The 58277-nt window shown below is 40.2% G+C and overlaps 1 protein-coding gene across 1 annotated transcript; it reads left to right on the top strand.

The window, feature by feature from the left end:
* Positions 1-3396: 3396 nt before the first annotated feature.
* On the top strand, positions 3397-29436 carry LOC139639792 (bis(5'-adenosyl)-triphosphatase-like; the record flags this gene model as incomplete). The annotated part of the gene is made up of 3 exons (XM_071513943.1): positions 3397-3542; positions 8151-8180; positions 29269-29436. Coding segments are annotated over 3 exons (344 nt in total), but the record flags the coding sequence as incomplete, so codon positions are not given.
* Positions 29437-58277: the final 28841 nt, after the last annotated feature.

Here is a 58277-nt window from a genome sequence, read left to right on the forward strand (position 1 = left end):
ATTACATAATAAGGGTGTAGCCATTGTTACAATATCAGTTTGACGTTATTTCATTATTTAGTAATTTGTTACATTAATAGGTTTAAAGGCATTTGTGACATTTACTACACTGTCTTGCTCTGCACTTTTGGCAGTGTAGTCACCAATGTAGAGGTCTTCACGGGTCTACCCAGACCCTAGGCTCCGAGACCCGACCCGGGACCCGTACGGGTTCGGGTCCACGTTTAATTATCGTCAATCGGGTCTGGGTCGGGTCCAATTCTATTACCGCGGGTCCCAGGTCTGTTTATCATTATGTGTAATACCCAAGTGGATCCGAGAAGACCCGTGATCAGCCCTGATCACGTGACGAGACGAGAAACGCATGGAAGCACTGTGTAGACCCGAGACTTTCTCTCTCCTCTCGGACATGCACCGGGTCGGGTCTGTAATATCTCGGGCAAAAACGGGTCGGTATATATATATTTAAAAAAATTATTCGGTCCAATCTGATCTCGGAACAAATTTCCCAGGTCCATTAGGGTTCGGATCCGTCATGCTGGACCCGTGAAGACCTCTACACCAATGTACGTTCTCCTCCTACCTACTGCAGATGGGTTAATGGGAAGTAGAAAGTAATGACTCAATGACTCAAGTATTGACTAAAAAAATACACTTCCTTTGTGTTTGTATACACTATTGATTACATAGATCTCAAAAACAGAAAAGTTTATAATTTATGTGTATGTTTGATGAGCATCTATCTATCTATCTGTCTGTCTGTCTGTCTGTCTGTCTGTCTATCTATCTATCTTAGAAGTTAATCCCTTACAAGAAACTAGGGCTCAACTTTCACTACACAGATCTAACAAGCCAAACAGGAGTGGATAACTTCTTAAGGTTATTCCATTTGTTGAGATACATTATTCATCCAGCAACACAAAGTAAACAAGTTCTGTCTGCCGTCTCCCTGCTCTTGAGCCTTGGCCTGCCTCATCTTTCATGTGGGCAAGCTCCATCACCACAGGAGCACGGAGGAAAGAAAGATATCAGTTCATGTGATATCTGATTTCATTTCAGTGTGGCTTGCACCAAAAAGGAGAGCAAACTGATCATTTGTGCCGCTGTTTCTGACTCTTGAGATGAATGGCTCCCAGACGAGGCCATTGTGGCATGAAATGCTAAGATGTAATCATCTTCTCGCAACAGGATGCTGTTTCATGAGAGGGGAATGAACTCCAATGTCTCCTTCTCTTTTATATGGCTTGCTGCTGAAATATTTTCTCTTCAACAAATCAGCATTTTAACGCCCCCCTCTAATGTGTGGATGAAATAAGCATTTGAAAACTTTCAATGCTTCAGAAATGGCCCACTTCCTTAAATCAAATTATTCTGGTATAGTTGATTTAATTAGGATTCATCATTGCCGATTACTATGCCAACTCAGGCCTGCTGCCTTAAAAGATGTATCTTCGATCTGACAAAGGCAAATAACAAATTAATTTAATGTATTCTTCATTGGAAAGTCAAAATGATTAAGCCACACCAAGTTTGGTGGTCCAAACTTTTCATCACTGATGTAAAATGATGTGTGGACACTCTATGCTTTTATTTTGAGACCCAGACTCTTTTTGATCTGCTTATAAAGATGCAATCGATTTTTCAGACAAGAGGTACAAAAGTGCTCTCGTCATGTCTGGCACTGATGTTGATTTTTGACAAGAGAGAGAATTTATCTTCAACACAAGTTTATGCCATCCATTTAATAACTGTTTATAGAGCGTGGAACTGCTCCTCAAACATCACGTTGATGCCTGGAGTTTGAGAGGGTAAAGCATGTGCTTTGTCTGTGTATTTGCTTGTGTAAGTCATTGTTGGCCACTACTTGACTATGGGGTTCTGTTCTTTTTCATAACTTTTTCTCTCTTGTTCCTGTCTGAGAACTGTTTCTCACTGTGTCCCCTTAAGCTATTGGTATTGATCAAATGACCTATGGCAGAAAGAAACATGTTCTTCAAGCCGTTTGATTATTTGCTCTCCACAAGTCCCTACCACCAACCTTGATTACTTTTCTGTGTGTGATTGCAGTGACATGGGATGAGAGCTTTCCTTGTAATATGTTCCATGTTAAGACTTAAATGAAATGGATCACTTTTCTTCAAGCATTGTCTCATACATTGGCTGTGAGTACCAAAGGAGATGGGAGAGATTAGTAGTTATTTATAATATGATGTAGAATATATAGATCGAAAAGATTTATACAATTATCTTATTTTTTCTGAAACATTTTCAGGAATATATCAGAGTATAATTAAAAATATATATATTTCCACATCTACATTTGTGTGCATAAGCCGAGACTATTTAATAATAAAAAAGCACCAACTGATCAAGTGGATGTATTATGGAAGTGATTGAGGGTAGAAATGTATCCCTCCCAATCTTCTCTGCTACCCCCTATAGTCATTTAGCTGCTGAGTAAACCATGAGTCCAGTATACGATACTGTATCCAAACTGTAAAGATATCCTCTGTTCTTCAGTCCATCCCAAACTATAAAGATGTTTCTGTTCTTCATCTCAAACTGTAAAGATGTTTCTGTTCTTCATCTCAAACTTTAAAGATGTTTCTGTTCTCCATCTCAAACTGTAAAGATGTTTCTGTTCTCCATCTCAAACTTTAAAGATGTTTCTGTTCTCCATCTCAAACTGTAAAGATGTTTCTGTTCTTCATCTCAAACTTTAAAGATGTTTCTGTTCTTCATCTCAAACTTTAAAAATGTTTCTGTTCTTCATCTCAAACTGTAAATATGTTCTCAGTTCTTCAGTCCATCTCAAACTGTCAAGATGTTCTCTGTTCTTCGGTCCATCTCAAACTGTAAAGATGTTCTGTGTTCTTCAGTCCATCTCAAACTGTAAAGATGTTCTCTGTTCTTCAGTCCATCCCAAACTTTAAAGATGTTTCTGTTCTTCATCTCAAACAGTAAAGATATTCTCTGTTCTTCTGTCCATCTCAAATCATAAAGATGTTCCCTTTTCCTGCGTTCTTGAGAAGTTTGTTCTCTCCAAAGACAACTTTGTTGGCCCATACAGGGTTAACTCAACCAGTGAGATTACTGTATTTCTGCTTCCAGAGCAGCTCTGCCTCTGAGAAATATTTATAGAACTAAAACTCCGATCTGTGACTAAAGGTGTCAAGTCGTACATCAAACCACATGTGGTGTTGGTTCCGGCGTAACCCTAAGCCATCAGGGTTTAAAGATTCACTGTAGTCAGATATCTTTGTGCTGAGAAGTGGGAAATTATATAAACAGGTAATTTCTAGAAGAGCACTACATTTTCTGCCTTTTCTGTTTCAGGTTTAAAAAAATATTTTCTACCTACGTATGTCACATAATTCCTTAACAAGAATGGTTCAGATGTGTTGGTGTGCCCGCTGAGGCCAGTGGAGCGTTTCCGGGACCTTCGCCCAGATGAGCTCGCAGACTTATTCAGCACCACACAGAGAGTCGGCACCCTGGTGGAGAAGCACTTCAATGCCACCTCTCTTACCATCGCCATGCAGGTAATACGCAAAACCCAAGTCGTGATTCAAAGAGATTATTTTGACCTCGGTTTACAGTTGAGTTGAATTCGGAAATGCAGGGAATGCGGGTGGGAGAGAGGCCGAGAGCTGGGGCCTCATCTTTAAAAAGGTCGCAAGAAAGTGATCAGTTATTTGTTATCTACCTCAACTTGATGTGCAAACAGTTGTAGCTCTACCTCAGGTTTACATCACTTGCTGGTTATGTTGAGGTACTCCCTATGGTGGCTTTAATTCGTATAGACCCTTTTCACAAACATGGTTGACGTACTTCCACAGGGTACAGATCGGTTCTCACCATTGTCAGCGATGTTAAAAAGCCAACTTTGTGCTGCGTCCGACTCTGTCTATGATCACTTATTTTGTGTTTCAATATAGTGTATAACACAATACAGGTGCTGTCACTGACATATCTTTCTGTTTCTGTTGTCAGATGACTGCCGGGCTATAAAAAAGTGATTTGATCGAGGGTCACAAAATGCTAACAGCACAGAAATTACCGTTAGCCTTGGTTAGCCAGTTAGGCAAGGCAAGGCAAGGCAAGGCAAGGCAAATTTATTTATATAGCACATTTCATACCCAAAGGCAACCCAAGGTGCTTTACAGAGAACACATGCAAAAGCACAAGAAACAAATGATAAAAACATTAAAAGCGAGCAAGCAAAAGGACACAGTATAAAAACAGTAAAAGCAAACAGGCAAATGCCCACAGATTTTAAAAAAAATAATAATAATCTGACAACAGAAACAGAAAGATATGTCAATGGCAACACCTGTATTGTGTTATGAGCTATAATGAAACACCAAATAAGTCATAACAGAGTCATAGGTGACAGAACGTTGGCTTCTTATCATTGCCGGATAGGAAGCATCAGTGGACATGCGTCTTTTGATGCGCTGCATACGACGCCAATAGTGCACACTGCATGTGGGAGATTTGATTCATCAACACAGCAGGACAAATAGAAGATCATCTGTTCACTCCTGCAATTCACGGATGGCAGAAAATGCTGTATTTTGGTGGTCTGTTCCCCACATCGACGCTCCGAAATTGAACTGAGTTCTGAGCTGCAGCTGGGAGCTGCGTCAAACTGTTCTGACGTGCCACTTAACACCTCTAGGTGCCTGCAGCCATTGAGAACAATAGGTGCGTCTGACGCTATAGTCTGACACGTTCTATCTGTCCAGGGATTTATACAGAAACAGGATCAGATGTCCTATAAATAGTCCTCAACAATAAGCAAACGACTGTCATTCAACTATGGCTGTACTGGCTTAAATATAGGATAATGATTGTTGGGCTGTGTTCACAAGGCCAACCGTTCACATACGTTCAAATTGACGCCTTAAGAGAAAAAACACATGAATTTCCCATGTTTTATACATGTGTACACATGTCGTATCACATGTAATAATGTTATCACATGTTATGGAGCACATGAAAAGGTTCCAAAACCACACATTTCCCGTGTGCAAAGCACGTGTTCCACATATTGCCCATGTGATGTGACGTGTCTTCACGTGGGATTTTTCCGCATGTGAAATTCATGTGTTTTTTCTTCATTTGCGATTTATATTTACAGGTGCGTGAGACCCAGGTGCACTACTTTAAACAAGCGTAAACAATTTATTCAGTCTCAGATATTCTTTATAAATCAGGAGTAAGATCAACTTGAAAAATGATCACATATAAGATTAAATTCAAGTACATATTTATAAATAAAGTCTGGATTCTAAACTCATGATGTTGTGATAATAATTTAGCATTTCAATGGGCAAACACAAAGACAAAATGAGCTTTCCTAGGTCGCAGGCCATATTGTATGACGGCAACATAGTGTGACTGGGCTGACATTGTTTGTGTTTGGATTACATACAGAATGCCAAATATGCTGAGTAGTGTATTCAGTGTAGGGGAGAGCAGGGCATGTTGTCACACTTTTTACTCATCGGTGTATTTCTCAGTAGTGCCTTACTACTGAGATACAATATTTATTTTTCTAGCTAGATTAAGGTCTTCTCTAAGAAATGGCATTTTTACATTTTCAATAATTTACTGGAAGAAAAGATTATTACGGAAATACTTGACGTGTGACAACTTACCTCATGTCAGGGCATGTTTCCATTCCATTTCCTCTTAAGTATATATACAATAATAGCATGAAAAACACACTCTTGTATTGAAAACAATATACTTCATCTCAGTAATTACCCACCACACACCACTGTGGATACAACAGTTTCTAACAGTATGATATATTAAGGTCTGATGATTAAAGTCTATGTAATATGGCTTTTGGCTCTAAAATATTTAGCTTCAGAAATAAAGCCACTAAGACATCTTACCCATGTGACCCCCCTATTTTGGCAATCATTTCTAATATACTTAGTTTACATCTAAGAAAATGAATGGGCAAAAGCATGCCTCAAAATATTATCAGGAATTTCAACTGAAGTAGCAAATTATCTGATTTTCAGGCTCAATAAATCTAACGACCAACTTTCTCTTGCAATCAGATCTTGATGTTTGCAACACCATTTACCCCGCAATCATTTCTTGCATCGTGTATTAGCCCTTATATGTAATGTAAAATAGGAACGTGTGGTGTGATGCGATGCATAAGTCACCTTTCCAAACAAGTAGTGCAATAACACCTATTCACCGTCAATGGGAATTGCTCTGAACTGCTGGGCGTTAACAGAAGAAATGACAACAGCTAAGCAACAATGTGAGAAATGCTTTAAATAAGGAAGTGCCCTGGGAGAAACGAGTGTTGCTGGGCATGGTTATGAAATCTAAAATTCAGTGCCATTTCTCTGTAATGTTAATGGCCTTGATGTTACATTCATCAAGTTCTCAAAGGCAGGATTGACACCCCGGGGTTGCAGTTGTAATATACGATAACAAAAATCCTATTTTGATGTTTGTGTGAATATGTTTTTGCTTGTACAACAGACTCAAATTGAAAATTCTCTCTTTGTTGACAGTCACTTTGTTGTAATATATACTTTAAGTGTATTTTCTAAAGCCATTTTGCCTATTTTATTTTTTGTCTTTAAGGCTTTCTGGCAGCTATGTTATCCCTTGAACTGACTTTATGATAAAATATACTTGTAGCTGAGTTTATACTGAACAAGAGGATGTCAGAATTGAGGGGGTAGCAATAGTGTTTAAGTATTAAACAAGTGCCAATCTACCAAAATCGCAAAAATAGGTTCCTCAGAGGGTTGAAAATAAATATTTTACAATCAGATTTGTTGGCCTATATGTTCTTCAAAATAAGATAACCCCAGATTTGTGCTAAGGTGATTTGTAGCATTCTCATCTGGGAGATATTTGTGACATCACTTATTCCTCTCGCTCAATCGTTTGAAAATCACACAAACATTTTTGAAGTATATTGAGTGATTGAAGTACGTCTCAATACCCCAATTTCTCAATCATACTCTCTGTTCAGAGGAAGGTTTACAGGAATAAAGAGGCGAGGCACCGTGCGCTTCGCCGACAAAGCGAAAAAAAAAAAAAAAAAAAAAAAAATCAGGCCCGCCGGTGGCTGAGCCCGGATCAGTTGTGCTGTTGCCTGTGAAGGAAGCTAAATACAGCACCGACTCTGACACCCAGACAGGCTCTCATCACACACTGCCTGGCCTGTTCTGCATAACCAGCGATATATATGCTAATATCAAAATAGCACCTAGTGCGCCTCTGCGGCCTTGTCAGAGAAAATCGTTTCACAGGTTAGGAGAGGGGAAAAAAAAACCCAAAAAAGAAGCGAGTAATCTTTACCTGGATATCATTTTCTTTGACTTTGGGGAGGTGATGAGAAGTGATGATATGAGATTAGTTGTGACAGCTCCCGGGTTACAGTGTTGGAAGACGAGCCATCGCATTAAAGGAGAACTCTCTGCAGGAGGGGCAATTGTTCTCTGCGGTGTGCCACTCCGCTGACAAATAATATCACACAAATCAACCTCACTGGAGGATTCTTGAAAAATGATTTTTTTTTTTTTTTTTTTTGGATGATGTTGCCACCGGTGACAAGATGCTCTATTGTTCTTTTTTTTTTTTTACATGTTTTCTGAACCCCGGGCGCTTCGAAAAAAACAACGGAGCCGGTTTGGACTTTTTCTTTTATTTCTTTATTTTGTCTCGCCGCGCTGATGTGTGATGCGCGACGAGAACAATGCAAATTTTTTTTTTTTTTTTTGATCGTCACCTTCTGCTGACAAACAACAAAGTGTTAATCTCGTCAAATTTTAATCACACTTAATGCGACAGTTGGAGAACAAAAAAAAAAACAAAGTGTTAAAATACTTGAAGTCGTAATTGTGCCGCCAAAAAAAAAAAAAACAGCCGTGTGACAGGGAGAGAATGCAATTTTGTTGAAAAATGAATGTCAGAGGACAAAAGAGACAATGAAGCAAACTTTGTTGGTGGGGGGGGGGGGGGGGGGGTCTTTTTCAAATTCATATGGAGGAGGAGAAGCGAGGTGCCGCGGTTCATCTGAAATTAAAATCTCCGCTGAATTATTAATGGGAATATTTCTGAATTCCCAACTCTTCCTAATTACCTCTTTCTGTTCCCACCAGGACGGCCCCGAAGCTGGACAAACCGTGAAGGTGAGAACTTAATAATTCAAGCCGCCTTTTAAATATGCCATGAGGCCTCCGCAACAGTTATACACTATTAAATAATCATCGTATTTCATTTGCGGGGCTGCTAAACTCTTGGCATGGCTGAATTATTTAGAGATCTATTCAAGAAAAAAAAAAAAAAAAAAAAAAAGACTTTGTTTAAATCTTTTTTTTTTTTTTTGGCGTGGAGCTTATGGCACATGAGGCCGGGGGACCCATTGAGGTTCCGTATAGGTTTAAAGTGAGAAGGCCTAAATAATTAACAGCCACTGCGACTTTGCCCTTGAATAACTTTCTTTCACTCCCCACTGCACTGTCCCCTTACTATTTTTAGCATCAGGTAAATATAGTGCTAAGGATATGTAAATGCAAAAAAAAAAGGTGTTTGTCCCCCAATCCTTCCCCTCCGACTCCCAGACCCTATATGTTTTCACCGCTTGATCGCACACTCTATCCTCCTTTTTAATGCTAATCACCACGGAATATACAGCACATTGATTGCTATGTCCTTTTAAAACCAACGTTTCATATTGCGTATGGAATGGAGGCTTAATTATACAGTTATGGCTGTCACCTGAAGAACAGTCTTGAAATGTTAATGGTGCCATGTGAGTCATGGGAGGGAGGAGGGCTCCATCCCCGGTCTGTTTCAATCATATTTACATGAAAGAGACCATAGAATATATTATAGTATAGTTATGGTAGTGAAGTGAAAGGCGCCAGGGAACTGTTAATTTCATTTCATTTTCATTTAATGTTCATTTCTTAAAGGAATAGTTCACCCAAAAATGAAAATTCTGTCATCATCTACTCACCCTCATGCCAGTTGAATCTCCATAGCAGCCTTCTCCAGAACAACTGAAGTCAGTGGGGACCAGTTCTTCAGAGTTCCAAAAAGACCTACAGTATATTTACACCATCATTTAGTGCAAATCTTAACTACAGCTGATTGATTTCCAACAAATAATGGTGTATAGGTCTTTCTATTCACAGTGTGATTGTTTGGCTGTTTTTGTTTTGGAACTCTAAAGAACAGGTCCCCATTGACTTCAGTTGTTTTGGAGAAGGCTGCTACCAAGTTGTGCTGGCAACCTCCCTGTGTGTTATATGGACTAACAAATTTCACCTGTGTTTCATTTGGCATGAGGGTGAGTAGATGATGACAGATTTTTTGGGTGAACTATTCCTTTAAATGTGTTTCTAATGTGTTTATGCTGTAATATCAACTGTCTCTCCTTAAAACTTTTACATAAAGGCATTTTCTTAGCACGACTCTTACTCCTTCTCTTTTACTTTTTCATATCTTGTTTTTCTTATTGTATTTTCCCTTTTATCCCTGTCTTATTCTCTTATTTGAATACTTCCTACTTCCTTTTACTACATATTTTTTTTTTTTTTTTTTTTTTTTTAACTCTGTTGGGTTTTTTTTATCTTGTTTTGTGACGCACTCTGTAACCTTGCTTTGAAAAGCGCTATATAACGAAAATTATTATTATCGACTCACATCATAATTGAGATCTGCTACAGTAGAGTATTTTAGAAAACATACAGTACATGCCACCCATTAATATGAGTCAAAAAATGTCTCACTCTGTTTTTTAATGGATATGCTTTGACAGAGTAACCACCGCTAACACCACCCACCCACCCACCCACCCTCACACCCAAAATCCTATTCGCACCCACGTTACACTTGAGATCCCTTATCTAAATACAGGATTTCTAGCGGATAAAAGTTAATTACAGTTGAACTTGGTAAATGTCAGACAGGCGGACACACAGCGGAGGTCCCAATCAGGTGTGGGCGCACCTGAAAATAGAGGTCTCTCTCTCATATCTCATTTGCCAAGGGGTTTGCGAGACAAAAGGTTAACTGTCAAACCTATGACCGTTCTTTTTCAACGGACGGTGCGCCCGGGCCAACACCGGCTTCATTTAGCGAAAGAGGGGATAAGATTAAAGGGGCGTTAAGTCATCTATGACCTCAATGGGAGCAGGAGTAACTGCGGCGACATCAGTGAGAACCTTAAAGGATAATTATGGTTCTTTTCAACCTGGGGCCGTATTCACAAGACATCTTGAGGCTAAAAGTAGCTCCCGACTTGCTGATTTAGGAGATTAAAAATAATGGGCGTGTCAGTCCTAATTTTATGACTCTTAAATTTTTGGTCTAAGAGTACCGTAAAACTTCAGTTAACAGCCCGGGCTTTTATTTGCTTCAAACACTGAACTCAACCGGCCTATATTTGGGACAGGCGTCTGTATGGGACAGGCCTTTAATTCCTTTCGCACAAAACTCTTGCTCAGCAAAGTATGGGAAATACTATCAAATTGTTTATTTAAACCAGTATGAATATTACTAAAAATGAGGCTATCGAATAACATATCAATTACGAATCATTCATTTGATCTCGCTCCGAGAGAGAGAGCATCTAGGCCAAACCTCATGCACTGAGAGAGAGAGAGAGAGGGAGAGAGAGAGAGAGAGAGAGAGAGAGAGAGAGAGAGCCGTATCAAAATACCGGTAGCCTACCTTAGAAAGGATGAAAGCCGAAAAACCATACGAACGGTACTTTTTAATACTTGTACTTGTTCTCACAGGTTGACACATTATGCCTTTATTGGGGCGAATGCAGTAATGTTATTATACTTTACTAATTTGATGTTAAGATTTGGTGAAAATGGCTCAAGCCACTTCACCAACAAACAGAAACAACCCAACAACACCGGAGATCAAGGTTGTGACAACTCTACGCTACTTGGCCACAGGGAAAATGCAGCTATGATTACATGATTATGAATCATACATTACATGTTAATATAAGCTGCGATGACGTGTATAGCGAGGTTCATTTATGTATAAATACATTAATGCTCATTTTTGTATCGGCTAAATACATTGAATGATAGGGAATAAAACATTGTGGTCTAGTGTAGTTGAAAAAAAATTGGCCTAATGTCCTTTTACCTGTGGCAGCTCTTGCCTGAGACTGCAAAGAACACCAGCGCTTTTCACACTCATCAGTGGTTCTGGACAGAAGTGAGAAAATTCATTTGCAAGCATATATTTTCCCACACTTCTTTTTTTGGTTTTTGAAGTTATCCCGACTCCAAATTTCCCTTTAATGATGTCCTTCCTTTCATGCACAAGTTGGGCGAGAAGTAGGAGCTGTTCTCGCATCCAGTTTGTTTTCCTTTGCACAATGTAGAGTCACACGTCTTACTATCAGCCATGGGTATTCTAGTCTGATAATTAAAAGGCTGCTTATATGCGTATTTTTGCTTATATATCTGCTAATTGTTTAACGAGCTGCCAGACATGCAAGAGGCTGACAATTAGCTGCACATATACTTGACTAGTCAGTATATTATTCTTTGTTTCATGTTAAATCAGTGACACTTAGCCTACTTTTTTATTTTAAAGTCTTTATTTGAATATGGCAACATGATACCTCCTACAGTATTTCTAGGATGAATTCACTGACAGAGACCCATCCCCTATCAGCCAATCACTGTTTCATGAAACACGACATCATCATCCATAGCAACGAGGTCAACCCCGCCCTTTCTCTTAGCTTAAGATTTCTCCCCATTCCTTAGTAAAAGTTGGTCTCAGCAGCTTTGTGAATAGGTTTTAAGAGGAAACTCTCAGCTAGGAACTTTTAGTGCTATTTGGGAGTCCTCCTAGTGGTAAGATAAAATGTTTTGTGAATACGGCCCCTGGTTTTTGCCATCATGACGATCGATTGTGTTCAAAATTTCGACATTTACTTCACTGTAGAGCTCAATGTAGCTTCAGTTCATATACATTGCCTGAAACTTAAGTATATTTGGGAATTAGATATGTTATATGTTGTCTAATTTAGACCGCCCAAGTACTCATGGTGCTGCATTCAGTCATATTGGATGTTCTGTAAATGTGAACTGCTGACTGGGAAAAATCGTTCACCTCAACCTGCTTGTGGTAATTACAAGTAGGATATGTGGGATTTTTTGCTCGGTCCATTTTCTCCCACCAGCATCACATATTGTGGAGACACAGCAGCGCATCCACAGATATCGGCAGTCCGCTGTAAAAATCGAAATTGTCACTTACATTTACACTAATATACGGAAGCGTAATGCATTCACTTGAGAAAAAAAAAATTGCCCTGTTGTTGTTGTTCTGAATTAACAAGATAATTATCTCAGAAAAACAGAACAGAATTTTTTTTTTTAAATGCTGTTTTTCTGAATTAACAAGATAATTATCTCAGAAAAACAGAGCAGAATTTTTTTTTTTAAATGCTGTTTTTCTGAATTAACGAGATAATTACCTCAGAAAAACAGCAGAATTTCTTTTTTTTTTTTTATGCTGTTTTTCTGAATTAACTAGATAATTATCTCAGAAAAACAGAGCAGAATAATTTTTTTCCATGAAAACTTTTCTCAGAATTCTGAGATAATTATCTCATTAATTCAGAAAAACAGAGCATTTTTTTTTTTTTTTTTTATTATGCTCTGTTTTTCTGAGATAATTATCTCATTAATTCAGAAAAACAGGGCAAATTTTTTTTTTTCTCAAGTGAATGCATTAGGCTTCCGTACTAATACAATCAACCATACTTATGAAAACCGAGAAACATCTGCTGTAGTTCATTTATGGTTGATTTTAAATTCATACAAATGATTTTGGATTTCAGAAAACACGTAAAAAAAAAACCTTTCAAGCTGAAGCAACGGAATTCTCTTCTTCCGCTTCTTCTGATATGACCTGAACACAGCAGAAAACTGGCAACCAGCAAAGCAAACAGAGAAGTGTTTGAAAGCCAGAAAATCTCAGCAGCTGGCCAAGTACTCGCTGAGTCATTGGGAGTGATCAACAACCCTATCAACCCCTGCAGATATATTATAGTCATTTTGTGCTGTGGGCCAGTAAAAACCTTATTTCCTCTGTAAGTATGAGTCCTCGGGTCTGCTGTTTTACGTCTGCGCTCTGTTTAAGGGCCCGAGTATAAGCTCCGAAATTAAAATGCTTCAAAGCGTCTGCGCTCTAATAAACTTTGACGGGAGAACCGATCTGCTGTCCAATTTTCGAAGTCGGCGTATGATTCTCAGCCCTGACTTCTTTAGCACTACCTCAAAAGGTCTGAGTCACACAGTTCTTCCTTCTTTCTGCTCGTAATGTACACTTACTTCTCACAGGACTCTACGAACCAGCAATCCCTTAAAATACCCTTACATTTACATGAATTCACCCCTTAATTCATGCAAAATCTCCTTAAAATGAGTTAAGGGAGTTATTAATGGAGCAGACCCCATCAAAACCACCTTAAACACCCCTTAATGTTTGACTGCTTACTTTCTAATTTAATGTGAAATTCAGGGAGACTGGAACTTTCCATTAATAACTCATTAATAACTTGTAAACCTGCATTAAAGGCATGAAAGATTCTTTAGTTTCTAGTGTCTCCACAAATCGACCCATGAGTAAATAAAAAAAAAAAAAACATGATGCTAACCTTACTTCTTTAAAGCTATATTATTTTAATGGATAAATAATGTTTATGTGATGGAGAAATGAAAGACACTTCAGGGATAAAATTAAGGGGTTTGGTTTCGTAGAGGGTCCACCAGAGAGAATACACTCTTAGCATCTACCACAGAATACACTGAGGGGCCACTTCATTAAGTAAACCTCTGCGTCAATGCAAACAGCATTAAGTGATAGTGAGTCACTTGTGAATAAAGCAAGTATAAAGCACGCAGTCACGGTTTAGATGTTCAGTTACTGCTCCACTAAATGTTAGAATTGGCAAGACATGTTTAACAGTAGCAATCCATGGATCCATCCTGCCGGAACCCATCCATGCCACAGTGTACCCACACTTTGTTGCTGACCAGGGGCCGTATCCACAAAAAATTCTGAGAGTCCTTGTAACAACGCATTATGTAATAACACGACAAAACATAATACATTTTCTCTTCATTATGTAATATCACCCGCATTTTGCAATAATCTGCCGCATTTTGTAATACACAGCCTGAACGCAAGTTAAAACTGAACTGTCTGTATATTAGAAATCCACTGCAAATCAGTGTGTTGTTAGGCTATATGCTGCGGATTGTCTTGGTCTGGTCACTGATGGGACACACATCCGCATCATCTGCAATATACTCATGTTCAAAAATCCTATTCATATAGGCTTGCCAATATAGTCTATAAATTATACTAATACTACTGAGTCTTGAGCCATTTTCACCAAATCTTAACATCAAATTAGTAAAGTATAATTACATTACTGCATTCGCCCAACTAAAGGCAGAATGCGTCAACCTGTGAGGACCGTATAAGTATTAAAAAGTACCGGTCGTATGGTTTTCAAAGATTTTGTCCAATGAGCTCTATTTTGATTTTATTTTTGATAGTATAAGCAAACCATGCGTTAATATTGAGTACATTGTGTTTTATCTTGTGTGATTCCTTGTGCTCATTCTGGATGACAAAAAGAGGCGTGTTGATTTTTCTTGATCAACCAATGACAGCGTCCAAAAGAGAGCATCACACCTAGCAACGGGGTCGACCACACCTCCTCACTGAGAGAAAAGTTCTTGTCCATTCCTTGCTCAGAATCGCTCTGAGAACTTTCCTAAATCACTCCTAAGCTAGGACTCCTCGCTAAGGAATTTCAGGCTAAGATAAGACTCTCTGAGACTCTCAGGATGTTTGTGGATACGGCCCCTGAAGGACTGTTTTGAAGCCTGGGGATTGTGTTTACGGTGGCCGCCATGGTGCCATGTTTTGGAGCTGAAGCAGTCAAAGCGAGGCTGAGGGTGGAACTCAGGCTGCTATTGGCCCATAATCGGCGACCTGTCAATCACAAGGCAAACAACCCTGTTTTAGATCCATTCTATCTTACTGACACAATTAATTTGAAAATCTCCATAAGGACACACATTAGAAATCATAACCTCTTGTCGAAAAAATGGACTGACTTTATATTTTTTGCAAGAAGTTGGGTTGCGGCCCTTTGACTTGCATGGAGTTGGGCAGTTTGGAGTCTTTTTAGAGCCAGCCTCTAGCAGACGATAGAGGAACTGCTGCTACCTCCGTGTCCGCATTGTCCGTGGTTTTGGTCGCTTGGGTGGAACAGGATGTTCGCAGTATGAAGGTGCTGCCAAACAGACCTTCATCCACTCCCTGTCAAACCAAGTCACCCTCACAAAGTCTATCAGCAGAGCAGATCAGACCCACGGGACAAGTTTATTTGATAGGGACAGATACAATATACACAGACAAACTGAGAACAGCTATCCGATGCAAGTATCATAGTGTTTATAGCGGATGCTAATTTGCAACACCCGTCCCTAGAAGGGCTTTTGTGAGAATAAGAGATTAAAACAGCGAGGTAAAAAGAAGGTAAACAGAGTACAGCAAGATACAATAGAGCACAAGGTTAATAAAAGGAGGAAAGGAGGGGAAAAAAAGGTAAACTGAGTACAACAAGATACCATAAAACGCACATTTAGTAGTAACATAACTACAGAAAACTAGACATGAGTACAGGTTTGTTGCTGAATGAACCAGGATTTGGTAACTCTCTTAAAAGTGGTGAAGTTTGCAGCAGATTTCAGATCAGGTAGCAAGTTCCAGGACTTTGCTCCTTTCACAGAAAAAGCTGTCTGAGCAAACGATGTTTTGCAGAATGAAGCTTTACAATTGAAGCTGCTCTGGTGGATCTGCTGCAGCTCTGTAGTCTCATGACATATTTACAGAAAGGCTGAGGAGCAGGTCCATTTAAACATTTAAACACAAGCTTTACATAATGAAAATCAATAAAGTTTGCAAAACTTCACATCTTGTATTTACTTAAAATGCGGCAATGATGGTATCTTATTTGCTTTTTGTCTAAGATTTTCCAGGCCCGATTGTACAGACACTCTATGGATTTAATTACCGACTGGCTGGCCTGGGACCAGGTAGTTAAACCATAGGACATCCCTACATACTTCACCTCTGTTACTTGTTCAATGAGCTCACCTTTAATTCTGACATTCAAGGATTCTGTTGCAGGTAGCTTTTTAATGGAAAAACAGATAGACTTAGTTTTCTTAGTGTTAAGTGTCAAGCAGGAGGCATCAAGCCAAGCTGATACTTTTTCTAAAATAATTAGACTCTTCCCGGAGCGAGCAAAAAGTGTATGAACAAGCAACTCTCTCTCTCCATCTGAGTGACTGACTGTGGAGCACAAACAAACCTCGCCTCCTTGAGAAAAGCCAGTCAAGGTCAGTCAAATATGTTTTCTCCACGACTGCACTATTAAAATGTCCAAATAATATTGAAGACAAATATTTGTTTAAAAGGTATTATTCGTGCTTTGCCGAATGTGGTATTCAGCTTTGGGAATATCCCTATGGAGTATAGATGATTTTGGATGCTGTTGTTATTCCCATGCGCCTTGCTGTTCCTTTTTTTTGGTTTTCTCACCTTCCTCTTCCCACCTCATGCTTATTAGCCTCACACAGCATGTTAGACACAATCATTCAATGCACATACACAGTGGTGGAAAGTAACTAAGTACATTTACTCAAGTACTGTACTTACTGTAAGTATAATTTTGAGATACTTGTACTTTACTTGAGTATTTCCATTTGATGCTACTTTATACTTCCACTCCACTGCATTTCAGAGGGAAATATTGTACTTTCTACTCCACTACATTTATTTGACAGCTTTAGTTACTTTTCAGATGGAGATTTGACACAATGGATAATATAACAAGCTTTTAAAATACAACACATTGTTAAAGATGAAACCAGCGGTTTCCAACCTTTTTGGCTTTTGATGTCTTACAAAAAGCAGTGTGTAGTCGGGTCACATTTCAGATGTCTATGAGTTGTCAACAGCTCCACCAAATAGTGATTTTTCCCTCTAAACCTCACATGGTTTCAAAAAAGTCCAAAAACTGAAAACACATTTGTGTATCAGAACTTAGTTTTTTCTTCTTTCCCCTTCTAGTAATCATCTCACGACTCCTCTGATTTATCTGGTGACCCTTTGGAGGGGCCCGACCCCTAGGTTGGGAACCACTGGACTAAACTAGCTAACTGTATATAAAGTAGTTCAAAGTAGCTCCACCTCCAGCAGCTACAACAGTAACATGCTGCTTACACACTGATGCTTCAGTATTAATAATCTAATGATGTCATATATAATAAAATATCAGTCAGAGGGACCAAACCACTACTTTTACTTTAATACTTTAACTCCATTTTGCTGCTAATACTTATGTACTTTTACTTCAGTAGGATTTTTCATGCAGGACTTTTACTTGTAATGGAGTATTTTTACATTGCTGTATTGGTACTTTTACTTAAGTAAAGGATCAGAGTACTTCTTCCACCACTGCACATGCACACACTTCCATTAACAAAATGAAAGCAACCAAAAATGGCAATCAAGTCCAAATTACGTTCCCAAATATATCCCCCCTCTGCACATTTGAATAATGATAGGTTTGTTGCGACAGGACCGTTTATAAATTTGCTCCTAGACTGCTCTTGCTGCTTTTTTTACCTGACCACTAAATCAGCCACAAGTACCCGGTAACACTTTCTATGAAGCCAGTGTCTATATTACACAGGGTTCCTACGGGTGCTGGAAATCCATGAAAACACTTGAATTTTAATGTGGTGTTTTCAAGGTTTGACAAGTGCTTGGATTTTGAATAAAGTGTTTGAAACTGCTTGAAATTGTACCGTTAACTGTATTACTTTAATAATAAATCACTATCTGACTGAATAGTTCGATTTTTAGATAAAGAAATAAAAATAAGTCGGAGAGAGAGAGCCTAATTGCTTTTGCCTTTTCACACAAAAAATGAGGACGACTCCGCTCGAGCCTGGCTTGCCACTCTGCCCGTGTGTGTGTGTGTGTGTGTCAGTGTTTTTTGATGCTTGCCCTCTGATGGGACGGTGAGTGGGAGGCTAACAGACGACGTGCCGGGAGGTCGGCGTTTCAATGAGCGTCGGCTTGAAAACGAAAAAATACAAATCACGGTTGAAACGAGGACCTTCTGTAAAGTCTGCAAAAAGGACTGGAAAATCGACTGCGGCAGGCTAATAGATGATGGTAGATTTTCGGGAGGGATGGAGGGTGATACAATATGGCAGTACTAGTATTGCATGTCAATTACGGCACGTTCATTTAAGGAATATGCAACGTAACAGCTAACATTACCTTTAAATGACATAGCTAATAATGTTAACGGTAACATAGTTCAGAAATGTAAACTAAGTTACAGACTCTGCTTCATTTCCCCCCTTGTTGTCCTGTCATCATCTCTTACTACTATACTACACCACCTACTACTATACTATACCACCCAGAGGTGGAAAGTAACTAAGTACATTTACTCGAATACTGTACTTAAGTACAATTTTGAGGTACTTATACTTTACTTGAGTATTACCATTTTATGCTACTTTATACTTCTACTCCACTACATTTCAGAGGGAAATATTGTACTTTTTATTCCACTATCTTTATTTGACAGCTTTAGTTACTAGTTACTTTGCAGATTCAGATTATTAATACAAAATATTATCAACTAATAAATTGTGATGTATTATTATAGATTACTGTAAGATACCCAGCAGTATATAAAGTAGTGGAAATCAGCCCAACCTTTTCCAGCTGCAACATTAAAGTGATGCTTACACATGAAAGCATCAATAATTATAATTCAATAATATAATATATACTGTATTATAACATCTGATTTAATGTGATGAAGAAGTGAAATAATCATTTTGAGTATATATATATATATATATATATGTATATAAATATGTAATTTACCACAGCTGTAAGGTGCTGGAAAAGCTTGAAAATGCACCTTGAAAATGCTTGAAAAGTGCTTGAATTTGACTTTGGAAAAGGTGTAGGAACCCTGAATACATTATAATCATACTTATAACACATTATAATGACATCATAATGCATTATAAGGATTGTTATAATCATGCATAGACAGTTATAATGTTCATTATAAACACATTACTTACAATCTGTTATAATGCTTTTTCATTACCACTTAAATGAAAAAGATTATAAAACATTATAACTGTCTATGCATGATTATAACTGTACTTATAATGCATTATGATGGCATTATAATGTGTTATAAGTATGATTATTTATAATGTATTACAGACATAGGCTTCATAGAAAGTACCCTAACCCAGTGGTTCTCAACGGGGGGGTCTGGGGACCACCAGGGGTCCTTGAGGGGGTTCCAGGGGGTCCCCAGCAAATTGATGAATTGTTAAACTTCAGCATTATTTCATTTTCAAGAAGTTAACACAATTAGAGTTTGATCATAGTTTCTCTGTTATCTCTCTACCTACAATACAGATAGTCATGGGATTCTGGACAAAATCATATCTAACAACAAAAATATTCTCAGATTTGAGTCGGAGAGACAAAATCTCATCAATTGGGGGTCCATGGCCCTTATGTAGACTAAATTAGGGGTCCTTGATATGAAAAAGGTTGAGAATCACTGCCCTAACCCATCCATGAATCAACGATAAAAGGAAAAGTTATGCAGCAAAAATGTCATTTTGGCCAGACTCACCTAGCTCCCCCACCCCCCCAAAAAAAAGCAATCTCCAGCGTATGCCCTAAGAGAACGATGTCTTTTTAAAAGATCTTTATTTTTCCATTTCCAAAACATAACCTATTTTTCATCTACAGATTGTTTGAGATGAAATGGCTTTCATCTGGCAATACAAACAAGGTCAAACAGCAATAAATTTTTTTTTTTTTTTTGCTCGGGTTCAATTAGATTCACACCAGCGGGTAGGTTATATTTTAGCATTATCGGAATATCAGCGACTCTCGCCCACCCTATTGTCAGGGCCTATACTTAGAGGTGCAGTGGGGAAGCACATCGGGGAACCACTGAATCAAACGCAGTAATAGAGAAGATGTTATTTCCCACTGATCCTTAACTCACTGAAATAATCTACATATTTTATCAAGTAATTTTGAGCACACAGCAACTCTTGATTTGGGGACCTGCCTGGTCTTTTTATGAAAACAGATTATCTAGCGCATATAGCACACCTGCTACAGTGCTGGGCCACCCCCATCTATCAAGTGGGTTATTGCAATCAGGTGCTTGTGCGCTGGCAATAAAAATGGTCCTTTGATTGAATAAGAGAGAGGCAGGCTATGGAGGCAAATGCACTCTTATAAACTCACTGCCTGGAGTCGCACAGACAGAAGACAAATCTTTGTGTTTTGAATGATGGAACTGGAGTTTATTTTCGTCTTCTGGAAAATGTAGGGTGATTTTGGTGATTCATCATGTGGAGGGGCTGTGTGTGGAGCCTGCTTGTTTGGCGAGCCAGCCGGGCTATTATATCTCAGTCATCATAGATAAAGATGATCACAGTTAATATGCGCGCGGTAGTCAATGTTATGTTGAATAAACCCACGGGATTGTATTTTTCTCAGTTGTCGTGAATTGCTGTTTTCACTTTCACAGAGAAGTGAACAGCACACAAATGAGACAAGTCATTCTGGTGACATAAATATAAGGATCTTTCATTACAGAAAGAAACATGGAATGGATATCAAACAATAGCATTGTTACATATAACCTGGATCAGAGCATAGGACTAGCATGTATGTTTTTGGGGCTGCTTTCCTAAATTCATTGTTGCAAATTCTCTTGGTAACACTTTAGATTAGGGAACACATTGACTATTAATAAGTTGCTTTTTACCATGCATATTAGTAGTGCATTGTTTCATTATTACTCATTACAAACGACTTATGAGCACCTTATTCTGCACTATTCTATTCGTTATAGCAGTCAGTATGCTTTTCTCAGGATGGACTTATAAGGTGCTAGTATCACAAGAACACTTAGACTTTCTGAATAGGTTCAATTCATATGAATCATTTGAACATTTCTATTGGCTTACAACACTCTAACAAAAGATATTGGTTTCCTAACCAAAATTGCACAGGAAATGTTTTTATCCATTTAACAAACAAACAAAAAATTTGAAAAGATCACTCAGACAAATAAGTCTACATGTGGCTACGATTACAAAGCCTGCTCCAAAACAACTGGAGTGAATGGAGTTTTTTAACAGTTCCAAAAAGGTAAAAAAAACAACAAAAAAAAAAACAACAACACATAAAATCACTCCAAACAGCATAATCCAAGTGTTCTGAAGCCAAATGATTGCACTCTGGGTCATACATTTTCATTTTTTGGGTGAACTATTCCTTTAAGGATTCATCTGGATCGCCATTGTCACTTTTGGACATTTCATGAAGATCAAACGGACACAGCTTGTCTTCAGGGACGACCGTGACATTTCACATGTCTTTGTAATCGTAGGCCCATCTCGGCTTATTTCTCAGAGTGATCTTTTTGCTGGTTTCTCATGTTTGTTAAATGGACTTTTCGTTCCGGCCCTTCAAAACGTCTCTTTGGTTCTACATCCATTCCTGTGTTGGACCCAATAGGTCCCAATAAGAGCCAAATCTATTCTTATAGACTTATAGACTTGTGTCTTTTTTTTATCACTTACAATGATAAAAAGCCACAAATTTCAAACATTGGCACTCAAATTAATTCATCCATTAATTCATTCAGTCATTAGTTAATTTTCATTACTTTCACATTTTCCTTAGCTGCTGTCCCAGACATTGGAATGGAGGCTCAGGATGCATGGATGCCCTGCGAATATAAGGGGAACTCTGCATCAAACTTCTATACCCTCTTCATACGTATTCTATCCAGCTTATTTGCTAATAAACCCGAGTCGGAGTTATTAAACCACCCTGAAGCCATCATATTCTAGCTACGGTGCTTAATGATGGGCATGGATCCCTTTAGCAGCTGCTCATCCTGACTAATTTCCCCACGGAGTTGAATAAGAAAATTACAAAAAAAACAAAACAATGAAAACCGAACCCCACCAAAACAAGCTACTGTAGATCCTCTTGTGAATTGCTGGAGAAATTCACCACGCTTTCAGGTGATTTGCGCTTAGGAAAGCGGGGCATTGTGGGAAGGCGCTTTCCCTCCCTCTTCTGTTCGCTAATTAGAGCTCCCTGCTTGGATCTACCAGTGCTTCTTCTCCCCCCCCCCCCTTTCCATTAATGGGGAACACAGCTGTTTATGACAAAGTATATTTGTCTGCCTGTCTGACTAGATTTCACCTAAGTCACATAAATTGATATGGCAGCCATTTTGCCCATTTGTTTCCGCGGTTACAGACTAATTAAGAGACATCTGGTCTGATTATTTGGAAAAACTGTCTGTGCACCACTGGCTTCTGTGTGACACCTCGCAGTTCCATGCAGGTATCTTGTATACACATTAAGCAAATATGCCAACTTCCTGTGACACCTCTATATATCACCGCGGTTGACGGGAGGCGAGTGCCTACCTTTGCATGAAGGACGTTCTGTTTGAGTGCGCGTAATCTTCAAGCGCTGGATGATTGACTAATTATCGACGGGAAATAAAGCCTGGGGAGGTGTCCATCCAGAGCCTGAGTGAAGGACGCAGTGTAGGACCGACAGTGAACCATGGCCTCAACATCTGTAAGTGTGTAATCAGGCAACACAATAAGAGAGGAAAGACACTGTGGCTGAGTGTGAAGGACACAAACCTTTGGAGTACAGCTCTAAAAAGCAAGTTAGTGCTTATTTTAGTCCTTATTTAAAGTGCTAATCCACGAAATCCATCTCTTTTAAAATGTGTCTCCATCTTTGGTCCTCACTGCTGTGGTGTTTCTTCCCAGAGATCACCTGTCAATCAAACAGTGTGTCCATTACTGTGGCATCTTTTACCTTGAATTTTCTGTTGATGCAGGTCTGAGTTTCTCTTCTCTTTGTCCGTTCAGCCATGGTGGCTATCGCCGCTCATGCTAACGACCCAGTTCTTCTTCTCTTCATTCCAAACAAACCGGAAAACGCATCATTTCCTGTGTGCCAGAAAGAGCTACCGGACACCGGGTCTTTAGAAAAGCCCACTCTGGAGTTGAATGCCTTGCTTAAGGGCAGCAGAGGATTAAGTGCTTGCTTGCTTCCCCCACCCTACATTCTGAGGATGGTAAACTAGTGGTTGTTCTTCCGGTACTTCTCTTATCTGCAGGCTATTGCCACCCCAATCTTGCTACATACTATATTTCCAAATGATTCAATATCAGAGAATGGAGAAAGAAATACATATGTAAGCCAGTGGAAATTCAAACCATGGGAACACCTATGGAGGACCACAAGTATCACGGAAATAGTAATAAAGCATTTCATTAATTAACAACTAACTGTACAATAAAAATAGGGATTAATACATTTGTTTACAAATTAATTTACGAATCTATGAACAAATAGACAAAATTACAAAGTAATTCATTATTTGATATTTTAATGGGCAATAAAAATAGGAATTATAAAAAGAATTTACAAATGAAATATTAATCCATCAATAAATAGTTCAAATTAAAAAGGGATTTACAAAAACAACCATAAAACAGTCAATAAGTACATCATTTAAAAATACATTCATTAATTCATAAATTTAAAAAATTTAAAAATTTATTTGAAAATGCAGTTTAAAAAGAGAAATAAATAACTGGATTCACAAATTGAATTAAGAATACAGATTTTAATCAGGCATTTAAAAGGGCAATTTCCTTTCCCATTTGCATTTCCATTTCCCCACTGCTTTTCCTTTTCCTATTAGCTATTCGATTTGCTTAGTCATTTAGCCTCTCCATTTAGCCTTTCCGTTTTGGGCCTTGCGCTGGTAAAACGAGGTAAACCGATGCAAATTAGCCATGGGATGTAACAAGCTCTCTGATTGGCTATCACCTGGCATGTCACATGCAGATGTATGACATCGATGTGGGAAGGAGAAGGTGGTAGAGGAAGAATTGCGCATTTGAAGCACTAAAATCCCTGACTGATATTCCATTGGTTTAGACTTTTGAACGATCCCTCCTTGCGTTATGTCCCGCCCCAATATCCTGTTTCAACAGGAAATGCATCAAATCAAGCAGGTAAAGATGTCATTTCATGGGGGCTGATTATCAAGTCCAGGAACACCAAGAAGATACTTGTGTCCTTGGGGAGAACGTTCTTCTCATGAAAGTCAGCACAGAGAAGCTTCCTGACAGTTTCAGATGGACTGTGTGCTTCACGTCTCACACTGATTAATTAAGACACACAGCTGTTAACTTTCCCACCTGTTAACCGGCTCTGTACTGTAGACTAGAGCGCTGCTTGGACGTGATGCAGCATTCTCGCAATGAATCTTTGGGGCTTTCGATTCGTTCTCGTCGGTCAAGTCTCCATCCGATGCATCCTCGGTATTTTGAGGTCGGCGAGGAAACTTCCGGCTTTTCTATCCCTCCTCCATCCTGTTGTTCTTTTGTTTTGGAATCATGTTTCGGCGGTCATGGATGGATTACTGAACGGGCCAACCGGGCACAGGCCCAGGGGCCCAAGAGCTCAGGGGGCCCCTGAGCCAGAACCTGATACATGATGATGCTGTCATTAACTTTACATTTACTGCCCCACAGTCGAAGGGCTTTGTCATTTATTTATTTACCAAAGCCCCAAAATTCCCCCTATAATAACCTAAACATTAGTTTTGAAGGTGTCAACATGGCGCTGTCACAGTGAGTGTTCCCCTCAGTTTATCTATAGCGCTTTAGCAGTAAAGCTCTGCATTATTGTCCAAAGGCATTGTAATGTAAAGTCATGGTTTACGAAGACCCCAAAATGTTGTTTTCCACTCCTGATCTGTCAGAATAGGGTCCACTGACTCATACCAAGTCAGTAGGCAATCAGAGGCATTTTGCACTTTAAAATATGTTTTCTAGGCCTAGAATAATATGTGTTTGCACCTTGTAATTCCTTTGTAATTGTTAGAATTTAGTTTCTCTCCCATAAGGGGCCGGTTCACATGCCGTCTTTTGCACACTCAAATCCATTCACTTTAACGGGGGCGGACGGCAGACCCACGCAAACGCGAGGTCAATCGCAAAGCGCACTGACCATGACCACGGCGCACCGAGATACAAATATCTCAACTTTTTGGAACGAATGTCACATAGCCTGAACGCCTGAAATAAGCCTTGAATCGCTCACCATCCAACCAAAGGTCCAGGATCTACCGGCCCTTTGTCTCATAATCCTGCCTATGTCGGCGGTTAGATATTACGTACAACGCGTCATGGAGGACACAAAAGCGCATACAGATCATAAGCCGGGGTCTTTAAATGAATCACAGCCTAGAATAGATGGATGGGCAACAGTGGTTCATGGAGGGCCAAGAGTCTGCAGGTTTTCATTTTCAACCAAACACTACAGCAGGTGATTTCACTGATTAGCGCACCTGCACACACAGAGGGGAGGGCGCTAATCAGTGAAATCGGCTGCTGTAGTTTTCGGTTGGGATGAAAGACTCTCGGCCCTCCATGGACCACTGTTGCCCATCCCTGGTCTAGGCTGTCATTAGCCCTCTTGTGGTGAAATGGCAGCATGCTTGATTTTGCCAAATCCACTGCAGGACTCTTTCCACATGCCAGTCCAATGGCACCTGACAGCTCCGACTGTGTGTCTTATGAAGGGAGACAGGAATAGAGCCTACGCAATTGCTGCGTATGTAGGCAATATAACTGTCTGAAATCCACCACACACACACACACACACACACACACACACACACTGCTGCGTCAGTCAGACCGCTCTGATCTCCCACCCTCCCTAGTCCTCACATGCAGACACACACACACATACACACACACACACACACACACACACTGTCCACTGGCCACTGCCTCATTCACTCAGCATCCTTTTGGAAAGCCTGTGATGAATAGCTCTGCAGCCATGTTGTGTTTTTTTTTTTGTTTTTTTTTCTCTCTCTCTCTGCTTCAAAGTTTTCCTCAAGGTAGGCAAATTTAATAATGCAGACATTATGCAAATGACCTCATTAAATAGAAAATGCATACTAAAAAAGCAGACGCCTCCAAACATGTTATCTTGTTTGTAGCATTTATAAACACTCATTCACCCAGCCTCCACAGTTTATCATGCTGTAGTAATGAAAAATGAATAAAAGCCCCACAATTAGGTTATTATGCCCTTGATGATGTACACACACACCCACATGCGCACACACACACACACACACACACACACACAGACACACACACACACACACACCTCAGGACAAGGCTATGGATTATGAGTTAAACATTATGTAGCTAACTTCTGTAGCTAAACACATGCACAAGGAAACATGAAAAATTGTTCTTGGAGTGTTTTTCTACAACAGCACCAACGTTCTTTGCACAGTGCAATACAATAGAATTTCAGCTGTTGCAGAGCATTAGTAAGAATATTTAGAAAGAGTAAAAATAGTATCTTCACAATCGGATAATACTCATGAATTGAAATGAATATTCTGGAAACCACAGCTGTTCCATTTGGAAACTGTGTTGACATTTACTGTGAACATTTGAAGGGGCGTTACAAGGCAAATTTCGGTTTAGTGCATTTGTATTAAAATGTTAAGAATTATATTACTAGTTACTGAGTTCAGATGAATTTTCCGATGGATTCTGACTTAGTAGGTCTGTACTAAATCAACCACACAATTGTGGATTATAATTTAAAGCAATCGCATCCATACTAAATTAATCCGTTTTTTTCTTTTTTGGAGTCCAATCAAAAAGGACTCAAGTGGAGTATTGGGGCTTATTTTACGGATACGAATCCAATTTCGATCCCAACTATGAAATGACCGGCTCAACCCTAAAAATGACAGCAAGTAGATGTATCAGGTTGGCAAGCTTAAATACCATCCAACTAGCAAGATCATTGGCTGACAGGAAGCCCGGGCAGATAAGCGAGTGTGTTCATTGGGTAACATTTGTGAGGCGGAGACCTGGGGTCGGATTCACCAATGTGTTCTTAAGATAGTTCTTAAGAAATGACATAAGAGGAAATTTTAGGAAGTTCTTAAGAAGGCTCTTAAGTGCAATTCCTCAATATTTTCTTTGTAACAGTCTCATTTCTTACAAATTTCTTTAACTTAAGAACTTCTCAAAATAGGGCCTGAATTAATTCTGGTTAATAAACTTTAGGCTTACTGCCATTGAGGCTAGGAGACAAGGCTAGGAGGCAACCCAAAGTGCTTCCATCTACAAAACAATTGTGGAAAAACCTATTTAGGGCAACTAGAGCAAAGATTTAAACATCGGTTGCTGTTGGTAACTGTAAAATTTGCTAGCTTATTTTCAACAGACATGAGACAGAGGCCTACCTGGCCCTACACCAAATAAAGCTTTACAATAAATGTTCATCTTAATGTTAGGTGTAGGGGAACCTATGAAGACTTTGAACTATAACCTACTTGTCTAAAATGTGTTTAAATATATGATATTAGAGGCTTACCTTTTCACTGTAGGAATTTTAAGACAGGTGAAGGGCTGTCTTAAAGTTAAGAAAAAAATCAAGTACAAATTTGAGAACTTTCATTTCAAGAATACCATTTATTCGTAAGTTCTTAGGAAGAAACATAAGAAGAAAATTAAGAAAATATATAAGAGCTGTTTTTGAGAATAGCATTTTTCCTACTTTTTTTCTTGAGACTAAAGTTAAGAAAAAAAATGGCACTTGAGAAAAAAAAAAATCTTAAGAAGGTTTTGTGAATCCGGCTCCTGCTTTGTAAAGAGAGAGGCAAAAGAATTGTCTTCCTGTTTGAACTTAGTCTTCATTAAAATTCCACACTGAAACCCAAACTAATGAAATGATTGTAGTGTTAGCAGCAGGGTGACCCACCACATGGATTTAAGGGTAGGGGAAACTTGGGGATACATTACCGCCTTTAAATGAAGAATTGATTTTCAGATCACATAATTGAACAATTAAATGAGTAAGTGTGCAAAGAGTAAAATTTCATTACAGGTTTTCTGTTTCTCCATATCGGAGGTGGGTGACTGGTCGGTATCTGATAATTAATGAAAGGCCAATATCCGCCTCATATATAAGCAAACGGATATATCAGTCTAACCCTCCTCATAAACGCTCTGTGAGGTTGTGATATGTTGTAAATGTGACAGAAAAGTACCTCAAAGAACTTTTATTTTAATTTTATTAAGACTGCACTTTGCGATGATTGAAGGGAAAGATATTGGGATGGCAGCGAGCACTCAACGACGGCTATTCAACATTTCTCTCATGTCATAATCATAACGTACACTCCCTTGTCAGCTGTACATTTATGTAAACCATCACACCCACTCAAGAGTGTACATTTATGTAAACCATCACACCCACTCAAGAGCCTTTATTGTTTACCGTTTATTGTACTGCGTGTGCCATTGTTGCAAACTCCCCTTCTCAGCACTGTCATTTGAAATTCAAAGCGGCTCCGTCCCTGTGTGGGCTCATCCCGACAACTACAACAATGCGTACCGTAAGACCGCAGATGTTTAGACCCTCGTCTTGTCCTTAATTTGTTCACTAATTACTTTTGTAAGACTCGCCTGGAACGCGGAGAAAAGAGTTCAACTATCAATAATTCATCTTCTCCGTTTTACTCTCGTTTTCAGCCCGCGTTCGTCAGATAAACCGGTCGTTCGGGGACGTTCTCGCATCGCCCATGCAGAGAAGGAACTCAGAAGTTACCCACACAGATGGCCGAGTTTGTGACAGCGAGGGGGTTGACACAGGAAGGGGGACGGGGGGAAAAAAAAAAAGTCAATTAAATTTTTAAAAGCATAAAAATAAGGAGTCTCTGCGGTGCTACAGGTAGCACGCTTGGCGGAATGCACTGTAACCCTCCTGTGGTTTGTGGCGTGGCAGTCGCGCTCTGCTCTGGCTTCTCTACGCCACGCTAATGAAGATTCTCTCTGGAAAGCGTCCTTGTCAGATCAGCCTGTCAGAAGACTCCCAGGTGAAAAGTACCTGTTTCCTCTGGATGAACAAGTAACACGGCATCGCCAACGACAAACCCCACCGTCTCCTGTGCTTGTTTGCTTTCAGCATGTCCACGTCCACGTGCTCCCCAGGAAGGCGGGAGACTTTGAGCGGAATGACAGCGTCTACGATGAGGTAAGGCGGGGAGTTTTTGGGATGTTTCGGGGTGTGTTTCGTGAAATTTTCCCGCCAGGGTTAGCCCAGATACTGCAGAACGCCCTCTGCAGATCATAGTCATGTCCCTTAAGGCAGTGGTTCTCAACGTGGGATCCAGGGGACCACCAGGGGTCCTTGAGGGGGTTCCAGGGGGTCCCCAGCAAATTGATGAATTGTTAAACTTCATTATTTTGTCATTTTAGAATGACTATTTTGATCATAGTTTCACTGTTATCTCTCTACCTACAATACAGATAGTCATAGAATTCTGGAAAAAATCATATCTGACAATAAAAATCTCATCAAATGGGGGTCCGTGGCCCTAATGTGGACTAAATTAGGGGTCCTTGATATGAAAAAGGTTGAGAATCACTGCCTTAAGGGATTCATAAAGACACCCCATCACACAAACAATACCACCTCATCTAACCAGGCAGTAAGTTAAATGGTGAATTCAAACACTGTATGGTGTTTATGGGTTTTAATACTAAGAATATTTCACAGTCACATTTAATTGTGTCATTAGGCACTATTCTGACCGAAAACAGCTTTTTGAACAATTCTGAATTAATATTTTCAACTTGCCGTTCTTGACAGTTTTGCATGGTGGAATACTGTCATAATACCACTGCCAAGGAAAACACTTGTTTACAATATTGGGGCACATCACTACTGACAGGTCAAGCTCTCCTGCATGGCAGTTTTGAATGGTGGGATACACATGTTGGTCTGTCTTTTAGAGATGACATTGTACAGAAGAGGATTAGGGCCACATATGAAAAATGTATTTGAGTTTAAAGTCAGAATTCTGAGAAAAAGACTGACTTTAATCTAAGAATCCTCTTCACATGCCTATGCTTTACATTGATGAAAACGATTGCACTTCCTGACTGGAGGTAGGCCTACTTTATAACTAACTGTGGCTTAATATCGCTACAATTATTTATTTATTTATTTTATGTATATACTTTATTGGATAGGGACAATGCAAATGAACACAGTGCCACTTCAACTGGTTACAAACAAGTTGATGCAACTGATGTTCTGCATACAGAGATTATAGCTATTGCTAGTTTCCAACTGCTGTCCCTTTCATTAAGGGAAAAAAGAAGAAAGTATCAACGTTACATACAATTATAGAACATTATTTAAAGAAAGAAAAGAAAAAAGAAAGAAAAAGAAAAAAGTCATGAGATAATTAGAAATAATAATAATAATAATAATGATAATAAACTTTATTTGTATAGCACCTTTCATACAAGAAATGCAGGTCAAAGTGCTTTACAACAAATAAATTACATGCATGAAAATAGACACAGAATGAGCATAATAAGATATGTAAAATGCATACAGAAATGCATACAGCTCTGATTTTGCTTCAGCCAGCCTTTAACATTTTTATTCGTTTTTATCAAAATATTATCCCAGTTTCAGTTGGAAATCAGGGCATTATGCATAACAACATTCTCTCCTGTTTAGAAGTGGGCAGCTGTTGTGCTCGCAGACGGGAACATTCCAAACAGTTTTGTGATTTGCTGCTCTGACACGTCAAGTAGCGCGGATACATTGACACACGTGGAAATTGAATATGTAACAGCTCATTAACATGTTGAGTGTCATCGGCTTTCACCTGGGCGACCGCTGACCATAACGCCACAGAAACGTGACACCACTGCAGAATTTTTATGAATGAGCTCAAAATACTGCGTTTATTTGTATAAGTTTGGCTAATTTAATTTTGGACCTATATATAACTTAAAATTGAACCATTGTCTGACTCTCCATACCTCTTTATTCTTGTGTATTCACAAACACATACCAGCACTGTCCCAGACCAGCTTCCCGTTTTACTCACTATGTGTCTGTTAGTTTTCATTATCTGCACAGTTGTATGAAACGCCAACATTATGCGTACAACCAAAATCCAAGCACATACTTTGCTTTAAACACATAAAAAAAGAGTTGATTCAGTGGAGACACAAAAGCCTGGTTATGAAACTTCAACAATGACATGTCAATTTTCAACTTTCATGTGCTACTCCCATCCCCGTTCCTCTTTCTTAGTAAAGGAGTAAATTGTTTGACAGCTTTTGTTTGACAGTTTTGTTTTTTTTTATCTTTGGAATCGTGTTTGAGTGTTCCACACCCAATAAAGCAAAGGAATAGCACTGGGGTGATGGATCCTATTAACCTTCAAGTATTACACAGCTGGTATTGTTCCACGGAAGTGAGAGTCTTGTGCGTTACAACGGGAATATGAAAACACAATCCACTGCTAATGAACTGACTCACCTGTGGCTCCTAATAACTTTAATTAAACATCTGAGAGATGAGGTTGAGCAAATATCAGTGGGCTCTACAGCCCCCAGGAGCTAGAATCACCAAACCAATGAACCACAATACTTGAATAAGAAAATAATGAACATGCCTTTCAGGCTGTTTTAAATTTCACTGTGACATTTTGAATTTGTAACAAGAGAGTCTGCAGCAAATGAATATCAATGACCGGTGAGTTTGATATGAATATTCTAATAACCATGTCTAATAAAAACGAACTTCACTATACTCCCCATCGTGCCTGAGGGGAGAAATGGAACGTGGCTTCCACAGCGGAGTCCCACCAGCGAAATATAAATAGGTTTGTTTTTAATTTGCATGTGATCATAAGGGTTATTGTGAGAGCAGCAGCCGCAGTACCATTTATATTTTCTGTGTCACACCCAGCAAATGAGAACATTTTTCTTTGAGGTGTTTTGCTTTGCAGTGAATAATCACCCAGTGTTTGTTCCCCTCATACCTTACCACTGTTAAGTGTTTTATAACCCAGACTTAACACATTTATTTGTTCATAAAGACTATTTAAGAGGCGATAGAACAGGTGAACTATGTTTTTGTTTTGTTTTTTCTACGGTGTGAAAAAGAGAGGAAACAAAGCCCGGTGCTTCCAGTCCCATCCATTGGTCGCGAATGTTTACAGCTAGATGAGTTAATCTTAAAAGCTGGGCAGGGCAGCTTTGTACGTCGCGCAGCCACGAATGTCAGCAAGAGGCGACTGTTGAATTATTTTACTTAAAGTCCTCCATGATGTGCTTGACGTACTATCAAACAGCAGAAGTACAATTCAGAAACAAAGGACAACTTTGCTCTTGTTATCTTAAGCCTACCATACACTAGAAGGCTTTGAAAAGACTTTTAAAAGACTAAAGTCTGACACCCTCTCACATTCAGCTCACATCTAAAGACAATGTGTCATAAGTCACTGAGTTTTTAGTCACAGACTATAAGATTTTGCAAAGACTGCCTACTATACACTAGAAGACTTTGAAAAGGGCTACCCCTACTATTCTTGAGACGTGATGAGTCGAACGTTTCTCCACACAACACACAAACATTGATACTTTTTGTAGGTGTTTTAGCTCCAGATGACATTTCGGCTAATCTCTATAAACTGATATCTGCATATGAGACGTCGTCTCTCAACTCCGACTCCATTCTCGCGTCTCAAGTTGCTAATCGGACTGTAAACAATGACCGCCGCACGGAAGAGGAAATCTTGGCCCGGATGTCCGCTGGCTACACCGGAAACCCCCAAATATTGGCCGTCGCCCCCAGAGTCTAATCGTCATCAAGACGATGGGTTACGAGATTGTCTTAACGTTAGCTGAGCATAGCCAATGGCAGTTAGCATTTAGGCCCTGCACCTCATAGCAGTTGCAGCCTATATAGCTAGCCACAAATACACAGCTACAGAAATAGTTTGAACTCCGTACTTCAGTTCAGATTCTCCAAAACGAATGCTATTTTTAGGCTCTGTTGATGCCGGCATTTTAGTCTATATGGGCATTGTAGCATGTGGAGCTAACTGTAGAACATTTGTGAACGAGAATGTCATTTGATCTTTTATTTAAAATGAAATGGTGCAAATTCCAATGGTTTGTCTTCTTACCTTTTGTCTAAGGCAGTGTGATGGACTTGAATATTGATTACTTGGACTTGGACAGGGCACGAATTGATTGGCGGTTGCCTGTCATTAAACGCTCAATTTGATGACTTATGAAGGAGATTGTCAGAGGCCTCAACAATAGCCTCAACAATAATAGTATTAAATTATGGTACTTCTTTATGGGTATATTATTGGTTTATGCCAACTTGCCTATTTGAAATATAAATACAACATAGGGTGTTAGAATACATTTTCCAACATGGTTGAACAAACAAGTTGACCATTTCTGGCGGGAAAAAATTACACTTCATAAAATCATTGAAGAGACCAGCACAAAGCACACTTATGGAGATTTATACCGTATTTTGCATTCTCTTGGAAATTTGGGTTTTATCTAATATGGTCACATGGGCCCCCACTCAAGTTTAGATTTCTCTTTCTTCCCTTCCTCTCTTCCCCCAGCCCCTCCTCAATTTAAACCCTGGACTCGCACACTGTGGACTTGAACTTGGAACTCGATCACCTTACACATCGGCTAACCATCTTTTCAGCGTTTTAGCACACTGCCTGGGAGTGGGGAAACATCCGTTGTCAAGTGATAGATGAATATGGCTCCACCATGTATTGTGAGCTTTGCTTGAATTTTACAGTAACTGGCGCAAAAAGTAGTGCCAAATGTAAAATATGTAAAAGGACAGTTGAGGTAGACTGTTCTAGCACGAATTACTTGAACTCAAACTCGGTTACTCGGACTCAAGTACTGAGGATTTGAGACTCGACTCGGATATGACCTTGGTGACACGGACTTGACTACAACACTGATCTAAGAATACATTATATGGCCAAAGGTATGTGGGCACCTGCTTGTGGAACATCTCATTCCAAAATCATAGGCATTACTATGGAGTTGGTCCCCCTTTGGTATTTGTGAGGTCGCGTGCTGATGTTGGCTGATTAGGCCTGGCTCGCAATCGACGTTCCAATTTGTCCCAAAGGTGTTTGATCGGGTATCAGCTGTCCCATCCAAACAGCACATCAGTTGATCAGTATCAGCTGACTCTCAATCACCAAGCATACCAGCAATCTAGTTTGTTGTACTGTCATCTTTCAAACATGGATCATTAGCAATTGGGGACATGTTTCCATAGTATTGCAGAGTCAACCTGGCAAAAAGCTATAAAATATTGGACCCTAGCTACATAGCTATATTGTTTGTGATTTGTGTATCTTTACTAAATCGTGTTTTACGTGTTTTTAGCCCAGAGTAACATTCATCTTCAGTGCCAGCCACTTGATTCTAGTTTTAGTAAGATGGCTACTTTGACATTTTTGTGGCCACTTTATCATTATATCATTATATGACATAAATGTCTGTTACACAAATGACAAAACTGTTAGAGTTACCTGGCTTTAAGATATTTCCCTTTGTTTCTCTGACTATTTCTATAGATTGGTGATGTCACTGTCAGATGACGGGCAAGTATCAGGGAAGGATTCACTTAACAGTACCACTCATGGCCACATGGGGCTACCAATATGCAAAGTTGCATATGCCGCTTTGCCACCGCATGGTACCGGCTCGACTCAACTCAACTCTACTCAGCTTTTTTGGTTTTCCATTGGGCAAGTAGCTGGTACCAGGTACCATATTACCTGGTACCTGCTACTTTTTTTGGTAGAACCTCCGTCGAGGTTCCAAGTGAGCTGAGGTGATACCAAAAGGTGACGTGAAAATACTGCAGACTGCTGATTGGTCAGAGAGAATCGTCATCATTGCGCAACACGGGACATATATGCTAACGTGGGGTGGGGGGGATATCTGCAGTGGAAAACCAAGTGGTACTACCAAAAGCGAGTCGAGTCGAGGCAAGTTGAGCCGGTACCATGCGGTGGAAAGGCGGCTATAGTGTAGCTTTAAATAAACGTAAAATGACTGACTCAAAAAAAAAAAACACTCAAATAAGTACACCAAAAATCTATTCACAGTAACAAGAGTATATGTAATTTGTTACTTCCACCCTTGAGTGCTGCCAGGTGAGGAAGTCCTATAGTGCATGACAATGAAGCCACAGTCAGCGGCATGTTTATCGCTGTAAAGAGAAGGGATGGGACTCAGGAGTGTACTTTCATTGTCATTTCAGCTAAATCCTATTGTATCTATCTCTGTATTTTGTCTCTCTCTCCCTCTCTCTCTCTCTCTCACCATCTCTCTATTGATATCTCTGTCTCCCTCTCATGTACCAGATGGCATATTCAATTTTCTTATGCAGTGTCACCTTGCCCAAAAAGAACTGTCACAGCATATCATACTTGTTTTTTTTTACCTTGTTTGTGTCTCTTCCAATTTTTTATTTTTTTTGTTCATTCTTTTTATTCTTGTCCTTTGAAAGCATACGCTTGTCAGTACTTATAATAGAGGCGATGTTAAGTGCTCCATTTCAGTCTTTGGATTCTCTCTCAAGCATCCTGTTTGCGTATTCTTGGTCATTATTCTGAGCCTGTCGTTTTTCTGTGCACCATTATTTTAACGGTCCATCATCTGAAAAAAACATTCAAGCCAGGCTTCTACATAGGCGCTCACCCTAAAGATGTGGAGGAGTGTTGACAGATGATTTCCTGAAAAGTTGAATTCTCCCAGTGTTATGAGAAGGGGTCATTTATGAAAGCAGTAAGGCTCATCTCCACTCTTGGGGCCCTGATTTGATTTGAGCTTATCATCGGAAAAGCAATTACAAGTGGGAACTGAAACAAAAAAAAAATCACGGGAAAAGAGACTAGGAGTTGAAGCGGAGATGACAAGTTTTAAAACCAGGGAAAAGATTACTTCCTACAGTATATGGTCTCAGCATTTGGTATACCTAAAAAATGGAACTCCACAAGGATCGCTGCAGAGACAACACACAGAAACAAAGTGTTCGCTGAGTACGAATAAGCGGTCGATTGGTCAGCTGTACATGCACTAGGGAAATCCCGAGCTGAAATGAAAACTCTGTGTATTTTAAAAAGAACAAACAACTGAATAAGTGAATATGTTTTGTACTCTTCACATTTGCTTAAATAAAAGATATCTTCATGGCCCAGATAGGCTTGTATCCACACAGGATCCAGATATGAACTGCCTGAATTGCTTGAGTTTCAAACATCAGTAGTAAGTGTCTCAGAAACACTTCTGTTTACTTACACTTGCCTAACTATTGTATGTTCTTTGGAAACATTATTGCGTTTATATATCAAGGCAATTAAAATACACTTGTTAATGCCATGTCATGTAATGTGGTGCATGTTATCTAACAGTTTTGATGAATATGAACAAACATCACAAGTACAGCATGTTTCAATGAACAATTCATACTGAATTTTAAAAAATAAACTATTTTAGTACATATATGCCCAATCACTGGGTCTGGGAGACAAGATGGAGACAATATAAAAAAAACCCCACAGAAAACCCCCCACCACAAAATGAATTAAAAAGAGAAATTTGAGGATTACCACTTTAACTGCAAAAATCTGTTATCGCACCCACCACTACATTGCCCACGGCCAGTGGCATTCACACCTAGTAGCTCAAGTAAGTCATTGATGATGATGATGATGTTACATTTTAGGCATTCAGCTGATGCTCTCATCCAGAGCGACTTATAATAAGTGAGCAGGATGGGGCTCAATGTCTTGCTCAAGGACACTTTAGCAGAACAAATGGCTCTTGATGGACACATTGATCGTATCCTTTTAACTGCAGAACGATCTCTCTAACCAATAGACCACAATACCACCACATGATAATGATGGGTTGCCAAAGCAAGGCTGTTCACCTGATGGTAAAGTGCTTACATAATGAATGAGTATCTAACGTTGTTCTTCATCACTGTGTAATACAGATGTGTTTGATTTCTCCCTTCTACGGTAAATAGCATCTGATATATAACATTCAGCCTTCACAAAATGGCCTCAAATGTGGTCATTATGGAAAGCTATGACAAAGATAATATTCATAGATGATAAGTGTTGAAGAGAGAGAGAGAGAGAGTGTGTGTGTGTGTGTGTGTCAGAGAGAGAGAGACAGAGATGCTGTAAGATTTGCTCATTCGTCCATTCTTCACCATGCCGCAACAACTTGAAATGCTGTGTGCCCTGCATTGAAATGACTCAACCAAAAGGTCACTTAGGATAGAAGTCAAAACATGATTAGAGAGGTGAACATCAAGGATACCATTGTGCAGACAGACGCGTTGCTACTAGGAGTAGCAATTTCCCCCCAAAAAACAAAGAAAAATCTGAAAAAATAAATAAAATAAATGCACTCTTCTGGACAGAGATCTTGGATGTTGTTGCCTGAATCTGTTGGAGCCACTCTCCCAACTTGGGGGTCACACCACTACTGGGACCACTCTATATGATGAATAATTTTAGAATAAAGACAAGTTCGCCGTCCGTTGATTTAGTGGTTTCTTTAATGATACATGCATGGAGAGAAGTACATCATAGCAAAGGGAATGGTGCAGTTCTCTAACGAAGGTCAGACTGACCAGGCTTATATCTCCTAGGACAAGGACAGCCACCTGCAAGCCTACCTCCCCTAGACAAAGCATTGTCTCATGATCCTAACACTGTCGTATTTGTACGGATGTTGTATCAGTGTGTCTAAGGAACAATAGCATCTTTTCTATGTATGACAGTCATAAATCCTCACATGGAAGCACATGATAATCAATACATTGGAACATACAAAGGGCATACATACATAGTACATATTTTCTCTACAGTCACCCCCTCTGAGCCTATAAAGGCTCATATTCAAAATATGTAGAGTTGAACCATGAAACATTAAAATATTGTCTGAGAGTAACTAATTACACAACAAGGCTGTAGCAATACATTAATTTAAGTAATGAATGAATATATACTGATTATGATTATAAAAGTAAATAAGGTATAAAAAGATATATGGTATATATACAACTAAATCCACCCAATATGTCTTATGAGTTGTCAGCCAAGCGAGTGAAATTAAATTCAAAACAAATACATGAACAAAATGGAGGTCAACAGACATAAAGGTACACACATTGGCCAAACATCTCCTCCCATTTGACAAGGGAAGAGAAAAAGACCAAGTGGGCATCTAAGCTTAATAAATCCACATTCAGGACAAAAACCCTCATGATGATAGTAAGAGGGAAAAATCCCAAACGAGGCTCAGTTCAACACAATCATCGTCGTCTTTAAAGGCAGTAGTTTAGGTGTCAATATTCAGTAGAGTGAATGCATAGTAGTTGGAAACATAGCACAGACCCTAGCATTGTCATACACCGTCATTGGAGTGTAATCATCATCATTATCACAGTCAACATTGTCATAGTCATAGTAGTCTTGGGCATTATACATAACATCAGGACACTTTAGGGGTGCCCAAAGCCTTACGATGCATCTGAAACAGTTCAGCGTAGATGTTGGTCATTGGCAAAGCGTCTTGTCCTGGTTCTGTCAATCTCTTCTCCCTAAGAAGAAGTGTGGTGTTAATCAGCGTGTGTGTCGGTGTTGGGAATAAGTGAGTTTGTGCGCTCCGGCTCCATCGATGATCTTGGATCGCCTACAGATACCAGGATGAAGATCAGGAGTGGCACCATGATGCAGCCCATAGCAAGGAGGCATCCTATCAGGGAGCTGTTCCACCGGGTCCATCTGGTTTTTCCCCCGTCACCTCTGGGGTTAGACATCTTTTGCAGTGGGAGCCATGAATCCATGTTGCCTTGCCTGCTACCTTTACCGCCGTATCACTGGTCAGCAACACCTGGAAGGGACCTTTCCACTGAGGAGACAAACAAGAAGACTTGCCAACTGATTTTATCCAAACATACTCTCCTGCCTGGAAAGGATGTTTGGGCCCCTCCACTGCTGGCGGGAATGCTGCTGCCACCTGTGAATTGGATTTTTTCAATTGAGCAGTTAGTGCAGACATGTACCGCAGTGTCGCTTCATCTGTCCATTATAGAGTCACCTGCTGTGGTGTAAGAGGAGGGGAGGACCCTGTTGACATTGGTCGCCCCATGAGGATCTCATGAGGAGACAATCCCGTTGTTCTGTTGGGAGAAGATCTGAGAGACATTAGTACAAGAGGAAGAGCATCTGGCCATTTGATCCCTGCCTCAGCTGTTAATTTACCAAGTGTCTGTTTCGTGCATTCTACCAATCCTGAAGCCTCAGGATGGTATGGCCTATGTAATTGCCAGTTTATTCCTAGGACTTTACACAACTGTTTGATAACAGTGTGAGTGAAGTGAGTTCCTCTATCACTGTTCAAGGACTTCGGGATGCCAAACCTAGGAATGATTTGTTGTACTAGTAGCTTAACTACTGACTTGGCATCACATTTTCTAGAGGGCATTGCCTCTATCCATCTGGAAACCATATCAACACACACAAGGATATATGTATATCCCTATGCACTAGGCATATTTATATAGTCTATTTGCATATTTACAAATGGCCCTGATGGTACTGGTAAGCGGCTTTGTTTAGTTACTGCTTTTGGTTGCCCTGCATTGTGTTGTTGAAATGTCATATATCTAGCACAAAAATCTGCAGTTAGTATGGTCACTCCAGTGGCCACAATGACATCATTAAGGGACGGTGCTGGCAGAAGCGTAGGTTGCACTTGAGGACATTGAGGAACCACCAGAGTAGGATGAAGTGCAGCCTGTTTAGCGTTACCTAGGGAGACAGGATCTGAACCACCAGTGTGAGCATCACATTTCACAACAGCCAATTGAGATGGTAAAAGGACAGCTTGCAATAGATTGTCAACCAGAACATGATGTTTTAATGGACCACCTGATGACCTGATGAAACTGCGGTGTTTCCATAACATCCCAAAATCATGAACTATACCAAAAGCATATCTGGAATCTGTATAAATGGTAGCAGATTTATTAGTAGCTAAAATACATGCCCTAGTGCAAATACTTCAGCCATTTGAGCAGATGTTCCAGGCGGTAGTGCTGCAGATTCTAGCACATCAATTTTTTTTGCTATGGCATAGCCTGCTCTATAGTCTGTATCAGAAAAGGCGTGATGAATTGCCATCTGTATAAAGAATTAAATCAGGGTTGATGTCAGGGTGTTTGTTGCAAATCTGGACCTGTTCACAATTATGGGGTGTAATATCATTATCAGTAGAGTCTGATGGAGGTAGAAGGGTAGCTGGATTAACAACTGGCGACCTAACAACAGTGACATTAGCATGACCTAAAATAGCAGCTTCATATTGTGAACAGCGTGCAACAGTGAAGTATTGTGTGGCCGCCTTCTGGAGGAGAATTTGTACTGCATGAGATACATAGACAGTGCATTTTGAATCTAGTACAATGGGAGTGCTTTTGTCAATCATTAATGCAGTGGCAGCAATAGACCATAGACATCCAGGATGACCATGAACCACAGCAGGGAGCTGAGCTGAATAGTATGCAATTTGACGTTTGCCATTACCATGTTGTTGTGCCAGGATACCAGTCGCAAACCCCTCTCTCTCTCGGCCACAAAGAGGTGAAAAGGAAATGTGTAGTCAGGGATGCCCAAACCTGGAGCAGCTTGCAGTGCAGTCTTTAGGGCCACAAAGGCAGCATGTCCATGTCGGATGTCCATTCCACGACATTGTTCAAGTTCAAGTTCAAGTTCAGTTTATTGTCATTCCTCTCCTTACAGGTTATGCAAAAAGCAGGAACGAAATATAGTGCCCCTGGGGCCATAGTACAATACATGGAAAAAAGCTGTTTTTGTGTTTTTGAACCTGGTGGTTCTGGACTTGATACTCCTCAGCCTTCTTCCAGAAGGCAGCGGTCGAATAGACCTTGAAAGGGGTGAGAGGAGTCCTTCATGGTGCTGCAGGCTTTTCTTTTACACCTTTCTGTGTAAATGTCCTTGATGGCAGGGAACCTGGTCCCAGAGATGTGCTGTGCCGTCTTCACAACCTGCTGCAGGGCCTTCCTGTCTGCAACTGAACAGTTCCCATGCCAAACAGTAGCAAGTCAGTATGGACTCCATCCATAATCTTACCAACGACCTGTAGGGGGGAGTGAGTTGCTCCAGCCCTCCTGAAGTCGACAATCATCTCCTTCGTCTTGTCGACATTCGGAGAGAGGTTGTTGTCTCTGCACCAGATCTCAAACTGTCTCACCACGTCCCTGTAGGCGGATTCGTCGTTGTTGGTGATGAGCCCCACGACTGTGGTGTCGTCAGCATACTTGATGATGTGGTTGCTCTGGTGTATGGTGACGCAGTCGTGGGTCAGCAGTGTGTACAGTAGTGGGCTCAGCACACAGCCTTGGGGGGCTCCAGTGTTCACAGTAGCATTGAAAGATGTCTGGGTGTGAATTCTGACCGTCTGTGTCCTGTTACTCAGAAAGTCTAAAATCTAGTTGCACATTGAGGTGCTCAGTCCAAGAGAGCTCAGCTTATTTGTCAGGGTCTGGGGAATGATCTTATTAAACGCTGAGCTAAAGTCAATGAACAGCAAACGGGCATATAATAATAATAATAATAATACGTTTATTTATATAGCACCTTTCAAGAACAGACGTCACAAAGTGCTTCACAACAACACAAAGAACAAAGAAAGCAAAAATAATAAACAGAGCAGCAGACAGTAATTGCAGAGATCCAGCTAAAAACACAAGACATCCCAGAAAAGGATAAAGAAAAATTAAACAAAAGCAAGTCTAAACAAATGGGTCTTGAGCTGCTTTTTAAAAGTGTCCACCGTGTCCACTGATCTTAAGACCAGTGGGAGAGAGTTCCAGAGTTTAGGAGCTACAACCTCAAAAGCACGGTCACCCTTTGTCTTAAGCCTCGAGCGAGGAACAAACAACAAACCCTGGTCAGAGGACCTCAGAGTCCTACTGGTACCATGAGGCTGCAGCAGCTCTTTAATGTAAGCAGGTGCCTGATCATGCAAGGCTCTGTACGTGATAACAAGAATCTTGAACTGGATTCTAAATTTGATGGGAAGCCAGTGTAAGGACATCAGGATTGGTGTTACATGAGACCTTTTGGAGGACTTGGTAAGAAGCTTGGCAGCAGCATTTTGGACCACTTGTAAACGGTTTAGGGACGTGTTGCTAAGACAGGTGAAAAGAGAATTGCAGTAATCAAGACGGGAGGAAATAAACGCATGTATAATCATCTCCATCTCAGTTATGGACAGAATGGACCTGAGTTTGGCAATGTTTCTCAGCTGGTAGAAACAAGAACGAACCAAACAATTTACATGTTGGTCAAGACTCAAAGCCTGGCCCATGGAAACGCCTAGATTACGGAGGGTAGGTTTAACAGAAGAGGATAAAGAGCCAAGACTGTCCATCACCTTCGGGACAACATCATCTGGGGCAGAAACAAGAACTTCTGTTTTGTCAGTATTTAGCTGAAGAAAATTATCTGCCATCCAAACTTTTATAGAGGTGAGGCACTTCAGTAGAACAGACAGTTTAGAGACATTTTGTGGGTTAAACGAAATATATAATTGAATATCGTCTGCATAGCAATGGAAGGAGATGTCTTTAAAATTTCTAATTATCTGCCCGAGAGGGAGCAAGTATAATGCAAACAGCAGGGGGCCCAGGACCGAACCTTGGGGAACACCACATAACAGAGATTCAGTTGATGAGACATATTTATGAACTGTGACTGAGAAAGACCTGTCTGACAGGTACGAGGAGAACCAATCCAATGCTGAACCAGAGATACCCACCCACTGCCTGAGCCTCTCAACCAATATGCGGTGGTCCAGAGTGTCAAAAGCGGCACTGAGATCTAGTAGTACCAGAACAGAACATTATCCTGCATCACCCTGCATTAGCAGATCGTTTGAGACTCTGAGAAGAGCAGTTTCTGTTGAATGCACCCAACGGAAACAAGACTGAAACTTATCAAAAATGTTGTGCTCATCTAAGACAGCTGTAAGCTGTTCAGCAACCACTTTTTCTAATACCTTAGCTATAAAAGGTAATTTGGAAATAGGCCTGTAGTTCTGGGGCTGAGAAGGGTCCAAATTTGTTTTTTTTGAGAAGTGGTTGAACAGCGGCTTGTTTGAAATAGGCTGGGACATGACCAGATGCCAACGAGTTATTGATTATTAAGAGCAAACATGGACCAATGGAATCAAAAACAGTTTTTAAGAAGTAGGAACAATGTCAAGGGGACTAGAGGAGGTTTTCATTGTACTGACCAGATTTGTGAGCTCTTGTAGTGAGACTGGGGAAAAACTATCCAGGATTGTTGGCCGGGTAGGGCAAGGAATTGGGGGGGGAAAAGAGGGAATGATGTTTGCTTGTATGTTATTTATCTTACCAACAAAGAAGGAGAGAAAGTTGTTACACTCATCAACTGAAGAAATTGGAACAGCAGGTGATGTAGGAGAGACAATGTTACTGATGGTTTCAAATAGGATTTTGGGATTACGCCGGCTATGGGATACAAGGTCAGAAAAGTAAGTCGCTCTGGCCTCCTTAACCATGTTATGAAAATCTGTTAAAAGTTCTTTTAAATGCTGATGGTGAACTTGTAGACGTGTGGATTTCCATAAACGCTCTATTTTACGACAGGTTCGTTTAAGAGAGCGAATACTGTCATTCATCCAGGGGGAGGAATTAATCAGAGGAGCGAATCTCGTCTTTGTCGGAGCAACTTTATCCAGGACAGAAAGGCAGTGCTCATCAAAAGACTGTACTTGGGAATCAACATCACTATTAGGCATAATAACAGAGCTGTTATCAAAGGCAGCAGAAAACTTTGCGGCAGAGAGATGGTTTAGGATGCGAGAATTAATTTCACGACGACAAGGTAAAGTATCCAAATTAAAAGACAAATCAAATAGAACACAGTTATGATCTGAAATGAACATATCCTCAGTAAAAACAGAATCAACATTTAAACCAAGAGTAAAAACAAGGTCCAGAGTGTGCCCTCTGACGTGTGTAGGGCCTGTTACATGTTGAGCGAGATTAAAAGACTCAGTGATATTAATAAAACTAGAAGCAAATTTATCAGAAGCATCGTCAATATGAATGTTAAAATCACCAAGAAGCACAAATCTAGAAAGCTTGAGAATAGACGATAAAAAATCACTAAAATCATTTAAAAAAGAGGTGTTTGGGCCGGGTGGACGATAAATTAAAATGCCATAAAACGGATTAGTACGTCCAACTTTAATTATTTGTAATTCAAAAGAAGAGAAGGACCCAGTGCTCACCAACCTACAAGAAAAACAGTTTCTGAACACGGCAGCAAGACCTCCACCGCGGCCAGAAATTCTAGGCAAGCTGATAAAATTGTAATCCTTCGGACACAGCTCAATGAGGGGGGCATGTTCCATATTCCTCTGCCAGGTTTCGGTCACAAACAAAAAGTCTAACTTCTTAGACTGGATGATGTCCTTCAGTGCAAAAGTTATGTTCGATATGGAGCGAGCATTCACCAGCGCCATACTGAGAGGAACAGGATAATGCCCCGATGAGGAAACCAGAGTCACTGGAATTACATTTTTTGGGCTTCTGCAATTATTCAGAAAATTCATAGCAGCAGATGGACTGTTGGATCTGTCAGAGATTCTGACTGGAATGGCCATGGGTGTGGGAGAGGGAGGCTTAGGCCTAATAGTAGAAACAGCTATTGTGGTCTGACTGGGGCATTGGACATTTACAGCAGGGAGAGACCTGTAGGGGGAGCTCTCATGGGGAGCAGTATGCTGCGGTTGTGGCGTAGAGGAAGAGGGAGTATCCGGGGTGTGTGTGTGAGATGTAAACAGTCAGTCACATGGGAGGGACTGCACCGCATGCTGCAAGTTAGTCGATAGCATTTGGCTACCCCGTTTGTTGGGATGAATCCCGTCTCTATTGAAAAGAGAGGGACGGTCCCAGAACAAGCCAGGCTTCAGGGCTGGCTTGTTGTTAGTAGCTTCAAAACGTGTGTAAAAAGTATTTAGTGTGTCTGGCAGGGAGCTATCGTCATCTGTGCAGGTATCAGGGCTATTCCTCTTGTATTCGGAAATTGTTTGAACGCCCTGCCACATGCGCCAGGGATCATCCTGCTTAAAGTGTTCTTGTATTTTCAGAGCATAGGAAGCTTTAGCTCTTTTGACACTGGTAGTGAGGCTGTTTCTAGCTGCTCTCAGCGCCGCCTTGTCCCCAGATCTAAAAGCAGCACCGCAGGCTTTGAGCAGTGAGCGGACCTCAGAATTCAGCCAGGGCTTCTGGTTGGGTTGTATTTTCACGGTTCTGGTGGTTGCAACATCATCCGCACATTTGCTGATGTAGCTGATGACAGTCAACGCATAATCCTCCAGGTCTGTGTGACCCCGGCACGTGGTAGCCCTGCACATGGGAGCTGTGAGTTCAGTCGCTTCAGGTCTCAGCGCAGCATCCATGGAGTGGCAATCGAAGATCCACTGCCTGCAGTAGTGACACATGCCTAGAAAATAATTCAGTTCTTTCTTTGGGTGAAGTTTTGTCAGGGAAGAGTGCAGCAACTCTGGATGGAGAGAGTAGAGGCTGTCTGGTACAGAGAACATGTCTTAAATAGTCAACCTTGGGAAGACAAAACTGGAGTTTATTCAATGAGGCAACATGTCCTTACTCAGCCAGTGTGGTCAAAAGCAAAATAGAGTCTGTTGTGCAGGCTGAGTGAGTGGAGAGGCTATCAACAGATCATCAGTGTCCATGAATCTGGTCTATTATCAATGTACTGCCGCCTGGCAATTCCAAGTCTTTCAGATCAGTCTGCTGCATACACAGTCGGACTCCCAGTGTAGCCCTATGGTAACCTTGTCAAGGTGTATTGCTGACCATCATAAGTAAATGCAAATAGATATTCAATCTGGATGTAATGGAATTGAAAAGAAGGCGGAACACAAGACAACAACTGTGTAATAGGTGCTGTTCACCGGAATACTTCAAAATTGACGAAACATCTGGGACTATGGGAGCCATGGGAACAACACATGCATTTATCTCTCTCAGGTCCTGTACAAATCTCCATGAATCTGGTCTATTAGGCTTTGGAATTGGCATCATAGATGTGTTACAATGGCTAGAAGTTGGCACTATGACATTCTGTTGTAACAAAGATTTAATTACTAGGTGTATACCTTCTAACGCCTGAGGTGAAATGTTGTACTGTCTCATACAAAGGGCATACATACATAGTACATATTTTCTCTACACTATATATATGTATATGACCACAGTTCTTCCTGTCAGGCCCTCTTATATTCCCACAATGAATCATAACACACACGCATTATGCATATGAATATACTGCTCAATGTGTAGAGTGAATTTCATGACCTACGATGGCCTCCACTTGTTGAGTTGAGAGTCTGGCAGAGATATAAGGCGAGTGGTTAGACTGATTTACCTGAATAATTCTTTCTCTTCACACCTCCAAACTTCTCCCTGGGCTGAAGGCATTACACCTCGGAAAGGTCAGTGGATTTCAAAAATAAGTGTTTTGACCTTTTAATCAACCGCAGGGGGAGAAGCACCCACAGAATCAGTTTCCACTGGTCTAACACCTATTTGATCTTTGTCATAATTGTTCTTCTGTGGGAAGAACTACAATTTTTAGACCTGAGGCTCATCTGCTCTTTAGAGCTACTTGAGGAGCAAAAAAGACTTGAAAGCCACACTGGTCAAGATGCTCATCTGTGGCGTGTTTACCATGATCATACAAAGCACAGAAATGCCTTTGGCTCTTGAAAAAAACATGAACTAAGATACGATGAAACTATATTGATCACCATGGGGAAATTAGGTCAGGCCGTTGCAGCGGCAAAAGTAATTCAGCAGGGAAAAAATAAGACTAGAATACAAGCACGCAAATAGAATATAAAGTAAACAATAAAAACAGACACAGTAAGAATAGTAAAAACAATAAAACAATAAAAGCATTAGAATAAAATAGAATAAAAACAGTTGGGGGGTTATGTTAATGTATACTGCCAACACTGGAGAGAGAATGTGCAGAAATATGCAAAGATTTGTGCCGTATATATAAGTAGATACAGTATATAACCATATAAACACAATATTGTAAAATCAAAAAAAATATCAGTATACAGTTTGACACAATGGAACCTTCATGAAAATAAAATATCATTAGTATTTGCAGAATATAAAATGCGTGAAAACTGAAGATATCACGCATACAGCTATGTGAATTTACAACATGGCTCTGAGGTTGCAGCAAAGGAGGGAAACACGCAGAACAGAATTGCAAGAATGCAAGGAATTTGTTGTGTGGCCAAAAGATAATAATTAACAAAAGTAGAATGTATGTGTGTGAGTGTCAGTATGCTAGTGGTGTAGGTGAGTGGATGCATGTGATATGCAGTGTAGGGGTGTTGTATGGTGCGTTCCATCAGCGCTGACGACCCTCTAGGCTCCACCCACAATAACAACTATACAACCTGCTTCATTCTGCCAGTCCGCCAGGAGAGAGAGAAAGAGCCAGAACAGAGCACCGACAAGGCAGAGCAGAGAGGTTGAGAAAAATTAAACCTAACTAAGGACAAGAGGCGTGGGACAAGTGGTTCGCAACTACATTTTCTGACCCATAGCTACGGCTATGTCCAGACAGCAAGACTGTTAGTTCGCACACTGCAGGGACTTGAGAAATGTTAATGGGTCATGGTCAGTGTAGGCAGTTAAAGGCACAGCTCCTGAACTGACAGAAATGTGAAAATGTTGTAATGCCCAAACAAGAGCCAAAGCTTCTTTCTCTACAACAGAATAGTTGGTACGGATATCATTTTCTGGAGAAAAAACTGACTGGATGATCACCCTTCTCATCAGTCTGTAGTATGAGAGCACCAGCACCCATGATGCTCATATCAAACTGCAGCTTAAAAGGCCGGTCAAGGCCTTTTAGGGGCTGCAAGGACAGGAGCAGAGCACAACAAACACTTATATATAACCTTTATTTAACTAGGAAGTCACATTGAGATTAAAACCTCTTTTACAAGTGATACCTGGCCAAGACAGGGTCAAATAGCAGCATCAAACACATAGCAGGACAACAACATCAAATCACAACAGCAACAATAGGTACGACAAGAATACATTACATAATACAGTGCATAAACAAAAACAAGGCAGCAATATTTAGTCATGTGTTTGTTAGTTGAAGCAACTGCAGCTAACAGTGACCACTTCCATTATTCTAAGTTTAAAATCATTTAAAGAGGTAAGGGTCTCAAGTTTGAGATTGGCCTGCAAATCGTTCCAGGACCAAGGACCGTAGTAAAACAGGCTTGATTTGCCAACCTCTGTTCTGCTAGAAGGCTTTAAACTGAAGCCATTTGTGCGAACTAAGATTATGACTGCTTGACATTGACATTGTCAAATGCTTTTTGGCAGTTTGGGGACCACATACAGTATATTTGGCTTTACCTTTTGAGCAAGTCAGTCAGAGGGGCTACCAGAGCTGAAAAATTGCAGCAAAAACTACTGTGGTAGTACTTGACCAGACCAAGAAATCTTATCAGTTCCTTTTTCGCATGGACAGGTCGCACCTGCCCCTGTCCGACCACTCGGCCATTGGACATCACTGTCGCCTTGGCAAACTCGTATTTCACCAAGTTGACAGAGAGACACGCCTCAACAGTCGAACAGTGCACCGATACATTGGACATGCTCCGCCCAAATGTCACTAAACATCACAACATTGTCCAACGGCGCGATTCATCAGGTGCTGAAAAGTTTCTGGTGCGTTACGCAGCCCAAAACCCATGACTGTATAGGAACACAGTCCTGATGGAGTGATGAACAACGAGATCTCATGTGCTCTTTGTGTGCGTGGGACTTGACAGTACCCTTTTAAGAGGTGGAACTTGCTCACAAAATTTCTAAACCGACTTGGTCGACGCAGTCCTCCATATGAGGAAGTGGAAATAAGTCAGGTTTAGTCATTCATTTCGTGAAAATCTCTACAGAACCCTGGCTTCTTAGCCAACTTGTCAGGCATGGAGAGGCCCAACTAGAATTTCAACGCTCCGCAAGATTGTTGTCAAGCATGTATTTCATTTTAGCATTTTGGAATTGCAATAGAGATAGACCTATGACTTCAACAAACATTCATTGGGCTCTAATTCTTTCATTATTATATCGGGCTTGGGTTGGGCTGGGCTGTCCATGTCTGGTGTTTCAATAAGGTGAGACCTGTGCTTATCAGTGGTAAAAAGAAGAGTAGAATGCCAGACATCGTTGTTAGTTTAGGCCTTGTCAGTGCATGTGGAATGAGCAATAAGTACTATTTTCACTGTCCCATAGCACAGAATGACTATAGTATATCAGTGGGGGTTGATAGGGTTGTTGATCAATACCAATACTCAGCAGTTACTTGGCCAGGGATTTCTGGCTTTCAAAACTCACTTTCCGGCCCATTCTCATTGCTCATTGGAATTTCAAGACACCCCCCACCACCAAATTCAAAATCAACATCTTGTTGGATGAGGCCAGTTCAATTAAAATGTCAACTAATGGTGTGAATGGAAGCAAACTCTAGATTTCTGAATTGAGCAGAACTCTGATCTGTATTACCTTCATACCGTCATGGTCAGTGTGACATCGCAGGTTTGAGGGTGGGATAAAATCTTTCTTGTGCCTGGTTGTGTAGGTAACCACACCTCCAGAACTTGTTTGTATGCTATGCAAACATTAAATGCTGTGTAGGCAATATGGCCATTTTGGCCTTGTCCTCCCTTATTAACAACATAAACAAGTTGAGATGATGTCCATAGTCATCCATAGCTGCTACCTGCATTGCTTTGTAAAATCGGGGCATTGTGTGTGAGTGCTGAGTGGGATGAGGAGTTTGGGGATCGTGATGATGGAGAGCTGTAGTCAGGAGGCAGAGTTCAGTTGTGCACCGGTCCTTGGGAAGAAGTTGTTTCTCAGTCTAGACTCTCCTGCCGGATGGTGAGTTGGGTCTTTAATGATGGTGTTGGCCTTCCTAAGGCACCGTGTGTTATAGATCTGATGGTGTTCTGGGCAGTTCTGATAACCCGTTGTAGGGCTGTCTCATCGGCCTTGGAGCAGCTGGCGTACCATACCTGATGCAGTATGTCAGTATACTTTCTATAATGCAATGGTAGAAGTTCACCAGCAGCTTTTGGGGCAAGTTGACTCTCTTCAGCCTCCTCAAATAGTATAGGTGCTGCTATGCTTTACCCACTAATGAGGAGGTGTTGGTTGACCAGGAGAGTTCCTCTGTGATTTTCACTCCAAGAATTACTCCATATTTTGTAATTCTCTATAGCACCACCATCAGGCCAACCTTGCAATAACACCTAGGTTTTAATTTAATCTACAAAGTTGCCTCAATCGCCATCAAATTTTGCATACAGCATATTTCAGCTGCCTACATCATCTTTGTATCACTGAATTTGGATACTTGGACACAGGAATGGATACATACTTCCTTAAAGCTGTTTGAGCAAAACAAATTTAATATAAATATTTGCAAAGGGCTTAACAGTATGTCAGACCACATATGGTTGAATTCTGTAGCTTTACCATGAGGCCAAAATTGCCAATTTTTCATATGGCAATATGTCAGTCACCATTTCACTTGCAGTTGCAGGACTTTCACTGAGATGTTCTACCTTAGGGATGTAGAACTTTTCCAAAATGATGAATCAAGCTTATATTCTCACTGTCAAATCATTTGCTATATGTGCAATATTTTGTTTTTTGTTTTTTTAGGGTTATTAGGGTTTATCAGCTTCCTAAACTCTAAAATGGTAATTATTATCCCCAGAAACCTTCTGCTCTTGAAAATACATTCCATGGTGGCTAATATATGCCTTCCTCACTACTGAAATTGAATCCATCTAACTGATGATGATACTGATCAAGTGTCTGTTAGGTCTATGAATATTTAAATGAAACTTTTAATCAAAATCTCAGTCTTTTAAATGAAGATGCCACTTAGGCCCATTGCGTCCCCCTAAGCCTGTCAATCCCTTTATCAGCATGACATTTCAACTCATCTCATCTCAAAGCAATGAGTACTGTTGATCGACATGGTCTGGCTCTAATAAGCGGAGTACTTTGTGGCGAGAGCCTGTCGGTCCTCTTCACTCGTATTAGTGGCACGAACACCGCGGATTCAAGCTGCTCTTGTTAACAATAGGTTATTTAAAACGGGCAATTTAATCAGAGGGGAACGGTCTAGAAAAGAAGTCCACGCCATCCCTCTTCTCTGCTCTCTTCCTCCTCTGCTCTCAACCTCCTCTGGGAACGCCGGGAACTCAATTACACACTGCCATGCTTGTTAGTGGCAAACAATGTCAGCTCGTGATTATATGTTGTAATGATGTTATTTTCTCCAATTAGATGTTCTAAGCATGACTTTTTTCTTTCTCTTTGCATTCAATTTAGGTACACCAAACAGACAGGACAACAAGGAAACACTTAGCGGTTTTTTTTTAAACCAGCTTATTATTTTTAAGCAAAAAATCCTGATATACTATTCCTAGAATTCTAGACAACTAAAATAATATTCATGAACAAGGAACAGCTGCCTCCCAAAGCTGGAGACCAGAGAACAAAGACTCTAATCTACGATGTTATCACAGCAACTAAATTGGTGTCATCTTATGTCTTTATGTGCGCGTGTGCAGTGTGTGTGTGTGTGTGTGTGTGTTTAAATACAACGACCCACAATAATGAAAAATAGGATATGTGAGAAACAAAACATATAGGCTGAGCACATACAGTATAGTCATATTATACATAGATAAACCGGCGTGGTCTTTTTATAATAGAAATCGAAATATAATAGAAATACAAATTGAAATTGTCAATATTTAATCATAAATCAAATCACACTACATTATCAAAATGGGAGTACCCTTGATAAACAAGTAGATATAAAAGATTGGTAAAGTCTCATTTAGACCATATTTTTCTTACTAGTGCTCTGGTACAATGCGCAATGTGTGATTCCCTTACTGAGAAACTTTCTAAAGTCATTTTCTCACTGACCTGTACAATTTGTAGGTGCTCTTGCTCAGTGGTAGCTACTTTGCGGTGCCCTTGGTGGTGATTTGTGGTACGCTTTGTGGCAGAGGTGAAGGTATTCTTTCACTTCGTTCATCCATCCAACTCCAAATACACGCAGCTTGTAGTTGTAGTTCTGCAAAGATTTCTCGGGGGCAGAGCTGCTCTGGAGGCAGAAACAATCTCATTGTTTGAGTTGAACCTCAGTGGGCCGAGCCAAAGAACCACAGTTAGGCTGGAGACATACTTCGGTTTTGCTACTCTTCGTGGGCGCAAAGTGGTTGCCTTGCGAACGGCATTGTTCACATACTCGTCTGCATACTTATTGCTTATTGCCCGATGTTTCTGCCTTAGCTGGCAACTAAGGAACTCTGGTTAAAATACAAATAAAAAAATCTAAATATATATATATTAGGGCTGTGCAAAAAATTGATACAGCTGAGTATTGCAATGTTTTTTTTCCATGATACTGTATTGATTTTCCAGCCCCTCATATCGATACATTAAAAAAAATTATTCATGTTTTAAATGGATTTAAAATGTCCTTAAATTTCCCTCAAATCCCTTTGAATTAAATAGTTTTGACTCAATTTGTCCACTGAGTTATCAATATAATAACAATATAAATATAATGAGTTAATAATATAATGATGTACATATTAGACTACCCAGTGGTACACAGCAAGTTGTATTTTCAGCTCTATTTTTAAATTTCAGTAAATTATGTAGAGTATTGCAATGTATCGCAATATGTATCGTATCGCAATGTATCGTGATACAATTGTATCGTGAGGTCCTTGCCAATACCCAGCCTTAATATATATATATATAATGGTAATGACATATCTTTTTTTCATTCATCCATGATATTGTAAGGTCAGCAGCTAGCTAACTAGCCTACCTAGATGGCTAGGCTAGTATGGCTAGTTTGAACTTGGAAGGTCAGCTAGGCTAACTAGCTAACTTTAGAGACTAGAGATTTTTTTTTCAAATGGTAACTATTGCTACTTTGCAATAGATTAAAAAAAGTGCAGTAATTGTGGGGGCCATTGCATGCTAACAAATCACTCACTTTCACTACTGTGTGTGTGCTTAAAGCTACACTAAGCGATTTTTTCTGACCACTAGAGGGTGACAGAAAAAGCAATACATTTTGTAAACACACACAACAAAGCTACTGGGCGACGGAAGCCCTTAAGGACAAACCGTGCATAAAGGCTTATGGCTAAAATAACCGTACCTACGGAGAAATATCGCCGTTTACAGTCTCGCTTCGCCAGATTTTTCTCCCGCTGAAGGTCACATGTCCCACAATGACAAGTGAAGAGGCAGGTAGCAAGTTTACTAGTTGAAAACGTTTACTCGCTCACTTGTCCTCACTTGTGCTCACTTGTGAACCTGACAACAAGCTTTAGATAAGAGGTGAAAACAACAACACAGCTGGTCCGCGTGTGTGGCTTATTTGTTTCTATCATTACGCCTCACGGAAACCTCCACGTAGCACACGATAGTTTCTGGATTGGTTACGGGGTCTGAAATCGCTTATTGCAGGTTTAAGTTAAACCTCAATAGGCGGAGCAAAGAGCCACAGTTTTCTGGCTGAGTAACTTTAGACTGAAGCCCAGTAATAAAGGCAAGGGTAAGAGAGGAGGCAGCTAATATTATGAAGCCTAGCACTCCACTCTTGTGTTAATTAAAAAATAAAAAAATGCAATCTTGCCATCCTAAGTCTAAAGTCAAGGCATGCACACAGTTTATAAAACCAAATAATTGCCTATAGTGACAAGGATCAACTATTTTAACAGACTATAATAGGCTACTGCATCATATTTTGCTAGAATGAATTGATAAATTTCTGTTTTTGGGCTTGACATCCATGACCATCAGTGGTGCTGTCATTCAAATTTGACTCATATGGGCCACACATAATTTAATCACAGTGGTGACCTCTATTTTATGCATTCCTATACCCATTGTTGAGAATGTAATGAATCTTAATGTGAATCAGATAAACGATACAGTATCTAGGACACAGCAAATGCTGAAAACGCTCAATATTTGACCTCACTATAATAGGAAGGTTAATACTGAGGGGACTGTCTTTCCCATCTCCCTCTAAGCCATCGATGCTTTGTGGAAGCCTTTTGTGCAACTTCTATCATACACTGAGGCACATTTCTGTACTTATTAAAGAATAAATCACAGTATTTTCAACCCGGGCCTTATTTTCCTATTTTTTTTGTCATCATGATGGTGGATTGTGATCAAAATTTTGACAGTTACTTCACCGCAGAGCTCGATGTACCTCTCGGGTTGTAGGGCGTGCTGGTCTCAAATACAATCCAATGGGGGAAAAGGCAAACTCAAACAGTCGAACCCAGAAAGTAATTAAAACACACCCTTTCAACACGCTCAGTCAATAGTCCATTTGATATTCAGCGTTGCTCACACACTTCCTTGTTTACCTCGCTTGCTGCCAGGCTTCTGCCACGTTCCCATCATATCGGAAGAAGCGGCAGAGCAGGATTTTGTTGCTTCAGCTTGAAAGCGTTTTACCTGTTGGAATGCCCATATCCAAAATCATTTGTATTGGTGAATCTAAAACCAACCATAAACAAACTACAGCAGATATTTCTCAATTTTTATAAGTAGGGTTGATTGTATTAGTGTGAGTATATGTGATAATTTGTTGTTAACCGCTTGTGGTGTTATACTTTCTCAATTTGGACTTGAAATTTCTACTACTGCAATATACTCAAATTATAGGCCAGAGACAATGGGGAAATCAGGCAGGTCTCATTGCAGTGTTAGTGTTACTGTGTTTTGTGATTCTTTAATATGTGGTGCACTTTTTAATTTTTTTGTGAATTTTTGGGCACTTTGGTAATCAGTACAGTCCTTCATTGAATGTGTTCACTTGTCGACATTATGATGAAACGGAGGTGAAAGAGTCGTAAACGATTTCACACACTGACTAGCAAATGCTTGCTTCTCTGTAGTTCCTTCACGAAGAGGAATTGTTGATATTTTTGGAAGATGTGCTCACTGTTCGATTTAAAATTTGTAACCAGATAGGGAAAGAACACAGAAATATAATGTAGTCTTTCCTGTCTCTCTTTACTGTTAATATCCAATAAAGTAGAGAAAAAGAAAAAGAAATATAATTTTTAAAAAAATGGATTCTGGATCTCACATACTTCTTATGTCAAATGCATAATGTGGCCTAATTGCTATTGCAGGCTACTAGTCAACTACAATTATTTCAGTATATGTCATTTAATATGTATAATTTATGTCTTCCTTGGGAAAAGACATTTTGAATATCAGTAGGACTTCCTGGTAAAATGAAGGCTAATTAAATGTCATGATAAGCAACTCCTCATCAGCTGGGGTCAAAACTGTTTACGACTCAATGAAAGAAAATCTGTATTTCATCCTCCTAACAAAGCAAACGGCTAGAAACGTGGGATTGATTTTGATTTTGCAACTTGACTTTGAAGAAGCAGCTAGGAGGAGAGTGGAGTCCTGCTTCCTGCAAATGAGAAACATTACGAATCAAGTCGGTTTTAGAACTTTAGAAAAGGTCATCCATGCATTTATCTCGTCTTGTTCAGACTCCTGCGACTCTCGAGCTAAAACATTTATTTCTATTGTGGCCCTTGATGGAAGACAAAATAAAATAACTTGACACACAACACAAAACACAATAAAAAACACCATCAACATTGTAGGCAATACATGGTCTTACTATTTTTATAATATGCTATTTTTATATTTGTGTAAAGCACTTAAAACCCTGCTGTTAGATACATACTATACCGTATCTATATTATTATTATTATTGGTAGTAGTAGAATCTATAATGTTTATGTTATTTATGGTATGAATAAACATGGTACAGCAAGTAATGCATGTTCAAGGAATTATCGTTTCATTGGGCTTGTAAATGACACCAATGTCATCGGTGTCATATTTTATATTCTACTTTACCTCTTGTATTTTGACACATTCATAGCATGAAACCCTTACATATTACAAGTATAGTCCGCTAGGCCAACGTGGGTCCGGGGACCACCAGGGGTCCTTGAGGGGGTTCCAGGGGGTCCCCCTTATTTCATTTACAAGAAGTGAACACAATTAGAGAATGTAGAAGTATGACTGTTTTGATCAAAGTTTCACTGTTTTCTCTCTACCTACAATACAGATAGTCATGGAATTCTGGACAAAATCATAACTAACAATAAAAAATTCTCAGATTTGGGTCTGAGAGGCAAAATCTCATCAAATGGGGGTCCGTAGCTCTAATGTTTACAAAATGAGGGGGTCCTCGATATGAAAAAGGTTGAGAATTACTGCTCTAGGCCATGATGTACACGCTTGCTGGAAAGATCATGGTTAACCAAACATCTTCCTTTTGCGTCCAGTGATGTACCCCCCCCCCCCCCCCACCCCCCACCCCGAACAAGACGTCCCGCGGGAGCCGGCGGAGAACGACTTTCCACTTATTAGCTTCCCGCTGATAATGTTTCATTCCAGTATGTGCACCTCCCAATCAATACCTCCCACCCCCCCCCCGGTCTCCATCCATTCCATTTCCAACGGGGCCACATCTCAAGCGCCACTGCGGTGACATTATCCCAGCGATGAAATGTTGTCTCTCAGTTCTTTATCTCTCTCTCTCTCTTCTCCCTCTCTCTCTCTTCCTCTCAGGCCTCTTGGCCCCTGATACCGTTTGATAGGATTGTTCATTAGATCTTTATCGATGGCTCCCTACCCCCCCCCCAACCGACGGTGCAGATGCACGGACGGAGCGATCATATTCAGGGGGAGTTCCTTTTTCCATTGTTATTTGGCTTTGATTTATCATCCAATGTGGCAGTGTGTTATTAGAGAACACAGGAGCAAGGGGGGGGGGGGGGGTTAGGCTTGAGAATGCGGTGTGCGGTTGGCAAGGGGGCGGCAATGAGAAATATCAACGATCCCCTCGCTCTCTTGGTCACCGTGACAGGGCGCTATCCGTCTTTCTGACACTCACCTAGTTAACCATTTTTATCAAAAGGGCCCGAATTTGTCATCCCCCCCCCCCCCCCCACCCCAAGAAAGGACGGTATGGGTTTTTTTTTTGCTGATAGTTTAGATAAAAGGGAGAGAGAAGATCCCATCAAAATGATGAGGAATTACCGCCGAGTGGGCCCTTCATTTGTCTGACGCCGCTGACCGAAGCGCGGAGTGGAAGGAAAAGCGGAGGCGGGGGGTGGGTGGGTGGGGTGGGGGGTGGGGGGTGTAATAAAAGGTGACGTCGTCGCTAATGCGAAACGGCCCTGTCGTCCGTGTCGTCTCGTTGATTAATTCGGCGAGTCGCGAGTCATCCCACTCGGGCGCTCCGATGTATTATTCAAAAGGCTAATAGGGCTGATGAGTACTTCAGTGTTTTCAAGACTTACTGTAAAGACGAGTGATTGCACAGTTGTTACGTATTGTCCTGTTTGAGTCATCCGATCTCCACGCTGCAAAAACTGACAGACTTGCATCCAGACTTATCCTAAGCTTATGTTAGAATTTTTTTTTTTTTTTTTTTTTTTTAAATTTTGACTTACAAATTTGTCATTTTTTTTCCAGGAGAATGTAACTTGTTTCAGGACATTTACTTGGTAAAAGTGAAATTGTCTTGGAGAAAGTTTTCAAGTTTCAATATTTTCTTCATTGTTTTATGATGATTTCTTGAAAGACGTCATATCGGCATGAATCAAGTGAAATTTATTGAAACCAGCAGTGGTGGAAAGTAACTAAGTGCATTTACTCAAGTACTGTACTTAAGTATTTCAGAGGGAAATATTGTACTTTTTACTCCACTACCTTTATTTGACAGCATTAGTTTACTAGTTACTTTGCAGATTTAATTATTAATACAAATTATAAATCAA

The sequence above is a fragment of the Centroberyx affinis genome, unplaced genomic scaffold, assembly GCF_046629955.1.
Source record: "Centroberyx affinis isolate AG114_WGS23_722 - 3 ecotype Tasmania unplaced genomic scaffold, CSIRO-AGI_Caff_v1 ptg007717l_1, whole genome shotgun sequence".
NCBI classification, from domain to species: Eukaryota; Metazoa; Chordata; class Actinopteri; order Beryciformes; family Berycidae; genus Centroberyx; species Centroberyx affinis.